At 38.6% G+C, this 72,089-nt stretch overlaps 3 protein-coding genes and 1 pseudogene across 6 annotated transcripts; 3 read left to right on the forward strand and 1 right to left on the reverse strand.

The window, feature by feature from the left end:
* The first annotated feature begins 20,781 nt into the window (after positions 1-20,781).
* Positions 20,782-39,585, forward strand: LOC109103374 (GTPase IMAP family member 8-like). Of its 2 annotated transcripts, XM_042721154.1 has the most exons (5): positions 20,782-21,350; positions 21,589-23,279; positions 23,416-23,437; positions 36,914-37,588; positions 37,721-39,585. In XM_042721154.1, the coding sequence occupies exons 1-5, from the start codon at positions 21,257-21,259 to the stop codon at positions 38,803-38,805; spliced, it is 3,567 nt and encodes a 1,188-aa protein (XP_042577088.1). In that variant the 5' UTR covers positions 20,782-21,256; the 3' UTR covers positions 38,806-39,585. The 2 variants fall into 2 exon arrangements, with proteins under 2 accessions (XP_042577088.1, XP_042577090.1); XM_042721156.1 differs by lacking the exons at positions 20,782-21,350; positions 23,416-23,437 and having other exon boundaries at positions 23,206-23,279.
* LOC109074403 (putative nuclease HARBI1) lies at positions 24,363-27,219 on the reverse strand. Of its 3 annotated transcripts, none has more exons than XM_042721237.1 (9): positions 27,062-27,219; positions 26,910-26,971; positions 26,741-26,827; positions 26,612-26,653; positions 26,252-26,543; positions 25,599-26,153; positions 25,414-25,529; positions 25,206-25,317; positions 24,363-25,114 (listed from the first exon to the last, which is right to left on the reverse strand). In XM_042721237.1, exons 6-9 carry the CDS (start codon positions 26,068-26,070, stop codon positions 24,744-24,746), a joined length of 1,071 nt encoding a protein of 356 aa, XP_042577171.1. In that variant the 5' UTR covers positions 26,071-26,153; positions 26,252-26,543; positions 26,612-26,653; positions 26,741-26,827; positions 26,910-26,971; positions 27,062-27,219; the 3' UTR covers positions 24,363-24,743. The 3 variants fall into 3 exon arrangements, with proteins under 3 accessions (XP_042577171.1, XP_042577169.1, XP_042577170.1); XM_042721235.1 differs by having other exon boundaries at positions 25,599-26,094; positions 26,173-26,543; XM_042721236.1 differs by having other exon boundaries at positions 25,599-26,094; positions 26,173-26,653.
* Positions 39,586-49,758: 10,173 nt separating the features above from the next.
* Positions 49,759-50,755, forward strand: LOC122136703 (gastrula zinc finger protein XlCGF8.2DB-like). The gene is made up of 2 exons (XM_042721129.1): positions 49,759-49,886; positions 50,358-50,755. The coding sequence occupies exons 1-2, from the start codon at positions 49,829-49,831 to the stop codon at positions 50,753-50,755; spliced, it is 456 nt and encodes a 151-aa protein (XP_042577063.1). The 5' UTR covers positions 49,759-49,828.
* A 13,962-nt stretch (positions 50,756-64,717) lies between these two features.
* Positions 64,718-72,089, forward strand: part of LOC122136719 — a 21,362-nt pseudogene continuing 13,990 nt past the window's right edge.

Raw genomic sequence — 72,089 nt, forward strand, 5'->3', positions numbered from 1 at the left:
ATATATATATATATATATATATATATATATATATATATAGATATATATATATATAAATTGCATGCATACGGTTATATATATATATTTATATATGTTTTTATATACAGTATATATACATATATATATATATATATATATATATATATATATATATATATATATATATATATATGTAATGTTGAATAAAATTTATTATTTAAAATAGCATTAACCTCCTTTCCAATGTATTCAGCTTTGGGCTTGTCTAGTAAGCTCACATCTACAAGTGGTTCAGGGTTCATAGTGGGGCATCAGTGAGTGGTACATTAGGACAGAAGATCTTATTATCCATGCCATACTCCTTGGCCCATACTCTACTCTTCCATCCAAAACTACAACCTCCATCATACGAATATTCCCAGCACTCCTCCAGTACTTTACGAGTGAGATGAGTACTTACTTATTGTTGAAGATTCACCCGATATGTCATTGTCAATTTTATCCTTACAAGATAAAGAGGCATCTCCCCCATTTCTACCCCAATTTCATCTACAGGGGATGTTTTAATTGCCCCACAACATATTCTTAATGCTCTGGATTGTATGATATCTAATTGTTTCAGTAAAGATTTGGTTGCTGACCCATATGCAATGCATCCATAGTCAAAGCATGAACGAATCAATGCTTGATACATACATAACAATGCACTTACGACTAGCTCCCCAATTGTAACTACAAACCGTATGCATGCAATTTATGATCATTCTACATTTTGATTCAGTTTTACTTATATGCAGTTTCCATATTAATTTTTCATCAAACCATAAACCAAGGTATTTAGAAACAGGTACTCTTTCCAATGTTTGATCATACAACTTCAAATCTAAATGTTCAATCTTCTTATTTTTAGTGAATAACATGTATTTTGTTTTTGAAACTGAAAACTTTAAACCCCAGTCCAGGGACCACTCCTCTACTGTTTTAATTGACTCCTGTATGCCTTTAACTACATTTTTAATATTGCGTCCTCTCTTCCATAATGCTCCATCATCTGCATAAAGTGCTAATCCTATTCCTGTTTTTTTTTTTTTTTTTTTTTTATCAAAAACATCATCATTATTATTATTATTTTTTATTTTTTTGCTCATGCTAATACTGTCCATTTTTTTAACAAGTTTATCTGATTCATTGACTTCTCCACATTTTGCACACCGCATTTTCCCTTTGCAAACATCAGGGGTATGCCCTATGTGTTGGCAATTATAAAAATGATCCTGAAATCACCCACTCTTCCTCATACCTACTTCAGCACAGCTTATTTTACCACCAGCCAGTGATTTTAGTATTTTTGCTCTCTGAATTTCATCCTTACACTTGATCAAAACTCTTCCATTGTTCAGACATGTTGCCCCTTTCACTGATCCTATTTCTTTTTCTATCGCTTTTGATAATTTAACAGGATGCATATACTGTTCTGCTTGTTTGACAAATGTGATCATGACTTTTATGTCTTTTTCCTCATTACTTGTTATCACCCTTTGCCCGGTCTCCCTCGTTTTACTTGAACACATCTGTTCACATTCAAACTCATCACCCATGTTATTTCCTTTTTTTCTTTTATTATATTGTACTTCATTGAATTCCATTTCTGGATTATCATCATCCGAAGAATCATCCATTATGCCCACCTACCTGAGTACAAAAACTGTTCCTATTTGTTCTTTTAGAGTCTGTTGATTCTGTTGTCTGTTGACTGCCAATGTTGTTGTTTTTTTCAACGAAAATCTCACTTTGGTTCCTTCAAAATCAAGCAACCAGAAGTGAACTCTGACCTAGATCTTCTTCTTCTTCTTCTTGAAATTTTATTGGTGGTTGACAAACAACAAAATGGTGTATTTCCACCACTAACTGGTATGGAGTGTGGATCAAAATTACATAGTCCCTTCCCCGCATTTTCTTTTTTTTTTATATTCTCTCCCACAAATCAGTTATTTTAAGGTACTGAAAAATAAAACTATATCCTTCAATCCTTGAGTTATTTTGTAAAAAATCTCTGTGTAAATTGCGTTTTATTTTTTTCTAAATTTCGCATTTGACTCCTTCTTTCAGTCTCATATTTTTGACAGTACATTATAACGTTCCACTGTTTCTTCTTGTCCACAAAATTCACACCTTCCCGTATCATGTTTACCCATTTTAAAAAAGTGTACTATTTAATCTTGTGTGTCCAAATCTCATCTTTGATATTATTATATAATCTCTCCTGTTTTTCCCTCCTTTGAATTCTGTAAAACCACCGACCTTTTTCCACCTTATCCCATTGTTTTTGACACTTTTCCTTTCTTTTCTTAATAATACTCTTGATTTTTTGCTTCTTTATCAGCAGTTTCATTTCTTTGGACACCAATATGCGCCGGCACCCATAAAAATACAATTGTAATCCCCACTGTAAATTCTAAATAACATTTGCATTATTTCAATTAAAATGTCTGGTCTACTTTACGAGTGACTGTATTGTAAACTAGCCAAGGATGAACATGAATCTGAACAAACAACTCGAACAAACAACCCGAACATTTCCCCCATTTCAACCTGTAGTGCTGTAATTAGTATAGTTTATTATTATTGCTCCTGTATATAATCTCAACACCTGATGCTGTTTATTATCTAACTTTCTAAGAGACGTTTCTGCTACTGATCCATACACCACACAACCATAATCTACCACTATACATGGCCTTTAAAGCCATCCTATCTGCCCCCCATTCACTTCCAACTAAACACCTCATTGTATTTATAATTTTCTTACATTTGTTCACTATATTCTGAATATGCACTGCCCATGCAACTCTTTCATCAAAACATATCCCCCAAAACTTAAAATATTTCACTCTTTCCAGTTCTTGATTATATAATTTTAGTTTTACATCACATCCAATTTTTTTTCCTTGTAAAAAACATTATCTTTGTTTTGTCAGCTGAGAATTTAAAACCTCATTTATATGACCATTCTTCAACTATTTCAATAGCCACCTGTAATTTTTTTAACAATAAAGTCAATATTCCTTCCCATTTTCCAGATTGCCCCATCATCAGTAAAGAGCGAAAACCCCAGCCCATTATCCAAATCTTCAAATACATCATTTATCTATATGGAAAACAATAAAGGGCTCACTATACTTCCTTAATCTAATACTAGCAGTGGCCCACCTGTGACAAAACGAGCTTGGCCAAAAGTAAATACACACAACTAGAATGAGTGTGAACCTACCGCACGTACAGCTTTCAGACAAAATCGGAAACATTTGATTTTCGTTTTCAATTATTATTAATGCTCATTTTTTAAATTAAAATGTCCCAGCCTTATTAGCAGTTTATGTTGATCGACGGACTGTTATGTTATTAGTGCCTTCATTTGGTTAAATTATTTTAATATGTTTCAGCACATTACAATCATTATATGGCTCGAGTTTAGATAGCCTATTCCCTAATGAATTAAACAAGTTTGTTAACATACAGACTGAAAGCGTGAATGATCTCTTTCCCTTTTATGGTTGTGTATCCAATGAGTGCATACTGGGGAAGGGTGCGATTTTTGAATAATAATCTAATACTACCCAGTAATTTTTGAATAGTATTTTTGCTTGAAATGCCCCTCCCTAGATTTAGGCATTCTCCTTCCAATCTCTCCTATGCTCCTCAATCTTTCCTTGATTCCAGCAGGCTCTTTATCAGTTGGAGCAAACAGCGGGCTTTTAAGCCACCAGTTGAGTTTGCTCATTCTCTGCGTTAGTCCCCCTTAGGGACTCTTCTGCCTCTTCCAGAGTAAAGGCACACCTGGTGTGAACTCAGGACGTTCATTCTTTCAACAACGTTAAGGGAACACCGAAGCCATGTGTCTCGCTGTCACTCGGACAGTCCAGATTAGCGGAGTAAACTATCCTTAATATCAGATGAACTCTACCTGTGAAAGGAGATCTTAAAAGGCTTTTGTTAGGGACAACACATGTTTACTCATCACCCAGTCGATCCTTGTTGCATTAACCTGTGAAGAAAAAAATCACGTGGACTGAGGGCTGTCCACCAGTAGAGTGAAAGGTGAAAAGATTAGAACCCATATCATTCAAATTTCAGTCAATATCATTTATATGTTTTTTTCCATATTCCTCATGTATACCACATCTATTTGTTGCTTATAGGTCTCACTATAATCAAATAATTTCTTAAACATTACTTTTTATTCAGGCTTTTCACCCATTAATATACATCTTCCTGGGAAACACTCAGCCCACTCAATGTGTTTCATACATTCAACACAGAATAATTTTGATGAAGTCCCTCATAACATCCTGAAAGGGGAAAAAGGTTAAGTGTGGGGTGGACAGACTAAGTCTTCTTGCTCTGCCTTCCCATGTTTTACCCTGTGCAGGTGTGGCACTTTATCTTTCAGCCACAAAAATATTCCAAGCCAGGATAATTAGCCAAATGAATCCATAGCCATTTTTATCGGGCATAATCTACCTTGTGTGCCCACTTAACATTCGGAAACAGCCGTTCATGGCAGTTTGTCTGCCTTGCTGCACCATCCCTCACACACTCTCACACCCACCTCTGGCCAGAGCATCATCTCTTTTTGTCACTGCCTCCACAGACAGTGAACTGAATGGGGAATGTGTGTTTCTAGGGTGGAATACCACCAAGTCTACTCGATTAAAATCTATTTGATAACAACAGAAGCTACTCAACGAAGGCACTGTGGCATTCCCCTTGCAACAGTGTCTAAACGTTGGACTAAAACATTTGGAAGATGTCCCTCACAATGGGGTTGAATTTCACATTATGTTTAAAAACCCTATTTTTTTTATATTTTGTCCAAATAATCTTTTAGGCCTAGGCATGCCATTTATTGAAAGAACCAATTTTAATTTCTGAGATATAATTATTCTGTGTACTTTAGTTTTGTCTTTACTAGTTGTTTTATTGCTCATGAGCTGCTCTTAAAGATTGGAGATCTCCACCTAATCTTGGATCCATGGCCAAAAACACTAACACTGTGTAACCGCAGTCTCTGGGTATGACAGCATTTGTGATCTGACAAGTTTGGAATTTTAAAACTTAAATTTAGCCCTAAGAAATATCTATCAACCAAGATGGAGTGACCAGTTTAATTGTTTTACCATTCATAATTTGATCTTGGCCCCCTCTACTCCCCTATTTTTTTTTTTTTTTTTAAGGAATCCTGCAACATTTTTGTTTATTAGATAAACTCTCTTTATATTTCACAATAAATCCTCTCTATGCTAAATCAAGCAAACAGTTAACTTCCTTCATAGGGTTGGACTGGTGCCTATTAAGAGAAAGCAGTGTTGTTAGTTGAACAGATTACAAAGAACTGCTATAAAAACAGTGAATTATCAAGTTGCAAATGAATATGACAAATCAAAATCTGAGGCGGTCTCTGTAGTGATCATTGTATATGCAGTACCTGCCCACGAAGGAAGAGATAAAAGTCTCTGATATTATCAATCAGTTGAGCATGTCTTGGCTGTTTAAGTGTCTTTCTCCTTATGCAGTGTCTTCCAGTCTGTTGCTCGGTGAGGAGGATCTGTTGGGGCATCGGAGTTTTGACTCGGGATGCAGATATCTTCCTGTGTGCCTTCCATGGCAGATTTTTCGTGTCTGCAATGTTTTCAGTCTTTCTCCATTCAAGCCCCTCCCAGAAGTGTCAGATTCCTCTTACATGGGGTGTAGCCTATCAGCCCAGTGCTTTTCTTCTCTTCACAGCCATGATGTCTCTTTCTTCATGTTGTATCGCCCTTTGGCAGCTGTCCCAGAAGTCGTCTGGTTTCTTCTATAAAATGAACACTTAAGAGAACCGCATTGTAAATTTTAACCACAACTGCATATAAGCAATCTGTGCTATGGTCAGTCATCATGTGCAACTGTCCAAAATTTAAGGAGTGTCATCCAGTTAACAATATTTAGCAGTTCCTTGTTTTGTGTTAATAAAGCAAGTTCTTCATTGCGGGAAAAGAGCAAGCAATTTCTTCTTTGCAGAATGGAGAAAAGAGCAGTACCCTATTCTGACTGATCTGAGCATATCATACTTCTATAATCGTTATGAATACATCAGCATAATGCCTTGTATTATAACTTCAGACTGAAATCTTGTAAATAGTCTACCAAATGTGACAAACAAAATCAAGATAAATTAATTTTCCTCTTTTTTATTATTATAAGCTGAATACGGCCGTTTAAAATAGTCTCTCAATCTTGTTCTAATTATTCGCAATGCACAAGTTATTTTAGTTAAAGGTGCTGTATCACATTTCAGGCTGTCCCCCAGGGATAACAGATACAAACTTCATACTTGTAAAGACAAGATGTAATGCAAGCTTTCTCTTTGAAAGCGTCTATTTAACATCATATTATTTATTGATTCATCATTATAATTCTCTTGTGGCTCCCACTTTTAATATAAAGTTACCTTTAACTTTTCAGAGCCAATACATTACTCAAATGTCCTAATAAAAAAAAAATCAGCAAAATCATCTAAATACAGTTGCACATCTCTGCTCTATTCATTGTTATCCATCTAATTAACAGTTCTGTCCTACTTTTGGCTTTGTTGGTGACTGATAATGCTTTTAAAATAACAGTGCATTGATCTAACACAGCTGAGAGAGAACAAAGCAAGAGTAGATTCATTTCAAAACTTCACTTAATCCAAGTGAACTTAGCCAATAGTTGAATGTGTACTAAACAATTTGCTGAAACTGCTGTTTCACCCATCCTGTCCAGATCAAGGGACATGGACAATTAGAAGAATTGCGATGTATCAATTTATTTATTTATTTATTTTTAGTGCCTTGCAAGGACTTCACAGTACCAACTCTCAAATTATTTAAAAGTCAATGTGAGAACAGGTAACAAAGATAGCCTTTCACAAAGCGACCATTCGCTTTTTATGAATGAGTAATGAAAAAGGTATCTTTTGCAAAATATCTATTCTCCTTCCCACAAATAAATCATGAGGATAACCTGCAAATTAACAGTCGGTCGCGACCCAATACTGCTCTTCCCGTATGTTTTACACAGTATGAGGATAACCAACTCTGCCAAATATGGCAGAGGCCAAATTTTCGCGGCACGAAAATATGATCAATTTCTTAACAGACTGTAAGAATAGTTCATTAAAGATCATTTCTTACCTGTCTGTAGAAATTACCGGAAAAAAAGCCTCCAATTGTCAAAAATAATTCAGCTCTTTATCTTTCGATGCCGTCCGACTATTCTCAGACTATTGACAGTCTAAATTCCACCACGGGGGAAATACAGACCAAAAATTAACATTGATTCAATATCTGTCTTTTCAACACTGAAAAGCATTGAATTGTCAACATTTATCCAATGTTATTTAGCATTGAATTTTAAACCTCAAGCAAAATGATGATTCTGATGGAATTTCAACATTGAATCAATGTCACCTTGATATTTTTTTCATATCCACAAATGCATTTGTATTGGAGCTGTACCATTTTAAATGGTAGTTTTCTTTCAAAAATCGGAGATATGGGGTGGAGTCTACATGAAACAGAAAGTGAAGGTTGAGTAGCTTCTGATCGCAGAAACTCATTTCAGCACGGAATAAGAATCCCATCAGATCAGTGTTTAAGGTCTTTAAATAGAAACACTTAAACAATCTCACTTTTATATCCTGTTTATATCCGAATCTACTGGCAAAAGCTTCAACTCCTCAACTACAAGATAAACGGAAGAAAGAGCTTTGAAAAAATACGGAAGGTGAGTGAAGTTAGCATCAGGCTAAAACCAATGCTACACATTTACAGTGTTACCACTGACCAAATCTCTCTCTCTCTCTCTCTCTCTTTGTGTGTGTGTATGTACACACACACACACACACACACATATAGATAGATAGATAGATAGATAGATAGATAGATAGATAGATAGATAGATAGATAGATAGATAGATAGATAGATAGATAGATAGATAGATAGATATTGATATAGGCTAATCTGAAATCTTTATCCTTGAACATGAATAAACTGATATTAAATGGACAAACATTTGGCTACATGAATATAAATAGAAAAAAAGAAATATATAGCCTATATAAAATGATGTCAGTGCTGCATTCAGCTTTATTTGTCAGTGCATCTAAGTTGGTGCAAACCATAGACTGTAAAAAAAAAGATGGACGCACAACTTCATTCACTTCCATTGAAGAAAAGTGAAGCCGTCATTGTTCCAATAGAGTGCGGCTGATTTGAGACCAGAGTCTGCGCAGTAGAGAGCGAAGTGGGTCAAGACCCGCACACACTCATGCAGAGACAATCGCAAACACACGCCCCTGACCCTTTTTTAAATTAGCCTGACTTATCCAATTTTTGTCTGCTGATTTTTCTTATAAGAGGCTTGTGTTAAAATAAGGTAAATATAACTCCAACCACTTCCTGAAGATCCCAAAAAAGTCAGTTGGTGCCTCACTTCGCTCAGAGAAGCTGTCAGTCTCAGCTGTCAATCATGACGTCACACTCCTGTAAGGGAAACAGGTCAATTTAGCTCCAAGGGAATCATTTAAGATTTTAAAGGGAATTTGGACAGAATCACTGTTTCACGGCTGATCACAGAGACGGCCAACGATTCATTGAACGAGCCGTATAACATCAACTCTGCAATGGATATGAATATCCAAAGAATAGTGAAAACACTATTAATTAGCACAGTAACAAGATCGGCAGTTTAAGACATTAACTTGTAAGCACAAAACACAAGATACAGTAGGTAGGGCCGCGGCGTTAACTGCAAGTCAGTCGGGTGTTAAAATCATTCGCGAAACTACCGCCAAAGGGACGGATTGCGAACTGAATGTAATTGTAAAATGTCAGGAAGACGTCAAACAACAATAACATTATAATATACATTATAACATCCTTAAAAGCCATTAAAAAAGGATAGTCTTAGGCTACAGTCTACTCATCAAAAATTTAATGAAAGACCTTTACACAAAGGCTCTTATGCATGCTATTGTTTTTAAACAGTCATTACATACATACATACATACATACATACATATACAGTACAGGTCAAAAGTTTGGAAACATTACTATTTTTAATGTTTTTGAAAGAAGTCTCTTCTGCTCATCAAGCCTGCATTTATTTGATCAAAAATACAGAAAAAACAGTAATATTGTGAAATATTATTACAACTTAAAATAATAGTTTTCTATTTGAATATACTTTAAAAAAAACAATATTCCTGTGATGCAAAGCTGAATTTTCAGCATCATTACTCCAGCCTTCAGTGTCACATGTAACATCCAGTCTATCACATGATCATTTAGAAATCATTCTAAATATTCTGATTATTATGAGTGCTGGAAACAGTTCTGCTGTCTAATATATTTGATGAATAAAAAGTTAAAAAGAACTGCATTTATTCAAAATAAAAAAAAAATTCTAATAATATATATTCTAATAATATATTTTCTTCACTATCACTTTTTATCAATTTAACACATCCTTGCTGAATAAAAGTATTGATTTTATTTAAAAAAATAAAGAAAAAAAATTACTGACCCCAAATTACTGACCAGGGCCCGGTTCCCCAAAACGTTCTTATCGCTAAGTAGTTCTTAACCTATTCCTTAACCTCTCTCTTAATGTTATGGCACGATTCCCGACACGTTCGTACGCTAAGTATATCTTTTGTAAGTCACACTTCCGTAAGGTTGGTCTGGACCATTCGTAAGCTCTCTCTTAGCGTTGTTTGAGCTCAAGACGCTAGTCGCCGCCACTGTAGCAGTCTTTAGAAATCAGCGCAGCGCAGAACAAGTCAAACTATGGTATGTTGACAATGTTGTGGCTCAACAATGATTTTATGTTATGGACATTTTAAGACTAATAATAAAATATGTTCGCAATGGATGCAGGCCTATTTATGAAGTTGACTTTATTTGGTATCAGAACTAATATGGTGGTAATTAGCCTAGGCTATTTCGTAATGTCATTAAAGCGTTTTAATTGGCAATCATTTTTGATAATTAAAATCTGGCAAGCAATTTGGCTCTAAATGGCTAAGATCTATAAGTGGGTAAGCATGGTGGTGTCCAGTAAGCGACCAATTATGGCAGCGATTCAACGTGTCTTTGTATTGAATCAAAGACGGCGCCGGCCGCGGAGCCGTTTAGTCCATGTCAATTTTTTTTTTATTCGGCAAAACTTAAGCCCTTTTGACATTTTGCCTGACGCGCTATAGATTAAAAAAAAATTGCCTCCCAAGACAACTCATTATGGAGCTGCTGGACCTTCTCAGACCTGCGCTTGCCAGGCTAACGCGGCGGAATTTTGCTTTAAGCCCTGAAGTCCAGCTGCTTGCAGCGCTAAGGTTTTTTGCTACAGGGAGCTTCATCGAGGTCGTGGGAGAGGGCTACGGCCTAAGCAAGACCTCGGTGTGGAGGTGCGTCCACACTCTCACCAACGCCCTTCTGCACCATGCCGGGGATTACATCCGGGGAATACTGATTGTAAAGTACCTTACCATTAATATAAAAGTGTATTACATCATTTTTAGGAGTCGTTAAACCCATGTCAAGTAGCGGCACAAGTGGCACAACGGGATAAGGAGGGTGGATGATTAGCGAGGGATACCCGGTTCGTCTTCCCGTCACAACATATAGTGTGAACATATTACTGACAATTTGATAATTTAATTAATAGTCTATATTTTACGAATAACATAAACTATGTTAAAATAAATGTTACTGGGATAATTTGAGGAATGTTTCATTTGCATAGAGCGTGTTGACTTTCTTAACGCCGTAATGCCCCTTCGCGTGAAGTTGAAAATCGATTCCTGAGCAATCGATGCCAACTTATTCAGCACCTTCCCTTGGGACAGCGCCTTTGTAACGTCGAACGTAAGAGGCAGCGTGATAAGAAGCTTCCAAAGGGACACTTCGGGGAACACACTTAGGAACATAAACAACTTTGGTAAGAGATATCTTTCGAGTCTTCTTAGCGCGCTAAGAGTGAGCGTTATCGGGGAACCGGGCCCAGTAGTGTATATTGTCATTACAAAATATTTATATTTTAAAAACATAGCTTCTTTTTTTTTTTTTTTTTTTTTTTTTTTTTTTTTTTTACTCTTTATTTATCAAAGTATCCTAAAAAAGTATCACATGTTCTGAAAAAATATTAAGCAGCAGATCTGTTTCCAACTTTGATAATGAATCATCATATTAGAATGATTTCTAAAGGATCATGTGATAATGATCCTAAAAAAATTCAGCTTTTCATCACAGAAATAAATGATAAAGTATAATAAATTTAAAAACAATTATTTTAAATTGTAATAATATATCACAATATTACATTTTTTTCTGTATTTTTGATCAAATAAATGCAGGCTTGATGAGCAGAAGAAACTTCTTTCAAAAACATTAAAAATAGTAATGTTTCCAAACTTTTGACCTGTACTGTATATATATATATATATATATATATATATATATATATATATATATGGATTAAAAGCTAAATGTTTTCATTTCGGTTCATTCTTGGTAAAAAAAAAAAAAAAGAAAAAAGAAAAAAAAATTATAATAACCTTCAGGTTCCATTTGCAGAGCGAAATGAGAACGGTCCAGCATTTACAAATAATTCTTATTCACTCTGGTTATTATTCTTGACTTTTCAAATTGCTAACACTTTGCATTTTTGAATTATGCCTTTACTGTTTGACCAAAAACTGTAACTTTGATCGCGCTGGTGCCTCACTCGCACATATTCAGTGGAAACACCGAGCCATGCGGTGCCAGCAGCGGTCCACTTTGGCATATTTTTGCTCATTATGATTTTTTTTTCCGTCGATACTGAAACATGTGTGAAATCCAAAGCCTGTTTTACCTAATGAATAAGAGCTTAGCTTCATGGCAACATGTTTGGATTTGTCCGGAATGAGAGAGATAAGCCCAACCTTACCTTATGTATCGCTTTAAATTATTTTTAATTATTATTATTTATTTATTTTGTTTATAAGCCTATATTATTATATACTGCAATTATATTTATCCATTAGAATTATATATTTGTAATTCTTGTTCTGTTCTGATAAATTTGTTGAATTTAAAGGATTTGTTGTAAAGTGAAGGGAACTAAAAATATCCTGTTGGCCTATAGCATTATTAGGCCTGCCGTTATTATTTCTGAATGTAATAAAATGCAACTCTCACAAACGTAATTTATTTTTTAGCGTGTTTTCGTGTATGTTTTTATCCAGCTTTATTTTTCCATTGCATTTAAAAATGACTTTGTGCATCACATTCACTTCGTGAACAAAACAAATATAACTTCAGATCTGCCTCCTGCGATGCTCAGCTGTGATTCAGGTCAAAATGTTTGATATAAAGGTTGCTGTCACATTTTATACAGGAATTGTTCATAAAAAAAAAAAAAAAAAAAAAAAAAAAAAAAAAAGAAAGAAAAAAAATCAAAATATATTGTTAGTTTTATGCTAACATGCAATCAAGGTCTTCAGATACTATATAAGATACAAGTTCATTTAGACTATTTAACATGCACTGTGACATTTTACCGTTTCAACATAAACTTCTTGAGATTTTAAAGTCAGTTTAATAGTATTGAAATTCAAGTTGAATCTAGTATAAAAAAAGGTTTTAATTGCTTAAATTATTTCTATGAATTAATAAGTTAGCATGACTTTTTCATCATAGAATTTTTATGAGCTGTATTCATTTTCTGAAACCATTCGTTTTTCTTTTTTTTAAATCTATTAATCGCTCGCATATCTCCTACAACCTACAAATAAGGGCTAATAGAGGTTCTTCCTTTTATTATTTATTTGTAATGTTTATTCTTGAAGAAAATAAGTATTTATTCTTTAATAAAATAAGGGACAGAATTAGGGACGATCCAAATATTTGTAATGTACAATAATATAGGCCTATATCTGCCTGCAGTTAAAAAGTTATATTTGTTTTGATTCACCCATTTATGTAGAATACAATTATTCTAAAAATAAAAATAAATAATGTCATAAAAAACGCCATTGGCCTGAATAAATTTTACCATTATAGAGTTGGGGTAGTAATTTAGGAGGTGAAAATACAGTACAATTACAAATGGCATGGGATTTTAAAGCATGACTACTGAAGGTCTATGAAAACGTTTCTATGATTCATGACCACATTTATTTTTTTACACAATGGTACTTAAAGTTTTCAACTAAAATATTACTATTTCAACCATACAGCCTGTGAATAAATAAAATGCATACTTTTCAATGAAAGAACACTGAGAGTGTAGGTTGCTTCTGGTGTTTGGATTTTTACTTCAATATAATGAGATCCAAGTTTAAGAATAGCCTACACTAGGTTTTTTTTTTAATTTTTTTTAATCTCTATTTAACAGCATTAGCTCAATGAAATACTTCTTCCTTCAGGTAGACTGAATTTTTTCGTGTATTGCTAAATGTTGCGCTCATGATCAAAATGAGTTGTATTCGCTCAAACTGATTTTGTAAAATCAAACCGTGGACGGTGAAGCTGGGTCAGTGAGCGCGAGTCACGCGCTGTGAAGCGGGAGCAGCTTACGGAGGATTCCGCTTGGTTTTAAAGCCTTAACCAAACGCCTACGTTCAGAAATAACATGATTTTCGCAAAAAATAATGATTAATTATCAATTGATAATTTGTTATTATTTTGTTCTAGTGAAAATAATAATATGGGCTGCGAGAAAATAATGAATAAAAAGAGTAGGGCTGCTGTGAGTGCATGCAGGCATGTTTCAATCCAGTAACATGACAACACACAGTTCCTCACAGCCAACAAACAGACCGAGTTCAGTTCAGCTGGAGGGGGCTGGGGGGTAGTTCTGTATAGCTTGTGGGGGTCGAGATAAAGGTGTGAATTTCTTGCTCTTTCACATGGACAGTGCCTTATGAGGGTATCAAACTTGCAGAACAGGTTTTAGGACAACTTTAAAGAAAGGTTTGATCCACTTCAAATGTTGACTACTGTATAGCGCAATAAAGTTTATTAGTTATATTTATAGTTATATTTATTTATTTATAAATTGTATGATTGCATGATGGGCTAGTATTTCAGAGGAAGTGCCTTAACTCAAAAAAAAATAAAAAAATAAAATAAAATAAAATAATAAAATAAAATAAAATAAAATAAAATAAAATAAAATAAAATAAAATAAAATAAAATAAAAAGATGCAAACTGTTGCATTAGGGCTGGGCGATAGGCCTTATAGCCTAAAAAAATCCCCGATGTTTTTCACAAAAAAATCCGTTTTACGATTTAAATCGATTTTTTTTTTTTTTTGCCTCCCTACTTAAAAAAATCAATATTCAAATGACAAAGAAATTGTTCAAGACAAGTTTTAATATAATTCTTTATCATTTACCAGTCAAATTTATAACTGAGACAAGATGATTAATAAAAAGCAGTAACGTTATTACCTTAATGCTGGAAAGACCTCTATTTTATTTTATTTATTTATTTTTAATACTAGCCCATCATGCAATCTTACAATTTCCCCTCCGCGCTCGAGCATTTAATAATCAATCCGCTCCACCCTCACTGATACCAGAAACACTGCTCCGCACTCGCAACGTGGATAAAGTTGAAATGTTATTTTCATAATGTAGCCTATAAAAATAAAATAAAATAAAATAAAATAAAATAAAATAAAATAAAATAAATAAATAAATAAAATTACAGGACCGTTTCAAAGGGGATTAGGCTATTGTGTGCAAACTTTTTTTCCTACCAAACGCCAAACTAATAACATTGTCAGCATTAAAATTGCTGCTTTCTGCTGTGCAAATTTTGTTTGTATTGAAAATAACAGTACATTTTCGGTTATTTTATCTACAGATCGATGCATTTCTTACAGATTTCTGCTCATTCAAAATCAGATACAGATGAAGTACTGTAAGGTTACATTTGTTTGAATGCATTATTGCGACAGCGATTACGAGTGAATGTGCTGTATCTGTTTAAATCACGCTTTAACCCGAAAATAATCAGTAAAAGGAAGACAAATTCCTTGAGAACTAGCCTGTAATGCTCGACTATTGCCGTCATTATAATCTTCTGATCGGAGAGATACATCTGTATCAAGCTATAGCTAAATATGTTTATCATGTGAATTCTTGCTAAATATGCAGTTATATTACGGGCTGTTGGCATGACTTGTACTCGTGTTGGAGCGGTGCTGGAGCGAGTGAAAACCACGGCGCTCCGACTTTTAAAAAATCCGCTCCGCTCATACTCTGCTCGGCAGCGTGTCTCAAACGCGCGGGGGAGGGTTGAGCCCAATCACAACTACGAGCCCTGAGTGGAGCATCGGCTGTTTTATTTTGTTGCGTCCATACAATATTATTTTAAAGTGTGAAATATAAATTTTCACAGAATGTAGCCTATTCATAAACAATAGGCCTATATTAAACCATCTCTTTAAGTTTTTCTAAATCCCAAACAGAGTCCAGACATCAGTAAAGTATCCGTCTATGTTTTATAGGTGACAAAAACACCAGAGTTTTAGGAGACATTATATTTTGTAGACTTTATGTGATTTAAAATGCACAAACCAGAAGCACAATATCTGCAGAGAAGGGTTGGCCATTCTCAAAACATAAAATATCAATTTTATTTAAATTTTCGTTTTTGTGTTTCAGAGGGAAAATCATTAAGGCATCTTTCCGTTACAGACCGTTCTAAAAGAAGAATTTATACAAACGCGTATAAAATGCTTTAAAAACTTTAACAGATATGTCTAGAGGGTATTTAATAGATCTGCCTCCCACGTAAGATTTTTCTAGTCGTTCATTTGTCATTATTCAACTAATCGCAGGTTTATATTAAATTTACATCTATAATCCATAATGAGCCTTAATATATTCCGCGCTCAAGAACATGCATTAAGTTTGCCACAAAGCACAGGCAGAAGTAGCCCAATAATTGTGAAAAAGGAGGCATTTTAATTATTTATTAATAAACAAATGTTTTCTTGTCGGCTGCAAGATGAAATTCACAGTGCTGGCTCTCTCCACATGAACGCGCCTTTAAACAGAAATACAACCTTACTAGATTACATAATGCTTTCGTTTTGAATTGATTCGTTTAAAAGACATTTCAAGCTTTCTGTAGATATATTTCTCATGTATGTGAGACACCCAGATTTTCAGTTATTTCATTATTATTGGGGAAATCACGTGATCGAGAGGGCGCCTCCGTCATGCATGCGCATTAATAATTTTTGCACAAACACTTGAATATGAATAATAATTCACATTTTGCATAGGTTATGCATTACAAAGTATATTTTTTTACATGCAATTATCCAAAATAAAACCAAACAAGATTTGTAATTAAGATAAAATGTAGACAAATAAGAATAAATGAATAAATTTCATATAATTTAAGTAAAGTAAAAATAAATAAATAAATAAATGAAATAAATAAATTGCAGCCGCATTTAAATGTAGGTTTGTACAATATTCTGTAAAATGTGGCTGCAATTTATTTATTTCATTTATTTATTTATTTTTACTTTACTTAAATTATATGAAAGCAAGTAAAGAAGACTCCATTTAAAAATCACTGAAGTTGTCAATTAATGAAGCTCTTTTTTACATCGTGTGTATTTTGTTGATTATAATGACTTGAGTTTAATCATGAGGACGGTTTTATTAATCAGTCCATTCTTTAGAGTTTCAGTGATTTAGCTAAATCGTGCAGGTTTAATTTATTCATTTCTTTTTTTAATTAGGCCTAAATAATGGGAGCGAAATTATACAGTCCCTCACGTTTTACTTAAATAAAGAAAATAATTTATATTTTAATACGCAAGCCTAGCTCACAATAGGCTACCACTCTTAATGCTCCGATGCAAAGTAAACCACAATTTCTTTTGAATATTATAACACACAATTCATATTATATAAATAATACTGCACACTATTTAAATGTGTCAAATCTAAAATGTGGTGTAGAGAAAATATAAGCACAGGCTCATAGGCTTGACATTTATCCTGCTTGAATTCGTTCTAAGAAACGCACATATCTTCATAAGGGACTAAACTTTCATCTGTGAATATTAAATATTTTAACTAGCCTAAAGTGTTTTCCTTTCATTTTCCCCAACTGCAGTCTAATATAACAAAACGGTGAGGCAAAGCTGACGTCTATTCGCGAAAATGTGCTTTGATGCGCTTGTTTGAAAACTTGTGATTAAAGCGCCACTCAGCGGTCAAAAGCTCCAAATGCATTTTACAGACGCAGCGGCGGCGGTACGAGCGGCGGTAAAACCAATGTTTTGGATGGCCACCTACTGTACTTCTCTTTTCAATATGAATGAGCCTTTATTAGATAAATCTAAGACATATAAACTTATCTAACACATAAGCACACACACTCATACATTCACGCAAGTTGCAGGAGGATAGAAAGTTAGGAAAGAATGAGTTTAAGAGAATGAAAATGTGAAATCCCAAGTTTACAGCAATACGTGAAATTGCATAGACATGAACAACCATCAGTCACTTAATTAACCCTCGCATTGAGTTCATCAATGAGGTTAAAATTATATTAGATAACACCAGTACAGATCAGAGTCTGGAAGTACATTACTTGTGATGACTGTGTAAAGGGGTTCCCTTTGTTGTCGGGGGTTTCCCGAGGTTGCTGATTGGCTGGAAGTTCAGTAGTCGTTGAAGTGACGTCTTGGGAAGCCCGTGGTTGGGTGTAGGCTGACAATGCGGAGTTGTGGGCTGGTTGAAGTTTCAGACGGGCACGCGAGGTCAGACTCGGAGACACGGCATTACAAAACTTAACTCAGAACACTAAACTCTCAAACGGAAAAGAAAATAAACTAAAGTAAAAGAATAGAAGCAAAGTTTGACGAGACTAGGTGGTGTTTCTTCTCATTGTGGCTAAGTAGCGGCAGGCGTGCAGGCCGAAGCACGCTGGAACAGCGCTCGAAGAACACTAAAAGTGATGACTAAAAGCAGCAGCTGAAAAGCCAAATTTGATGGTGTCCTGAGTATTTAAACCTGCCTTTTGGCCACACCTCAAATGTTGTCTTGACCAATTAGATATTGTCTTTGCTCGGGGTGTTGCGATTTTTGTCCTACCCATTCATAAATCATATGTTATCTTATCAATCACGTGGTCCGAATTTTCCCGCTCTTGCGGGGTATAATTTTGGACATGATTCCTATGATAAGAATATGATACATTTGACAAATAACTGATGGTCAGAAACGTTTCAAGCAAGAAGATTCGAACACACACATACTAAACATGAATATGAATACTTAAGCTATTCAATAGTAATTAAAAAGACATACACAATAAGCGATTACAAACATGATAGCCAAATGTGTGGGTTTCATAAATGATATGGAGTTAAGCATTGGACTGATATTCCTTTAGAAGTCTTTTTGTGTTCATCTGTAAAAGACACTTTTCTTCGACATAAGGATGTTCTGTGGAGACCAGAGGTTAAGAGGTCCCTTTAGGGTTCTGCTAGGTGGGGGAAGTCAATCCAACGATCTTGTTTACTCTCATGGGTTTACATGTGATGGTCAGGGTGTGCATCTCTTTGACCATCAATCTTGATTACTTGCCCCAAATTTGACAATCTCTTTTCCGAATTGAAATTGTCAATAATTGTTCTAATCGTGTTACTGTTGAAAGCTGTTCTGTGAAAGAGTTGGTTGGTTAGTGGACTTGCTTCTGACTTGTTGCACTAGGAATTGATTTACAACATCCTGTTGCCTTTCTGAGGAATTCAGCTCCTCATGTTTCAACCATGTTCCTGATCGAATCTTTAATTTGTCTGGTTCAGGTCTGATACGCTACACTCCCGCTTTTATAGCGTCACATAACTAACTAAAACCAAACTTATTTTAAGAACAAACACCCTAACTTACATCAGCGTGATCAAATCTACATCAAATAACATAAAACATGTTTGAAAACAAAATATTTAAGTTAAATTTAATTATTTAGTTTGTCCCACGGCCCATCAGATTACATGGAGAGGGCGGGGTTTCTTTACCCGCCCCGACCCGCGGGGACATCACACAAGTTGTAAGTAGACCTTCGTATTGTAACCTTATCAAAGAACCTAATAAAATATGAAAATATATGGCTTTATTTTACTGACAAATGTCGAGAGCGCATTATTAGTTACATGTAATTATATTGTCTGCAAATGCATTAAACCCATAGAATATAATGTAGAAATGTTATGGCAAATATGAAAATTTCATATTAATTATTAATTAATTATTTCATAATTAATTAAAAGTTATATTTGGTCTCCATTTCTTAAGTACAGGTTTAGGGAATAGTGCATATGACCCATATCTAAATAGTTCTAACTATTTAGACACGTTTTAAGTGCGCGTAATGTTTTCGGACGAGCACAGTGTGTATTTGAGCGTGCGCGTCCGGTTTTGTGCAAGAGCAAAAAAAATTCTGCGCGTGAATGGAGAGATTTCCGCTTACGCATTGTATTAATATGCTTTCGTGCTACAATAATGCGCTCTCGACATTTATCAGTAAAATAACGCCTTATTTAATATAGGCTATAGGGAATTGCACGCAACATACATAGATTTTTTTATTTTCATTTGTTTTTAATGACCCGCCCCAACCCGCCCCGGCAGCCTCACGCTCTCTCTCGTGAAGCCAACAAGGAAGTGACTTAAACTGTAATTCATCGACTGGCCACTTGAGGCTGACTGCAAAAGGGAGTCAGTCCCATAGACTCCCCATGTTAAAATGCGCAACTTTACTGCAGAAGAAAACATGTTTACAGCCTGGTTCAAAAAATTATTTTGGTCTATATAGCTAATGTTGCCCTTCATGACAACTGTGAGGGGGGTGAATTTTTTTATAACTCATCTGTTTAAATTATATTAAGCCTTAAAGTTCTGCATAATTAAGGGCGTGGCCACTTTAGTGACAGGTGGATTGCTGCTGCTGACAATGCTGTCGCGCTAGGTGGGCGTGGCTTCAGCAACCAGCTCCCGCCTTTTTACCCATTTTTGATTATCCGAGTCGCATGGTGACGCGCTGCCAAGATGGCGACGGCCTGCTCTGCACACTTTGAGCTTCAAAACCGCTCTTCAGGAGTCTATGGGTGACGTCACTGACACTACGTCCATGTTTTTATACAGTCTATGGAGACAACCCCCCCCCTGTATCTGTCAGTGCGTTTTGGGTCTGGCTGCTGTTGCTGTTATATGAGTCTAGTGTTGTGGCTGTGTATTGCAGCATGTCGGCAGCATAAATATAAAAACAAACAATCACATATGAGTAGAACAAACAAACATGCTGCGCTGCAGTTACAGAATGAATGCAGACATTAATAAAACCATATTTACAAGATAAAGACAAAGTGTGTGCTTTATTTTAGCTTAAAAACACACTTTTAGACAAAAACTTTAGCAGTCTTCTCATGACAATGTCATGAAATATTTACTAACCTCATTACTGCAGAGTAGCAGACATGTCAAAAATAAATAAATCATATATAAATGACTACCATTAACTATGTAATACATTCAGCTATTATTAGCTTCTGCAAAAGCTAATTGGAGTCCAAATAGATTGGATAGTGTGAATCATGCATCCGTACCAACAACATTATGTCACGAGAAAACTAGACATGATTCAAGAGTGGATGCGAAACAAGCAGTTTATTGGACAATGCCAAAACAATGACGGGAAAACAACAATACAGGGCTCGCTGAGGGCTCGTAGTCTCTGTAGCGCAGGGACGAAATGGGCAGCCACCACGACGAATCCTCGCGGAGGAGAAAGAAGGAAACCCAAAAATCCCAAACACTGGAGGAGTCAAGGACTGTGAGTGAGAAGACAAAAATTAAGGATCTGACAACACAAGACAGGGTAACGCACATAATACAGTGTGGCAAATGAGCCACAGCTGTAGCTGATCGCTCGTGATGATAATCAGCTACACACACTCACCACGTTCACACACACACAGAAAACAAAGCACAGATGAGATCGTGAACCCATGAACCGTGACACTTTCATAGGACATAAAGATGCATTATAGAAATGCACAAAGCTGGAAAAGGCTACAAAAGCATGGCTAAAGACCTGGGTCAAGTCAAGTCAGTTCACCTGTATCTAGTGTATTTTACAGTATAGATTCCCAGGTAAAAAATAAAGTATATTTGAATGCACTACAAATACTTAAATACCACCAAGTACATCTGTAGTACCTTCCAGCTCGGCATGCTGTATGACTGCAGAAAAGACGAGTTAATAGCAGGTACCAACACAGCCTTTACAGAGAGATACTTAAAGAAAATAATAACACTACCATTTATTTAATACAAGTGCATAATCTAATAAAAAAATAATATCTAAACTAATAACCCCCATAAAGCCCCTTTGAAATTGAGAAGGAATATGTCAAAACTGTGTGAGTATAAAAAAAAAAATGTGCAATTGGAATAACATATTTTATTTATACAGCTGTTGAGTTAAAACACTTTTTCCTCCCGCAGGAATCAGATTTTGGAATAAAGAACAGCTGGAGCAGAATATTTGCTCTCGTCCCCAGATTAATACAGATTTCACTGTCACAGCTTCAGACTCCATTAAAGACAAATCTAACTTACTTAATATTGAAGGAGCACTGAACCTGAGTGTCTTAGGTGGACTCGTGCAAGTTAGTGGAGCAGCAAAGTATCTCAAAGACAACAAGACGTCTTTCATACAGCAGAGACTGGTGCTACACTATCATTCAACCAGCGAGTTTAAAGAACTGACCGTGAATCAGCTGCCTTCTGAAAATATTCCTGATGATGTTCATAACACAGCAACACATGTAGTAACAGGAATCCTGTATGGAGCAGATGCCTGCTTTGTGTTTGACAGACAAGTTTCTTCAGATGAGGACAAAAGAACAGTGAAAGGAGAAGTTAAAATGGCTCTAGAGAAACTGCAGGGTGTCATTTCAATAGATGCAAACGCTGACCTGAACATGAATGACACTGAGAAAACTGCAGTCAAAAACTTCACTTGTACATTTTATGGTGACTTCCAGCTGCCGTCTAACCCAACCACTTTTGAAGATGCGATGAAGGTTTTTGCTGATCTTCCAAAACTGCTGAAAGATAATCAAAAGCTGGCGGTTCCTCTGAGAGTTTGGCTTTATCCTCTGCACAAACTCCACTCAAGAGCTTCAAAACTTCAGAGAGACATCAGCATGGATCTAATCCAAGAAACTGAATCAGTGATTGAGAGTTTATATACCGCTGAGATGAAATGCAGTGATCTTCTGGAAGACTCTCCTGCTGTGGCTTTTGCTGCATTTCATGATAAAATTCTGCAAATGAAGCAAAACTGCTACAAGTACAAGTTGAGACTGGTGAAGAAACTCGGCTCTCTGTTGCCAAACATCCGTGGAGACGTGATGAAGGAAACAACATTGAATGATCTTCTTCAAGAACATGATGCATCTCCATTTAATGATAGTGACCTCACAGAATGGCTGAAGGAGAGAGAAAGTGAGTCTGAGATAATTAAATCAGTCCTCAGACAGCTGAAGGATTGCGGTGCACATGTGGAAGACAACATAGATGCCATCATGATGGATCTGGAGGTCGGGAATCTTGTCAGTTACACGTTCACATCTCTGAACTGCTCAGACATCATCCTTCATAAACAAAAGATCTATCTGAGTTCTTCAACAAAAGAAGAAAAGGTACAGATAAGCCCTGATATCAAGCAAAGGTCTTGGCTCACTGCCAAGATCCAGAAGACCATGAGGAGAAACTTGGAGATATTTAAGAGCTTGATGAATTCAAAAGACTGTAAACCAGCAAAGTTTATTGTGTCCTCTAAAGAAGTGGTGAATAATCCTGGTTCCTGCATTCTGCTGTATGAAAGTGAATGTGATGAAGCTGTGTGCTTTATTCCTCCATCCAAACCAGTCTGTCCGGTCACTGAAGAGGTCACAGGTCAGAGTGTGGTTCTGAAGGTGGTTCCTCCATCATGTCCTGCTACAGTGGAGCTCAGATTACTGTATAAAGTGAAGCAGGACACAGTCTGGAGATCTGAAGCTGTGCTGAAGGATCAAGACACAGTTACTCTGACTGATCTGAGATCAGGAGCTGAGTATGAGATCAAGTGTGCAGCGCTGGGGAAACTCAACTACACCAGAGACAGTGACGTGATCACAGTCAACACAGAGGTATGAATAAATACAGTTATTAAAAAATGGGAAACATATGCAGCTTTATCAGATAGTGTCATGAGTACTTTATTCATAACTTCCATTATTGTTAGTGTCAGGACAGTTTTTGATCAGTATCAAATGTGTTTTTCAGAGCAATATGAGGAGCAGTGCAGGTGAGTCATATACTTTATGCTTGCCTTATATTTAATCACATTTTATATCACACAAGTCTACACCTGCTAAATGCCATAAATATGTGTAGTAGACAGGAAGAGTTAATATGTTATATTGATGTCATATGATCATGGTAAAGTGTAACGGGATTACGTGGGAATGGGAGTATCAGTCACCTGGGGCCTGTTGCACAAAAGTAGGATAAGGGATTAAGCCAGGATATCTTGGTGATCCTGGCTCAATTGATCCCTAATCCGGTTGCACCAAAGCTGGATAGGGGGCAGGAGGATATGTTATGGTATAAATTACCATGGAGATTTATTCTGTGGAGCTAGCCTGCTCCAGACCAGGCTAAATTCCAGGATCTATTTAATCTCATCCCTAATGTCAGTCAGCAGTCGCCACAAATGGAAACCAATAGTTATTTCACTGCTCACTATACATTGTTATCACATATAACTAGACCCACTGTCATTATTTAAACATTTGTGATCATTAATTTCAATCATTTTGGATAAATAATGATTTTTAGATGATGTTGCTATCATTAGATAATTTACAGTTTCCCATAGACTATAAGGCTATATATAAAATGATAGAATATTAGGGCCACAGAGGGAAAAAAAAGACAAGTCATAATATTGTAACCAGTTGTTTTAAAGGAGGACAGTTGTTAAAATGACAGATGTGGGGCATTTCGTGAAATTGTACTTCAGTATGGTTTCATAAACTGAGACATGCTGATGTGCCAGAATATGAAGTATCACATTGTCATAACTATCAAAACTGTAAAAAGAATGTTGCTTTTCTGCAGAAAGAACCAGCCTCATAAATTTATGACTTTATCCTTTTTCCTCAGTGGGGCCCTAGTACTCTGTCATATAAACAAATGCACATTCCATATGAATATAAAAACACAATGTGTAACATTATGTTCCTTTATTGAATAAGGACAAAAAGCAGGTAAACTATCAGCTCCTTTCGAAACTGAAGTCACAGTGACTCTACAAGATGGAAAGCACAGAATCAAAGCATATTATACAAAATGATACATACACATTCAAAAGGTCTGTATATAACACACCCTGCATGTCTGCACACTAAAATAAATGCAGGACAAATCGATACACATCAACTGAACAGACAAATGAATGGATGCAGTAGCCTCCCTGCAGCCTTGTATTACACACAGTATACCGCACAAACATCATAAGAGGCCAAATTCGTAAAAAAAACCAACCCAAAAAAAACCCTATTTCCTCTGCCACAGCAGGACATTTTTTACCTAAATTGAAAGCACACATACTAACTAAAATAATTCAACACATATTGGTCCCTCAGCAGCCGACCACTGTCGTCATCAGGGAAGATTGCCGGATTGTCCCAGTCCATGGCTGGTGGCACTCTGGGGGCCCTCTCCTTCCTCAGGCAGGCCACATTGTGGAGGACAGCACAAGCCACAGTAATATCACATGCCCTAACAGGGTTGACCCTTAATTTGTGAAGGCAGTGAAAGCGTGCCTTCAGGAGGCCAAAGGTCATTTCAACTCTGGCCCTGGTCCTGGCATGGGCATGGTTGTAGGCCTGCTGTGCTTCCTGGGGGTCTGTGAAAGGTGTCAGGAGAAAAGGCTGGCAGCCATACCCCCTGTCTCCCAGCAACACACCAGAGAATTCACCTGTCAACACAAAATCTCATCATTACTACCTCATAAACACAGTGATATTGACACAGCCATGATGGTTATAAATAGGGGTTGTGTGGCTTACCTTGTGATAGGCACTGATAGATTTCAGAGGCCCGAAAGATTCTGGAGTCATGGACTGAGCCAGGCCATTTTGCCACAACATTGCTGATCACACAGTCAGCATTGCAGACCATCTGAAATCATAAGATGAGGAATATTACACCAATCAATGCACATCATTGGCAATGCAGAGTGTTCGTCAATGGACAATATCAAAAAGTTATGTTCACCTGAACATTAATGCTGTGAAAGGATTTCCTATTCACAAAATCGGCCTCATGGGCACCTGAGGGGGCTTTTATCCTTATGTGTGTGCAGTCCACTGCACCAATGACATTGGGGAAACCTGTCACACAAAGTAATGAGTATCCTACTATGTGTTAACAGTTGTCCTGTAATTTGTAGATCCTCTTACCTGCAATCCTATAGAACTCCTCTTTCATGTCACAGAGTCTTCTGTGGCCAGGGAAGGAGATGAAGACATCTGCTAATGCTTTGATAGCCAGACACACACTCCTTATTGTGCGGCAAATTGTGGCCTTGTTCAGCTGTTCTGCATCCCCCACTGAGTACAGGAAGGCTCCACTAGCAAAAAAGCGCAAGGCCACACAAACCATTTGCTCCACACTCAGTGCATGGCTCCGTGCAGTGCAGTGCTTAATCCTGGGACCCAGTAGTCTGCATAGATACCGGATGCCATCTGCAGAAAACCTGTATCTTTCATATAGATGGTCATCAGGGAAGTCCAGTGGGTCCAACCGGTCCCTGAAGACCCTTTCTCGCCTGAAGGCTCTCCTCAGCACAAGTGCTTCTTCATCCACCACATCTCGCAAGAATGGGCATGCCATTGTCAGAGCAGAAAGGAACACACAATTTTGGGCCTTCATATAGGCTAGTGGCCACACCTGGTGCTGGGGGAGTGGGAAAAAGAGGCCGGTGCCTTATAACGATGACTTGGTTGTACTGATTGCTGTGAAAATAAAAAATACCTTAGAAAGATGCCTCCGTCCTGTGTGCTCACAATAAGAGCTCATATGTCATGGCTCACTTGACTTTACGAGAATATACCTAATTTTTATTTTGAGCTGTGTCATCTTCTTGGAGCTGGGGGAGGAAAGAAAAATAATGATTAATACATTTGTGTTACAGTTAGCATACAGTGTACATTGAAGGCATATCTCAGCTCCCTCTCAAGTTCTTTTTATTTCAAGGTCCAGTTTCCTAATTGTCCTCTTTTTTTTATTTCGGACTCCAGTGCAAGATTTTCTATCTTTTTCTTCTTGTACTGAATGTCTATGTCTGCCAGTTCTATTTGGCACCGGAGGTGGTTGCCATACAACTTTCTGATAGCTTGTGAGCTCTGTGAACACAATACAATTAGCGCAGCTGGAATTTGGCAGGATGTGGTGTCCTTTTATTAATACGCACTATGTTGCCAGGCTGGTTTTCCCACTGTATAGCATCTGGGTCCTGTAAAAGAAATTAGATTTTTTGATTTTGATGAGGACTCCTCACCATTGTAGAGTAAATAGTACTTTCACAGTCTTAACATGATACCTCATGCCTTCTGGAATCCACAGAGATGGTCTCCTCCTCATCATCGTCTCCATCATGTGCTGTTGCTGCTGCACTGGGGCTTTCACCCTATCACATTTAATCGGATTCATATTGAAGCTAGTAGACAAGACATGCCAGGCCTACAGTATGCCTTTGATGGAGTACTCACTGGATCAGCATCGTCTGGTGCTTGTGCTGGTGGCTCTAACAGGAACACAGTGCTGCCAGACACTGCAAGGCAATAGGTAAACCAAAGTCAGACAGTCCAAATTGATTCAATATGAATGTGGTTGTATTCCATGTAGAGATGGAAGGACATACCTTGAATGAAGCGGGTGGCATCTTGGGAGGAACCTATGCTCGTCTCTTTCCCCCCAGGGATCCCCTCTAAGACGGGCCTGCCTTTATTTAGCTCCAAGGCCATGTCCTCTGCTGGGGTAAGGTCAGCCTTTGGTGACCCACCACCCGTGCCTTGTCTGTGGGTTTTTTTTTTTCACTGCTAAAACATTACAGACAATGTGTGAGCAGGCACCTTCTGGGTACAATATATGCTTGTGCTTTGTTAAATATTAGTCAGGGACCATACCATTCTGCAGAATGTTCTTGTATTTGATTTTGACCTGCTGCCATGTCCGTTTTGGCCCGTTCATGTTTAATCTACATCACACGCACACACACACACACATTCTTTATCACAAGAACATTTAATGGAGTCACACTGACAAAAATGACTTGGTATTTTTGTATTGTTTTCAGTAAAAATATAAAAAAAAAAAAAAAAAACTAAAGATGTATTTTCTTGATTTTCTAAATGACCTAGCAAAATAAGTATAGGTTTAGACCAAAAATATAAACTTCAAGTAAATGTGTGCTTAAAACAAGCAAAAAATTTAAATATCTGTCAATATAATAAGAAAAATTCTCTTGAAATAAGTTTACTTTTTCCATAAACACTTACTTTTAGAAAAGTTCTCGTTTCACTGGCAGAGTTTTTTGCTTATTTTCCTAGGTTATTTTGCTCTAGAAAATATTTAAGATTTTTTTTAGATATTTTTTTTTTGACTGAAAACAAGACAAAAATACTAAGTAAGAAAGACATTTTTGCAGTGCAGTGAGCAACCGACCTTGGGTCCTTTGAAAGGCGCTATATAAATTAAAGTGATCATTATTATAGCTCATCTATGTATTCAAGAAAATTTTATTTATATAGCACTTTTCACAATTGTTTCATTATGTCAAAGCTGCTTTACATTAATAAAAGCAGGGGGAAACACAAAAAAAACCGGTGGACAGCATAATAAGCAGAGTACAACGGCTAAGATTAAACCGTACTGAGCGTAGTAACGTAAAATAATAATGTAAGGCTTTAATAATAATAATATATCATAGCTTTATACAGTGTGATGGAGTTACGTTACACAATTTCACTCATATATGCAGTGCATTTCAATAAAAAAATTTAACCGTTTCATAATTACAGTACAACTGCGTTTTTGGAGATGTGAATTAAATATTTTGATTTGTAATTGTGATGTTTCAGCGGAGCGGTGAGTGTGTAATTGTGCACTACTTACGCATTCAGGCGGTCTGCAATACTTTGCCACGCTTTTTCTCTTTGCTTTATCACTGTGGCCGGTGTTGCCTTTCTTCTTAATTATATCTTTTACCTCCTCGTATGCCTCCATGAGGATTTGTGGTTCCGACGGGGAAAAGTACGCGGCTCTAGTTGCCATGGTAAATCAGTTAATCTGTGATCTGTGGCGGGGTCTATTTGAGTGAGCCGTGAGCGCGCACCTATCCAGGATTGGTTTCACCTGGCTTAATGAATCCGTGTCTGCTCATCCTGGCTTGGTCTTTGTGCAACCAATTAAGCCTGGACGCACATGTTTTGGCTTTATTGAGCTCAGCTGAGTCATTTATCCCGGATGTCTTAATTCTACTTTTGTGCAACAGGCCCCTGTTCAATGATAGATACTAGGGAGAGGGATGGACAATGTTTTCTTTGTTGGCCAAAACTGTATCATGCCAAAGAATATCAGTCTGTGCAATAAAATAAAAGTAGTAGAAAGTACTGTCTGCCTTCCTAGGTAGCATGTGAATGTGGGCTCCTTAAGGCAGTGATATGGCACTGCTGGCCTTCTTATAGTACGTACAAAATGGATGTAAGCCTGAAGTGGCCCACATATAAAACAGCAAAAATGGCCCAAATGTATCAAATTACATATGGGCCAAATTGTGCCAAAGAAATGTGGGCCACCTTTGGCAAAATTGTGGCACAATCAACAAAGGCTAATTAGGGTGTGACCCAGGTATATTAAAATTAATCTGGGCCAGTTTTGGCAAAGATATGGCACAGTGAGCACTGGCTAATGTGGCTGTGAGCCTAAAGTGGCCTGCATATAAAATGACAAATATTTCCCAAATAATTAATTACAATTTGGGCCACTTTTGGCAAATATTCAGCACAGTCAGCATTGACTAATTAGTGTGTAAGCCTAACTTGTCCAACATTTGACATGTCAAATATGCCCCATATATTATAAAACAGATGAGGGCCACTTACATTTTTACATTTAATCATTTAGCAGACGCTTTTATCCAAAGCGACTTACAAATGAGAACAGTAGAAACAATCAGATCAACGAGAGAACAACAGCGGTATACAAATGCTATGACAAGTCTCAGTTAGTCTAGTACAGAACACGTAGCCAGGGTTTTTTTTTTTATTTTTTTTTTTTTGAATATGATAGACAAGAAAAAGAAAAAGGTAAGTACTAGTATTAGTTGGTTAAGTGCAGGCGAAAAAGATGAGTCTTTAGATGTTTTTTGAAAATGAGTAAAGACTCGAATCGAACTGTTCGAATTGAGATCGGGAGGTCATTCCACCAGCTGGGAGCAGTCCAGGAAAAAGTCTGTGAGAGTGATTTTGAGCGTCTTTGGGATGGCACCACAAGGCGTCGTTCACTTGCAGAGCGCAAACTTCTGGAGGGCGCATAAGATTGAACTAGTGAGTTTAGGTAAGTTGGCGCCGTGCCAGTGGTCGTTTTGTAGGCAAGCATCAGTACCTTGAATTTGATGCGAGCAGCTACTGGTAGCCAATGTAACCTGATGAGGAGAGGAGTAACATGAGCTGTTTTTGGCTCATTGAAGACAACCCTCGCTGCTGCATTCTGGATCAGTTGTAGAGGCTTGATAGTACATGCAGGGAGGCCCGCTAGGAAAGCATTGCAATAGTCCAGTCTGGAGAGAACAAGAGCTTGGACAAGAAGTTGGGTGGCTTGCTCTGACAGGAAGGGTCTAATCTTCCTAATGTTGTATAAGGCAAATCTGCAGGACCGGGTCGTTGTAGCAATATAGTCAGTGAAGCTTAACTGATGATCCATCACAACTCCTAGGTTTCTGGCTGTCCTGGAAGGAGTTATGGTTGACGAACCCAGCTGTATAGAGAAGCTGTGATGAAACGATGGGTTAGCTGGAACCACCAGCAGTTCAGTCGTAGTAAGGTTGAGCTGAAGGTGATGGTCATTCATCCAGCTAGAAATGTCACTCAGACAGGCTGAAATGCGAGCAACTACCGTCGGGTCATCTGGTTGGAATGAGAAGTAGAGTTGAGTGTCATCAGCATAGCAGTGATAGGAAAAGCCATGCTTCTGAATGACAGATCCTAATGACGTCATGTAGATGGAGAAGAGAAGCGGTCCAAGTACTGAGCCTTGAGGAACCCCAGTAGCAAGTTGTTGTGACTTAGAAACTTCACCCCTCCAAGACACCATGAAGGATCTATCAGAAAGGTAGGAGTTAAGCCACTGGAGTGCGGTTCCAGAGATGCCCATCTTTCTGAGGGTGGATAGGAGAATCTGGTGATTCACGGTGTCAAAAGCAGCAGACAGGTCCAGCAAAATGAGTACTGAGGATTTTGAAGCTGCTCTTGCCAGTCGCAGGGCTTCAGTAACCGATAGCAGGGCAGTCTCAGTTGAGTGGCCAATTTTGAAGCCAGATTGGTTGCTGTCCAGGAGGTTGTTCTGTACAAGAAACATAGAGAGTTGGTTGAACACAGCTCGTTCGAGTGTCTTTGCAATGAATGGAAGAAGGCATACCGGTCTGTAGTTTTCTAGAAGTGCTGGATTTAGAGATGGTTTCTTCAGCAGTGGGCTTACCCGAGCCTGCTTAAATGCTGAGGGAAATGTTCCAGAGTGTAGAGAGGAGTTGATAATGTGAGTAAGTGAAAGTATGACTGAAGAAGAAATCGCTTGAAGGAGGTAAGTGGGGATCGGATCCAGTGGGCAAGTAGTAGGATGACTGGACAGGATAAGTTTGGAAACGTCCGTCTCTGAGAGTGGAGAGAAGGAGGAGAAAGTGTGAGCATTAGTCGTTGTGAAGTTATCCTCAGTCTGCGGTGTGGGGAATTGCTCACTGATGGTTCTTGTCTTATTTGTAAAGAAAACTGCAAAGTCGTCAGCTGTAAGAGTCGATGGAGGAGGAGGTGGAGGCGGATTAAGAAGAGAAGAGAAGGTTTTGAAGAGTGTCCGAGCGTCACAACAGTTGTTAATCTTGTCGTGATAATATGATGTTTTAGCAGTGAAGATGTTTGCAGAGAAGGAAGAGAGGAGATACTAATACACACTGAGGTCGGTAGAGTTTCTTGATTTAAGCCATTTCCTCTCTGCAGCCCTGAGTTTAGAGCGATGTTCACGGAGTACATTGGACAGCCAGGGGGCAGATGGGGTGGTGCGTGCTGGTCTAGACGACAGTGGGCAAAAGTTGTCCAAGCAAGAGGTTAGAGTGGAACAAAAAGTGTCCGTATCACTGTTCGTGTCCAGAGCTGAAAACTGCGAGAGTGAAGGAAGTGAGGATGAAACCACAGAGGATAGGCGAGATGGAGAGAGTGAGCATAGGTTCCGTCGAAAGGTGACCCGCGTTGGAGCGTGTGCCGCTTCAGGAGTAAGTGCTAGGTTAGCAGTAATGAGGAAGTGGTCTGAGGTGTGCAGTGGAGTAACTAAAGTGTTGTCCACTGAGCAACAGCGCGTGTAGATGAGGTCCAGTTGGTTGCCCGATTTGTGAGTCGCTGTAGTGGAGACTCGCTTGAGATCAAATGAGGCGAGCAGAGTGTTGAAGTCAGCAGCCTGTGGTTTATCTAGGTGAATGTTGAAGTCACCAAGCAGTACCAGAGGGGTACCATCTTCAGGATAGTTTGATAGCAGCACGTCCAACTCCTCCAAGAAGTTTCCCAATTGACCTGGGGGACGATAAATGACCACAAAGTGGATTTTAACAGGGTGGGTTACAGTAACAGCATGTGATTCAAATGAACTGTTACCTGTAGGTGGAGGTTGAAGATCAAATTTCCAATCTTTCGATATAAGGAGACCAGTACCTCCACCCCTCCCAGTCGTACGAGGGGTGTGGGAACAAGTGAAATTAGCGGAGAGGGCTGCGGGAGTGGCAGTGTCCTCAGGTTTGATCCAAGTCTCAGTCAGTGCCATGAGGCTGAGAGCGGAATGAGTAGCAATAGAAGAAATGAAGTCTGCTTTGTTAGCAGCGGACCTGGCAGTTCCAGAGACCAACTGGAATAGAGAGCGTTGTAGTAGAGGTCAGAGGGACAGGCCTTAGATTTGTTGGGCAGGCCTTCCTTCGACGTACATAGCGTGCTCTCCGAGTGTTGGTAGTGATAGTAGAGATCTGAAAGCACATAGTGACTACAAGTGACCAAAATAAGTATTTGAGGATGAGCTGTGCAAAAATTGAAGGGGAGAAAAGCAATACTCAAGCGCCCTGTCGGTGTCCTTGCTCGGTGGAGTCGCGCAGGTAGAGTCGATGGTCTTTACACTCGTCGGTCTTCACACGAGGAGGCTTCACACGAGGGCTGCCGCGACCGCTGCCACGGTGACACCTACCACTTATATATTTGCCTGATTACCTGTGATTGAAGTCAGCTAGTTACGCCTCCCTATTTAGCAGACCGAAACTGTCCAGTCCCACGATAGGCAAACGCAAAACCAAACGCCACTTCACACGTATTTACCAGGGTAAGACACACAGTAATTAAAGCAAAGTTTCCCTAGCAACGATGATCACGCAGTAGTCTAATGAGAAAACGAGGCAAAAACACTTACATTCTGGTTTGGATGTAGTACTTAACACTGGCTAATTGAAATGGAAGTTTGAAATTGTAAATATGGCCTAATAGAATTTAGCTACTTTTAGTAGGATGCAAGTGCAACACAGTTAATTGATGGAGGTTGATCTGGACATGAGTCTTAAGAAAGGTACAAAAGAAATATATTTTTGAAACATGCTTTTAAATAACATTTTGTGTGTGTGTACAGCATAAAAACAGAAGTGCACTATAATTATAGCCATAGCCAGGCTTTGAAAATTAATGAGTTATGACCATAAGAGCTATCATTACAGTGCACTTCTGTTTTTATGCTGAACAGCTGTACACATACTATATATACAGCATATATATATATATATATATATATATATATATATATATATATATATATACACAGTGCCCTCCATAAGTATTGGAACACTAAAGACAAAATTGTTCTGTTTGCTGTGGAGTCAAGGAATCTGTAAATATGATTAAAAGATGAATATGAGACTACAGAATGTCACATTTTGTTATTGGGTGATTCAACACAAAGATGTTTTACCAGCTAAGAAGATCAGCACTTTTAGAGTTTCATCTCCCTATCTGATGTGAGCATAAGTATTGGAACAGTTGCCTCACAGGTCTTTCTAAGTGTACAGCTGTGTCCAGTTGCATTAATTCTTTTAGAAATTAAAAGCAGGGAATGTGTCTTATCAGTTATATCCATTGCTTCTGCATTCTAAGGCTTGCATTCGATGATGACACACACAAACCAGGAATCTGACTCTGAAAGAACAGCAAGCAATTTGGATGCGAAAAGAAAAGAGGAAGTCAATTAGATCTTTAGGAAAAACAAAGGGCATGGAGAAATCAAGAGTTTGGAAACTACCGGCGACATCAACAACCAACGACGACCTGATCTGCTGAGAAAAACAACACTAGTTGATGACAGACAAATCATAAAAGCTGTGAAAATAAACCCTAAAATACATGTCTGTAAAATCACCAACAAACTCCAGAAAGCTGAGGTGATGCTCTGTCAATCTACAGTCTGCAGGAGAATTTGACACAGAATTACAGAAGCTACACAGCAAGATGCAAACCTCTGATCAGCACCAGAAAGAGAAAGGCAAGATTCTTCACAAATGTGAGCCAGTAGAGTTTTGGAACTGAGTTGATGGACCGATGAGACAAAGATTAACCTTTTAATAAGTGATTGGAAAGCAAAGGTGTGGAGAAAAATGGGAACTGCAAATGATTCCAAGCATACAACCTCATCTGTAAAGCTTGGTGGAGGTGGTGTCATGACATGGGCATGCATGGCTGTCTCTAGAACAGGACCTCTTAAGGACCTTTGGGAAGTCGTGGCCTAAAGGTTAGAGAGTTTGACTCCTAACCCTAAGGTTGTGGGTTCGAATCTTGGGCCTGCAATACCACGACTGAGGTGCTCTTGAGCAAGTCACCGAACCCCCAACTGCTCCCCTGGTGCCGCAGCATAAATTATGCCCACTGCTCCGGGTGTGTCTTCACTGTTGTGTGTGTGCGCACTTTGGATGGGTTAAATGCAGAGCACCAATTCTGAGTATGGGTCACCATACTTGGCTGTATGTCACGTCAAATCTAAAAATCTAAATTTTCATTTTAATGATGACTTAATGTATGATAGCAGTAGCAGAATGAATTTGGAAGGGTACAAAATCATCTTGGCTACCAATATTCAAGAAAATGCCACCAAACTCATTAGAAAGCACTTCATCTTGGATCAGGACAATGACCCAAAACACCCTGCCAGTTCAGTCAAGGACTTTATCAGAGCAAAGAAATGTAAAGTCTTAGATTGCCCAAATCAATCTCCAGATTTAAATCCAACTGAACATTAATTTCACCAGCTAACTCCTCAAAACAAGCAACAGTTGGAACTGGCTGCATTAAAGGCTGGGGAAAAGCATTTCAAAGCAGAAGACCAAGAGTCTGGTGATGTCTATGGGTTGCAGACTCACTGATCTGATTACATGCAAGGGATCTGCAACTAAATATTAGCTTTTACTCTTTTACATCTGCCTTAAATTCAACTGTTCCAATACTTATGCTCACATCAAATAGTGGAATGAACTCTAAAACTGCTGTCCTTTTTATTTGGTAAAACATGTATGTGTCGAAAGACCTAATAATAAAATGTGACATTCTATAGTTTTGTCTCATATTCATCTTTTAATCATATTTACAAATGTCTTGACTCCACAGCAGAGAAAGCAATTTTGTCTTTACTGTTCCGATACTTTTGGAGGGCACTTTATATATAATCATGATAATAATCAAAAGCATGTTTCAAAAAAATATATTGCTATGTAGCTTGTTTTGCCTATTTTTATAGTTCTTATTAATAATCATTGCTATATGGGGGGATGAGGAATAACGGAATACATGTAACAGCATTACGTCAGGATACAAAAATCTAGTAACTGTAATCCATTACAGTTACCTCAAAAAACAAAGCATTCAGATTACAGTTACATTTTGTAAAATACTATCAGGATTACATTTGTTTTCTTTAAAATTGAATAAATTTGTATTTTGACATAACGCTATATATTTTGCGCTGCAAAATATATATTTATTCTCCTCAAACGCGAGATGAGATGCTGTAAAGGTTAATTAACTATGATGCTTCCTGCTGGGAAAATCGTTTTCATGTCTGGAAATTTCAGTTGTTTTGTCTTCAAAAGGATAAAGAAAATAACATAATTGGACAGCGTAGGCTATGCATGAAGACTTTTGCTTTAAAAAACTAAGTAGGCTACTCAACCAACTTGTACATTTGCAGGTACGACTAGGATGGAAATCATCATGTTAGCTTAAATGTTGTGTTTGTTAATGAATTAAAATTCCATTTGTAACCGGTCCCACTGCATAGGACGCTGACTCTGCATTGCGTCTGTAGAACATTGAAATTAAGAATTGAAATTAATAAACGTGCATTTTATGATTTTGAATACGTCATCATCTGTTGATGAAAAACAGCACATAAACCACGCAACCACAGATTAAAGGGTTGCTCCACCCCAAAATGAACATTTTGTCATTAATCACTTAAGCCGTAAAAGCTTTGTTCGTCCTTTGAACACAATTTAAGATATTTTAGATAAGTAAATAACAGTGTCAAGGTCTAGACAAGTATGAAAGATATCGTCAGAGTACTCCATCTGCCGTCAGTGGTTCAATCTGAATGTTATGAAGCGACGAGAATACTTTTTGTACCCAAAGAAAATAAAAATAATGATTTTTTTTAAGAATTCGCCTTCTCTCTGTCTATCAGCGTCAGCAGTGGAGAATACCGATGGACGCAAACAATGTACACTATTCTGTCAGCGCCGATACGTTTTGTATGTGCATTTACGCTTTGATTTGACAAAACAAAAAAAACAATGCTTCCTTGTGGCACAGCAGACACAGAACAGTGTACATAGTGTACGTCCGCTGCACTGATGCAGAGAGACAGAGAGGAGGTGAATTCTTGAATAAAATCATTATCTTTGTGTACAAAAAGTATTCTCGTCGCTTCATAACATTCAGATTGAGGCACTGATGGCAGAATTCTAATGATGCTTTCATAATTTTCTGGACCTTGACACTGTTATTAACTTGGCAGTCAATGGGACAGTCACAAGCCTCCTGGTTTTCATCTAAAATACCTTAAATTGTGTTCAGAGGACGAACACACAAAATAGGAGGATTTTGAGTAAAAATAATAATGCTGATTTACACTTGTTACACATTACACTGCATGACTGCAGTTGTAAGTTTTTTAGCGTGAAATGAGCTGGAAAATGTAGAAATTAACACGAGAGTCAGGGAATGAAATAAAGAAAGATCATAGCATTTCATATACATTTCAACAAGTAAGCTTAATTTAAAATATACTATACTGCAGAAGCACCTAACCCTGATCAACGCTGAAGAAATAAGTTTTTGTTATACTTTGCCTACAATAAGAATGACCATTTGATGTTGCCTTTTTAAATATCTTTCTTCATTTCTTTCATTCATATCCCAGTATTTTCTGTCTGTTTCAGAGATGTCAGAGATCAGCTCCAGTTCAGATGATCCAGTAATCCGGATTCTTCTGATGGGCAGAATTGCTTCTGGGAAAAGCTCATCTGGAAACACCATACTGGGAGAAAAGAGATTTATAGTTAAAAAAAAAACAAAAAAGCATGAAGCTGAAAATCAGTTTGGTGAAGTTTGTGAGGGTCAAACACAGATCGGTGGGAAGCAGGCTGCTGTGATTGATTGTCCAGATCTACTGGATCCAGATCTGAATGAAGAGAAGCTGGAGATGATGAAAGAGCAGCTGATCTCACGATGTTCAGCAGGTCTCAGTGTGGTTCTGCTGGTTGTTCCTGTGGTTACAAATGTGGAAAATGAGGAAGAGATGCTGGATTATATGAAGTGTTTACTTGGTCCTGAAGTTCAGAAATACATCATGATTCTGTTCACACATGGAGATGAACTGGAGGAACTGGATCAGACAATTGATGAACATCTACAAAACAAAGATCATGCAGATCTGCAGCGACTGGTGACTGAATGTGGAGGAAAGTTTCACTGCTTTAATAACAAGAGAAAATCAGATGATCAGAAACAAGAACTACTGCAGAAGATTGAAGGAATGATGATGAGAAATGGTAGGAAATATGAGATAAAACCAGTGAACAAGAAAGCAAGCAGGGATGCTTCTGATGTACTTCGTAAGTTTTTGCTATTTTAAATTACTTTAATAACACAAACATTTGGCATGCAATTCACTAGTTTCTTGCACCGATCTTAAGGGAGGAATTTATAAAGGCTGTTCTATTAGTGATTTGATCTTTCTTTTGTAGTATTAGGAGAGTCTCCAGCTGACCATCCAGAGGAGATTGATGTGATTACTGAGAGGAAAGACCAGATCAGGCTCGTTCTGCTGGGGAAAACTGGATCTGGGAAAAGTGCCACTGGAAACACTATCATCGGCAGAAATGTGTTCAAATGTTCAGCCGGTTCAAACTCTGTAACAAAACAGTGTCAGTCAGAAACTAGAGTGAGGTTTGGTAAAGAGATCTCAGTGATTGACACACCTGGACTTTATGATAACAAACTCAGTAAAGAGGAGGTTATTACTGAAATAGCAAAGTGCATAACTTACTCGTCTCCTGGACCACATGCTTTTATTATTGTCATTAGAGTGGGTCGATTCACTGAGGAGGAGAAAAATACAATAAAGGAGCTCAAAGAAGTGTTCGGAGAACAGATAGAAAAATACACCATGATTATCTTCACTCACAAAGATCAGTTAGAGGAGGAAAATGAAACTGTTGAGCAGTATCTACAGAATGGTGATTCAGATGTTAAAAAACTTGTTGATGGTTGTAGAAACCAATTCTTCTGTCTGGACAACAAGTCTGCTAGTTTCCCACAGTTCAAAGATCTGATCAGTAAAATAGAGAAAATGATAGAAGAAAATGGTGGACACTTTACAAATGATCTGTTTGAGGGAACAGAGAAACTGTTTCAGAAGCAGAAATTAGAGGATAAATTTGAGCACTTAGGCTTAGCAGAAGAGTCTCGATGTGATGATGAGCATTTGATCACGAAAGATGAACTCATTTTAAATTTTCAGAGAGAACTGATCAAAATAGCGGATGCGCTGGAAAATAATCCTGAGTTTCAACGCCTCATTAACGAAATGGCGTACAGAAACAGGGGTATGATGTACAGCAAAAGGGATGTAATTTACCACATCATAAGGAAAAGCATGTTCCCCATCCTAAGGGAAAGGATGTACCCCTTCATAAGGGATGAGATGCGCCGCACCAACAATGAACCTGTGAGAGAAATATTCAGTTATGTAGAGGCAGTTCAAGTTATAATCACAGTACTCAGAGCTTCAGGAAAACTAGCCGAACGTTCCATGTGTAACGTTCAGTGATGGTGGCTTGCTTTCTTCAGTCATCATGTTTAAAAAAACTAAACTGTAAAGATACGAAGATTCTTTGTTTGTATTGATGACTTAGGAAATTTTATGCATGTGATGTACTGAATCTACTCCTACTAGATCTTCATCCTATGAGTACAAGTTTGAGACAATTAGCACATACACACCAAGGCAAGGAATTTATAATCTGTACATAATGGAGGTATTAGTCTCCAGTTATCTAATGATAGCGATTGTTTTTTTTGGGGGGGGGTTTAGGTGGCAAAGTTATTAATCCTGTTTTCATCGTAGGTGACATAATCCCTTTCTGAATACATTCTAAAAATGCATTATACATATATATACATATATATACATATATATATATATATATTTTTTTTTAATTTGTTTTATAGCTAAAACAATTTCCTCTAAAGTCAACTCATAATCAATCAAGTATTTGTATTTCTTATTTTAGTTTTTAATGTTATCTCTAATGTTTACAAATAAAGAATCACAATCAGCATTTTTACAATTGTATTTATAAAGGCCAATACATATAAAGCTAAATTTCATCATGAATGATTTTTTGATCATTATTTCTGTCTTAATGGCCAAAAAAAATTCATTTAACTTTTTTTCTCCTTTTTCAATCAACCATGCTCTTGAACATATATAAGCTCCATTAGTTTTTTCCATTTTCTTGAGTACAACTCATCTAATTCAGATTTCATTGACTGTAATTTTGCTACATTTTCTGATGATTCCTGTTTATTAACTGTCAATAAATTTATTCTCCCAATCAGTTCCTTTTGTTTTTGTTTTCTCCACACTGATAAAAAATCTAATCACGAACATTGTCCATTCCCTGAGGGGTTAAACCATGCATGCTGAATAATGTTTGGGTAAGATACGCTCCAGTAATCAATCAGATTTATAGTTTTACATAAATTTAATAAGTATCATTATACACAGAATGTGAACCTCTTTGAGGTCTCCGGTCTAGCCATGAATCAGGGACTATATTTAAGTCACACCCTGTTATCACATTTTCTGTTTTAGATTTTATTTTTTTTCCATTCGTTAACCAAATGACTTAAAGTTTCTACAAAACATTTCTCTATAGTAAAAGTAAAAATAATGAAAAATGTATTTCAGAAATAGTTGAAATTGTCTCATTCAATCACTGATGGTGCGAAGTTACTACTGACGAATTTTAGTAGGCCTACTGATTATTGCAAATGAGAATAATATTTAAGTCATGACATTTGTTAAGTAAATCTATAAATGCTGTTTAAAGGCGTGGTTCCCCTTAAAGAAAACAACCCAATTTGGGTTATTTTGGACTAACCCAACGCTGGTTATTTTAACCCAACCAGTTTGGTTATTATGTTTAACCCCGCATGCTGGGTTGCTTTTTTATGGTTTAAAATTGCTACATTGCTAGGCTAAAATGAACCCAAATTGAGCTAGGCATTAAACTTACAAATATTGTTCATTTTGACACTTTTACACACAAATAATAACTATCAAAAGGTAAATATTTATTAAAAACAAGAGAAAACAGTCGAAAAGTAACATGCATGTAAGAAGAAATGCAGAAAAATATGGCATTAACTGCTACAGAGTTTATAAATAAAGCATTGAACATTTGTTGAATATAACTTTTATAATATATAAACACTATTATACAATAATTGTACAATTAGTTAAGTTCTTTACAAACATTCTGGCATGACAGTACAAAAATGAACCACAACGTTAACATTGATATTATAACATTTAACAGATGTGTGCATGTGTATGAATGACAGAGTGTAAACTCCATTTCTACTAAACACAGAACAAGCATTTAACATTTTGTTTTTACAAATAATACACTTACAGTTTGATTCATAGTCCATGAATACAGATAATGCATCACTGTCAATTTTCATGATCTCTTTAGCATATTTGATGTAGTCATGAAGAAGCCCCATCAGCACAGCATGTGACATCTTCTACATCATCCAGGGCAGCGTCCTCCTTTAAAACCAATGTTGCATCAGTTTAGAGGAAAGGACATTCTCTTCTTTGACCAGCGGGAACAAAGAAGACACGAGCTCAACAAGTCTGAAATATTACATGCAAAACATTACTTTTAACAATTACCACGTCAACAGCCTCAAAATAATTGTGCTAGTCTTTATTACATAACGCCGTTTCCTTTAGGAAACTAACGTACATTCAGTTTAACCGTGAAAAATAAGATAAATTAACATGACCGTTTATTAACACCTCAAAAAGTGCAGATATTGTAAAATCTTATGTAAATATGACATAAGACACTGACGGACGTTACATTAAAAGTAACGTTACGTTACCTCTTCCGTTCAGTAAAAGAGGCCATTAAGACCTCCGTTTCTGAGGGGAAAATTGTGTCCGCATGTTTTTCAATATAAGCTCTTTTATTTCCGCCTTTCATGAAACCTCAAAACACTCCTGGACATAAACAATGAATGATAACTTTACATTTTTAATTTTTACTTACCATAACGTCTTTCACTCGATTCTCGCTTCTTTCATGCTGAGAAAATGGCAACGTGCGTGTTCTCTTTCATGTCCGCGTTCCCAACCCAGCACCGCTGGTTTATGATCAAGACCAATTTTCAACCCAAACTTGGGTTAAAACACCCCAATGTCCTACTCAGCAGTCTTAACCCAGCGTTTGGGTTGAAAAAACAACCCAGCATTTTTTAGAGTGTAGCTATTGAATTGTTAGACTTCTGGCTGAGAATCAAACTGTTGCTGAAGCGAAGCTGCTAGTATAACTGTGCTGTTTGCCATCAGTGAGGAACCTCATGACATGAAACTTAATTATTAGAGCATTCCTGATCACTGAGAAAAACCTGGGCTTTCCTCTGCAGCGTCTGCTCTCTGTAAACAGGAGGAGAGGAGAAAGACTGCATTCTGTTATTTTGGTCTTGGTTTGAGGAATTAAAGGTGGAGACATTGATAAATACACTCCACTCATCTCCAGTGCAGATTCTGGATTGATACTCATTACTCATGTCATGTGTTTGATTCCTGATCAGAAGAGCAGAATGTTGAACTGAAACCCTCTGAGCCGTTCAGTGAGGTTGAGTTTCTCATGACTCTAATGGAGAACGCTTGAGGAACTGTATTTCACACAGTTCATCTACTGGGATCAAGAGGAAGCAGATGAGATTCTGTTGTTCTGAATTAATTTCATCAGCTATGTCTCAGATCATCTCTCCAGATCTTCAGAAGTAAAGCTTCATCCATCATCATCAGGTCTGAGTGCCGCAGCAGAGCGTCCATCACGTGAGAGAGATGCTGCTCCACACTGGAGATCTTATGAGAAACTCAGCGTTCAGGAGAGAAACTGAAGGACGTTCTCCTGCAGAACAAGCTCACCTGCGCAGACACCATACTCCTACATCTATATCTGCGTCTGGAAGGTGTTGTCTTCAGGAATGAGTGAAGATCCTGTCATCATCCTCCATAAGCTTCTTCAGTCCAAAGATAAACATCAGCTGATAGAGACAATGGGTCTCATTCAGTAATAATTGCGTACGTTTTATACGCACATTTGAACTTCTCATGAAAACTTTCCGCCTAATTCACAACACGTGCGTATGCACATGAGCTTGTTCTTAAACTCGTTCTTCTGTTAGTGAAGTTGGAGTCTTCTAAATGAGCGCCCGCGTGCACGAGGTTAGTAATTAGCATAATACACGCCCAAACCAGCTCCATATAAGGGCTTTCCACAAAGCGGCACTTGTCCAGAGAAAGACAATTATGGCACCAAAACAAAAGACAAAGAAAAAGAACTTTAACGATAATGAACGTGAGGTTTTGCTGTCGGAGGTGGAAGCCAGGAAAAATGTGTTATTAAAAAGTGTATCCACTGGCGTAACGGGCACAGGGAAAAAAGAAGCATGGGATACGGTAACACTAGCCATTAATGGTTTCACCAGAAATTTGGACGGTTGCCGAATAAAAAATAAAATAAAAAAAAAGTGGTTTGACATGAAGTTCGAGGCCAAAAGAAGAATTTCAGTTCAACAGAGGAAAAAAGACATGGGTGGAGGGCAGGGGCCACCTGATCTGTCTGCTTTCGATGAAAGAATGGCTGCAAGGACAGTCAAGCTTGAGTGGCATTATAGAAAGGAGTGAGGGTGAAAGTGACCTAATACAGGACCAATTACAACACGGTAATTTGTTTAAATCAAAATCTTTATTTTAAGGAATTTATTGTTATTAAAATTATGTAATTATTTTTTTTGTAAAATTATGTAATTTCAGTGTTTATCTCCATTAATGCGAGTGGAGTATTTAATGTAAATGTGTATATCGACATGAAAACTGAGTCTAAAATCGCTGTTTACTTTATTACTTTTCTCACTTCAGGACCAGGGTTCTAGACCATGTGTACACACTCTTTTTCCTGGAGAGAGAAAAGTAATGAAGTAAGCAACGATTTTAAACTATGTTTTCATGTCGATATACAAATTTACATTAAATACTCCACTCGCATTAATGGAGATAAACACTGAAATTACATAATTTTACAAAATACATAATTTTATTAACAATAGTCGACATGATTGTCCTGTGGTATTCTATGTTTTAATGACAGAAAGGATTGCTATAGGTGCACAATAGAGACTGTCCTCCTCCAAAAAACGGCCCCATAGGTCGTCTGTGCAAGTAGCTTATTACGACGTATAGTTATGTTTTTAAGTTAAGCGCCTCTAACGCATATATATATATATATATATAAAATGAAGAAGGCATGGCCAGGAGTTTTCCTGACAGTCGTAGTGTAAAATTTAGAGAGGACAGTAGGCCTTTTGGCAGGTGTTGGCTCAACATCCTCACCATGGGTATCAAACTTTAAATCTTCTATTATCTCCTTGACACCCTGTATCACCTCCTGACGCCCTCTTTCATCCAACATTTTCAAACTTCGCAGATTTGGCATAAGAAAGGTTGCTATTCTATAAAGCATGTGAACCGAATTTGGCAAAGTGCTGTCTCTTGACAGTAGTTCTTTCAGCCGTTTCACACAGACTGTTGCGATTTCAGAGAGCAGAGGGTCTTTTGTGGCTGATGTACAGTGCTCAATTAATCGCACAGACCACGGAAGAACTAGCGAGGCACTTGGAGTCGTGTTGTCGGTTTCCAAGTCGTCAGTTGCCTCTTTGAAGGGTTTTAGGCAGTGGCGCAAAAAGTGGGTATGCGCTATATGCGGCGCATAGGGGCGCCGCACCATGGGGGCGCCAAAGAGATGGTTAAATTTTTTTATTTTTAAATAATAAAAGTTATATAAATTTATATAAAAGTTATATATAAAAAAGTTATATAAATTTTAGAGGACTAACAGGCTAGAGTAGGCACCGGTGCCCTCATAAGATTCTGTGCTGTCAGACATACAGGCTACAGTTACATCTTCTGGGTGACATGTAAGCTGTAATTAGGGTCACATCTCTATCTCTATCTTTAAAGATCTGTGCTATATTTATGTGTATGTGTGTGTGTGTATGTATGTATGTATGTATGTATGTATGTATGTATATATATATATATATATATATATATATATATATATATGTGTGTGTGTACATACCATACCATTATGGTAGGCTTACAGTGGCTGTCTGATATACTTTAAAATAAACATTTATTATTTTAAGCCCATACATGATGATGTCCGGCACACTTATTTATTTAAAAGATGGGGGGGGGGCGCCAAAATTTTTTGCTGCATACCCCCCTAACACTGGATAGTTGCACCCCTGGTTTTAGGAATGATACTAGTAACTTGAGCGTGCTGGTGTTGATGCGTATCATCTTGTCATGATTTTTGCTCTCAGTCAGCACAGATGCGATGTCTTCGTACTGTTCCAAAACAGAATTCAGCATGTTCCACCGTGTCTCTACGGATTGTTTCAGTGACATTTTTAGCTTGGCCTGCTGTCCTGAGTGTTTGAAATATGTGACCAACTTTTTAACATCAGTTAGAAGCCCAGCGATCTCTGGAGACATTTCCATTACGGCAGGACCAAACGCACTGGACAGAGTCACGTTTAGTATGTGCGCTGTGCAGTTTAGTCTTGTGTATCCTCGTAAGGCACTGATCATGTTGGCTCCATGATCTGTGACAAAAACTATTTTTCTTTCTGTTTATTTCTGTTGAATGAATGATAATTTTTTGTTATTTTTTATGTGGGTTTGTTTGATTTTTTTCAGTCTTTTTTGTGGTTGTTTGGTAAGGGACAGGAAAAAGCACTCTTGAATGTAGCTCAGATTGCTCATTAACGTAATGGGTGGTTGCCGACAAAAAATACGTTTTGCGATGTCTGTTGTAATTGTACATCCGAATTTGTGTATTACTGCAGTGATTTCGTCAACAACATGTCTATGCAGACTCTGAGCCCTCTTTTCAATATTTCTTGATACTGTTGTTGGATGTGGAAGTATCGCACTGACATTAAACTTTCCGATTTTTGCTGCTGTGTCGACCAAATGTTGGGCCAGCTGATTAAAACCTTTTCCGGACACAGTATCACACGGCCGAATGTCTTGGCAAACAAATTCAACACATTTTTCTGTGGTCTCTTTTTTTAAAACTGCTCTGGCTGTTTGCAGGTCGATCGTTGTGCGACATTCATGAGAGCTAGAGAGCAGAGCAGACGGCTCCTTATGCTTTCGGATCGCTCTCGCACCTACTTTGCTGGTGTTTTTTTTTTTTTTTTTTTAAGCAGCGACGCTTCAAGTCAAACGAACGAACAAACACGTGCGCATAGATTTGCTTTGATTGTTTTCTGTAGATCTCACCTTCTCACGCGCAGCCCCACGATTAGTCGATTAAGTATAATACCTGCATGTTATTGGTCAAACTGCTTTGGATGTTTTAGGCAATATTAAAATCCTGGCCGCGACGTGTCCCGTATGAACGGCGCATATGGTCACCCTAGACCTGATGGATGGCAAACACAGGCGAAGGTGGCCACGGTGGTCAGTTGCTTCATCCAAATAAAGCTGCAGAATTGGCACAGCTGTGTTTAGATGGCAGTAGGATGTGGGCTTCACTGTCTGTAAATGTTAACAATATAAAGAACAATACATTTAAATAAAGCATTGTTTCATGTCTTGTTAATAATTATTTATTTTTATGTTGGTAAATTTTAAATTACATTTTGCTTAATTTACTTATATATTACTTTCTGTAAGAAAATATGCAATATAATTAAGTATTGATCAGCATTTATCATTATTATTGTGCTTAAGTGTTGGGGTTAGCAAGCAATGCAAATCATTCTGGGTTAATCTTACTTTTTAATTAATAATACTTATATTTGTCCAGTATAAAATATCTTCTCCAAAGACGACCTCTGGCAGACCTATGTGGTATCTACTGATGAAATCAGGTGTTGGTGCACCTGTCAGTCATTTATTTCAAGTTGTTGCTCTTGTATAACATCATAGGTCACATGATAACGTAAACATGGCGGATCGTATTCATACTCAACAAGATTTGACTGTAGAGTACTTACTCTTTAAGCACTCGTCAAGTAAGTACTTACTGAAATTCAGTACCTACTCATTGAGTATTTTGATTTCGGACTCAGCCGCTGAGTTTAGCAGTGCGTCATGTAGAGAAACCATATCACTGCACTGCATGTGGCAAGTGTTTCAATCATTCATCTGCTCTACACAATAAGGCCCAGTACACACAGAGATGCATTTTTAGCTGTATTCATCGAGATGGATCCAGTGTTTTGGGAACCGGGTCCCAGAGTGGATAAATCTGAAAACAACAGCAAGAAAGCTTTTTTGTGTGTACAGTCAGTCTGTATATTTTTTAAAACGATGTTATCATCACTGCACGTCTTTACCCATGTCACTATGTCATAAACAACAGCAAAGCCAGAGTGCATGTTTGTGTTAAGCCTAGCTTTACTAACTTCACTAGATTGTCTTGTTGTTGTGTTGTGTTTGTGGTAGCACACAAGGTTTATACACATGCTCCAAGTCTTCTCTGTTTTTAGTGTATCTCTGTGGCAGATTTACAGCGCCACATACTTGTCTGATTTGTGTACTGCATCGTTTTGAGTCGGTTTCAGTGGTTTTGTGCATACAGATATTTCTTGGGATGATGCTGCGTTTACGGAGGAACAAGGAAAAAGCAAAGATTGCATATGGTAAACTCTGGCTTGGAGATGATGAGCCCTAAGTAGATCTCTTCAGATCCAGCACTTTCAGATCAATGTGAAGAAATGTGAAACAAGAATGCATCGAGCTATAAAATATACAGTCTTCTGAATAAATCTGTCCTAACCTGAACATGACAAAGAAATATTATCTAAAGTTTTTACAGGGAATAAAGTTAATCTTAGACACCAGCAGATTCAGATCATTTACATTTAATCATTTAGCAGACACTTTTATCCAAAGCAACTTACAAATGAGAACAATAGAAGCAATCAGACCAACACGAGAACAACAACAGTATACAAGTGCTATGACAAGTCTCAGTTAGTCTAACACAGAACCCGTAGCCAAGTTATTTATTAATTTTTTCAAGAATAGGATAAACAAGAAAAGGTAAGTGTATTTTTTAATTAATTATTCATTGTTATTTTTAAAACAAGTTATTCTTCTATGGTATATTTAGAAAACGCAGGTGCGATATATACTGTCATGTAGATTTGCAATTGATCCTTATTTGCTTCTCTTTCCGTAGGAATGAATGTTTGAACTCAATAATGAGCCCTGGGGCTAAATTATGAAATTATGTGATATCAGCTCTAATGTTAACTGTTCTGATTTTGGTGTTGGGGAAATGAAGGAAATACACTTACAATTTATTATTGGTATATAAATATTATCAAGCTGACTGTATCTTGCAAACTGTTTCTACATGTGATAATATCCAGATATCTGTCTGCGATGCGTTTTAATATTTTTGCGATAGAAGCAAGAAGCAAGATCTATTGTACTTTAGGGCTGTGTGATTAATCTAATTTTTGATTGAGTTTGACTTCCGAGGATTATGAAAACAAGTTGCTTGAGTTAATGCCATACATCAGAGACAATTTCCAAATACATGTGTTTCAAATAAATGCTACACCATACTGCTGCTGCTGTTGTTCTTTCAATGAGCGAATTTAAAGGGCATGCAATAAATGAAATGCCAAACGAACATACAATAATAAACCTTTGTCTTTATCAAAAGTAAATCATGACACCACATAAAATATAAAAAAGTGTAATAATTTATCCAGTTTAATAAAATAAATGAACACTAATAAAATAAAGTAACAAACTGACTCGAATAGGCAATATATATATATATGTATGTATATGTGTATATATATATATAGAGGGTTTTTTTTTTACATCATGCTAAAGTTTTACAGACTGTGAGCCATTCACACTTCCCATAAAGGACTGATTATGGAAATGGATTGGTTCTTTTGTATTGCAAACACGATACTTGACTCTGAACTGCTGCTTATTATTCTTTTGTCTATTATATTCTGACCATTGGCGGCCGTCTCAGATTGCCTACGCTTCATCATTTCATTGTTGTTGTGTTCAGATCAGAGTATATTTCCCTCCTCATAATCACTGCACACGCACTGATACCAGAAACACTGCTCCGCCTTCGATCAATGGATAAAGTACTTCAGTATGTTTGAGATGTTATGTTCATAACGTAGCCTATATAAAATTTAAATAACAGGAGAGTTTCAAAGTTTCTTAGTCTTTTGTTTGCAGACTTTTTTCCTACCACATGCCAAACTAATAACATGCTTGTCAGAATTTAAAATGTAGCCTGTAATTGCTGCTTTCTGCTGTGCAAATTTTGTTGTGATGACAAAAAAAAAAAACAGCAAAACAGTTATTTTATCTACAGATCGATGCATTTCTTACAGATGTCTGATCAGATACAGATGAAGTAGCACTGTAAGATTACATGTGAATGTGCTGTAACGTTATCTGTTTAAATCATGCTTTAAGCCGAAAATATTCAGTAAAAGGAACAGACAAACTCCTTGAGAACTAGCCTGTAACTTCCCGCTCGGTTATTGTCGTCATTATAACATTCTGATCTGAGAGATCCATCTGTATCAAGCTATAGCTAAATATGTTTAACGTGAATTATTGCTGAATATGCAGTTATATTACGGGCTGTTGGCATGAATTGTACTTGTGATGGAGCGCTCTTGGAGCGAGTGAAAACCACGACGCTCAAACTCTTAAAAAACCCGCTCCTCGCTCCAGTCAGAAACACACCGCTCCGCTCACATGCTGTAGTTCAGGGGACATGATCGAGGAGCCACGCACTAACCCAACAGATGGGTTACACAAAAACTACCCAACACTGGGAAAATAACCCAACACAATGAGCCAACAGGCATAAAAAATTATAACAGTAACCCAGAATTTTTTTTGAGTGTAGTGATGATAAAAATCAGACTATATTTAGATTCACATAGACATGCTGCTGTAATAGTTGATAAATGACAATATAATAGTATTTTCTTACCATAGAGCAGTTTAATGGGGTTTTAGCATACATCTTGTCTCATATAATCAGTTTCTAACAGCAAACACTCAGAATAAAGTGAGATGATCTGCTGATGATCTGAATGTCTTGTTGAATGAGTGTTGATGGTCTGAGACTCATCAATATTAACAGAGCTGCTGAAAAGACTCATTATTTCATGTCAATAGTTCCTGTTTTCACCTCATTTGTTATGCTGATGTCTTCAGATCTCCTGTAAATTGACACTTAATGCTCATTTCATTAGTGTCACCAGACTGAGGCTATTTGGTTTTAAAGTATGTATATTTATTTCTGTGTTTATGCTTTCAACTGGTTTCATCAGTGAAGCTCCTCCCACAGTAATTCACCAATAAATCCAGGAATATCTCTGTCAGTTCACAAGTGAAGACAAGCATCAAATCATCAGAAGAGCTGAAATCTGTAAAGACTGAGTTTATTAAAGAGGACAGAGAGAAGATGAGCGATCCAGAACCTTGCAGAATCAAACACACTGAAGATACTCAAGAACAAACAGGTTGGTGATTATTCTTCATTAATGATGCTGAAGAACATTCATGTTATAAAGACTCAAGCACTTCATCAGGGCCTGTATGTATAAAACTTCTCAGAAATGCAGTGTGTGTTGTGTCATGATGTGACAGAGACAGCACACCACACATGAACAGGCTTTCAACCAGAGTCTCGACTGTGAACACAGGAAACCTCGCAAAAACTCGCGAGACTTCAGCATAAGGATGGCGGACAATATGCAGGAAAAAATAGTAATGATAGTGTTTTAGAATGATTTTCACAGAAAATACACAACACGTTGTATAAACATTCGTGCTGTTGCCACAAATCAACAAGCTGATCCTCCATCTCTGCTGTCCACATCAATTTCACTTTGTGCTGCGCCATGACTATATATATATGAGACCACAAAACCTGTCTCAAGTAGCACATCTACTTTCTGCTATTACATTAGTGCTGTCATCTTTATTTTCAGGCCTCATAGAAGGGAACGAGGAGAGTGAAGAACTGAGTGAAGTGGAGGAGGAACATCATGACAAACCCGGAGAAAAACCTTTGAGTCGCTCAGAGACTAAAAATACATTTTTAAAGACAAGAAGAGGCAATAAATCTTTCACCTGCACTCAGTGTGGAAAGAGTTTGAAAACCAAACGTATTCTTAAGATTCACATGAGTGTTCACACCGAGGAGAAACCATTCACCTGTGATCAGTGCGGGAAGAGCTTCACACAGAAAGAGCAACTTAAAGGGCACATGAGGATCCACACTGGAGAGAAACCATTCAAATGTCATGAATGCCGTGAGAGATTTTTTAGTAAATCCCATCTTGAACGTCACGTGAGGTCACACTGGAGAGAAACCATTCACATGTGATCAGTGCGGGAACAGTTTCCCACATAAACAAAATCTGGAGCTTCACATGAGGATCCACACCGGAGAGAAGCCGTTAATGTGCAATCAGTGTGAAAAGAGATTCTCAAACAAACAATGTCTTGAGCTTCACGTGAGAGTTCACACTGGAGAGAGGCCACACGCGTGTCATCATTGCGGAAAAACATATCTAACAGCATCACAATTGAAGACACAAGTTCATATGAAGGAGAAGCCACATTCATGTTCTGTGTGTGGAAAGAGTTATTCACTGCTGCAAAGTTTAAAAGCACATCAGAAAACACATACAGCTGTAAAAGCTTATATGTGCTTTGAGTGCGGGAAAATGTTTACAATTGCAAGCTGTTTAAAACTGCATGAGAGGATTCACTCTGGAGAAAAACCTCACAAGTGTTCACACTGTGATAAGAGATTCAGTCAATCAAGACACCTAAAAACACACGAAAGGATCCACAGCAGAGAGGAACCTTACACATGTGATCAGTGCGGAAACAGTTTCACTTTTAAAAGTCAGCTGAAGACACACATTCAGATCCATGCAGTGGAGAAACCAGATCACCGCAGTCTGAAATCACTGTAAGTAGTTCATCTTTATGTGTTGAGAAACAAAGTCTCTTCTGATGAAGAGCTGTGATGAGCAACAGGCCGTTTTGTTGGCCATTTTGTGTCACTTTAATCGATTTGATGCTGTTTTTAGCAGAACTATCCAGAAAGCAATGGTTGAAAGCAGAAGGAGAGAACAGAGAGAAGATGAGTGATCCAGAACCTGCAGAATGAAACATCATGAAACTGAAGAACAAACAGGTTGGTGTTTATTCTTCATTCCTCAGTCAGCATGCTGAAGAAGTCTGTGTTGTGTAGTAAATAATGTGATTGCTTACAGATTACATGTCAAGCCTGCATCAGTCTCGTGGTCAAACAAGTGATTTGTAACACAAATCATCTTCATGTCATTAAAATAGATCATAATCGTGTACAGCAGCTTGATTGAAATGACTCTTGAACTCAACAGTGATCTTGACTTTAGGCTACACTTTCTTTCTCAAACTATTATTTAATGTTTATTTTAGACCTGAGAAAGGAAAACAAACAAGGAAAACAAGAAGCCAAAAACAAAATTGTCACCTGCCCAGAAGCACATATAAATCAAGTCTGAAGATTCACATGAGGATCCACACTGGGACAGAGCCCTTCACCTGTGATCAAGAGCTTCAACCTCTGTCTACACGTTCTGAAGAAAGACCATTTTACCCGTTAAAACAGTTTCATTGAGCATCAGTCCTGAAGAAACACCTGAACATTCACATAAAGCAGAAGATTCATTCATGATATAAGAAAGTCCTTTACTACAAATGCTGAACTGAAAGAGCACCATAACAAATCTCACTTAAAATTCTCTCTCCAATCTGTCAGAAACTTTGGAAACACATGAAAGGATTCACACTGGAGAGAAACCACATCCGAGTTTGATCATTTATATTGTCTACACTCATTGTCAACATCCCTTGATTTCAGAATTAGAATCTCAGAATATTTCTTATAAAGTGCAGATTAAATCTAATTACTTTTCCTGGTAACACAGTAAAGTAAGTTACAAATCTACAAATCTAAGACACTCTAAGGTTTCTTCCTAAATAGTCAGAATCACTGTAAGTCTTACTGATATTGAGTAATATAATTTGGAACACAGTAAAAAAGGGGGAAAAAAACATTCCGCCTACATTTTATTAGTAAATAGATGCCTGCAGATGACTATATTTGGGAGCTATTAGCTGGAAAACACAATGGGATCAAAACCTGAAGCCTTACCAAGAAAAATTTACCAATTTTTTAACAATACCTTAGAAAATTTGTGTATTACACATGTTTATATAAGTTTATGTCTAGGCGCTCCCCCCAAAAAAAGGACACTTGGAGACTCCAAATAGCCCTTTGTAACCATTGACACATAAAAGGCTGTAATTCTTGAATGCTTCAACTTACAGTCATAATTTTGGTCTCTAATGAAAGGTTACACTCAGAGCTATTCTATTACTTATCCAGATTCACTGTCAATCATTGCTGACACATTACTAGAACATTTTTGTTTTTTTTCAATTCTTGACTCTAAACTTTGTGCAAATAAAGAGACAAAACAAGTGCTATGGTATTTTTTATATATATATATTAAAACACACTAATGTTTTACACTATATAACTATTTACAAAAAAAAAAAGTAGTTATAAAAAAATAAGTTACAGGTTATTGGCAACATGCCACTCATAAAAATCATGACTTGGCAAAAAGCACAAAGCCACATCACAAGAAGAGCACTTCACAGGTGTCTTTGCATGGCAATGTCTGCACCTCAGACGACCTGTGGTGCTGTCTCCACTTATATGTACAGGCTTGTGATGTGCTCTGTGTGGAGTAGGCGATGAAGCAGGTCTGTCAACTGCTGCTGCCGCTGCCAGCTCTTCAACAAGAGTCTCTCTGAATGCCTTCTGGTGCATTGGTACCTGTCCTTTACCTTTAGTGATAACCTTGTAAAGAAGGAAGGCATTCACAATGGCAATGTCCATGAAGTGATAAAAAAAATGTCTTGTACCACTTCTGGGTCTTGTGGATGACTTTGTAATAGCTGATCAGGGCATCAGAGAGGTCCACTCCACCCATGCACCTGTATGGACAGAACAAAACAACATTGAGCCACATTTTATTTATTTTCAAATAGAATAAAAGATGGTTGATTATATAACACCTACCGGTTGTACTCTTTCACTGCTGGTGGAACAGAGTGCCCATCCTCATCTTTGACTCTCCTCTGAATGGTATCCCCCGTATGGGCTGTGTGGATTGTTGAACACATAAACACATCTCTTGTGTCTCTCCACTGGCTCCCAGTCTTCATCTGATTCAGTGTCAGGTGATTGTCTTTGATAAAAAATAAAATAAAATAATTTTACAAAACATTGACATCTTTTCTGTATTCTACTTTTTTTCCCATGCTTACACATAAATAAACAATAACATGCAAACAAACAATCAGACATTTACACCGGTGCATGAGTATGCATTTGTGCACACACACACACACACACACACAAACAAAGGCATGGATACATGCTCACACAAAAACATGGTCGAAGGCATGACGCATCTCCAAACGCACACACAAAGGGATGAATACACGCGCTAACCAAAACACCGTCGAAAGCGTGATGTTGCAAACACACACACACACACACACACACACACACACACAAGTGGATGGATTGATGTTGACACACAAAAACACGGTGGAAGGCATGACGCATCTCCAAACGCACACACAAACAAAGGGATGAATACCTCACCAAAACACGGTCGAAAGTGTGACACCTCAAACACACAAACAAACACACACAGGCATGGATACATGCGCGCACCAAAACCAAACATTTGTATGAGCGAATAAATGAACAAACACATGGACACGATCTCACCACATACCTCAGTACATACAGTAAATGTTATCAAATATAATGAAACACTTACTTGTCGAGAGTGACGTCCTCCCCGTCCAAAAACAGATCCTCCGCTATGGAGTCAACAGATGAGACGTCGCTCTCTTCGTCACTAATGTCATCTTCCGACTCATCACTGTCACGCCGAGTGTATTGTTCCACAACTTCTTCAAGTGAAAAGTTTGTCTTCATCGTTCTCTTCGCCATTTCTCTCTTCGTCAAACTTTCTCCAAGCTCAAAAACTCTCTGTGAACGGTCCACTATATGAGTGTCTTTTGCGCACGCCCCATGGCGCATGACGCACGAGGTCCTTTCACCTATTGCGCACGGAGCTATGTGTTGATAGTTTGATCCCCCCGGCTAAAAATGCATATTAATTTTCTCAGAATTTCATTGGCTATCAGAAACGACAGTCATTTCCAAACTCTGATGCAATAGGCTCGATCTATTGTCCATCAAAGAGAGGCTGACCAGTCCATTGAAGGTGAAGCTTATTGGCTATAACTGGCCATAAACACCTCATAGAAGCAGCTATTGGCTCAAGAGAGGTGTCTATCAAAAGGGCAGAGTTCAGCGGCCATTTTAAGACCATTGTTTTCATGATCTGTGCAGGCAAACACAAGTTACACGTGAGAAAACACAGATGTATTGATTGCTCTATCAGCTAATCTGAAATGATACTACTTCAGTCTGTGGATGTTTATCAACATATACATGTGCTATGGACTAAATATTTCACTGAACTGGATAGTCTGGACCCTTTCCAGTGTAACTACACCGTTTTTTTTGGAATGTAATGGATTTTTGGACCAACTAAAGGCATTATAGGTGAGTTTCCTCAGTTCTTTTATTGTTTTTGTCGGTTATTGCCGGGCCAAGACTCGAACCCACAACCCTGGTGCACTCGACTAGTGAATGGCGTGTCCTTTCGAAAGTGATCTGACTGGAGGTACCAGTCGTCCAGACGGCTTCTGGCCGACTCGGCAGGAGGTTCTCACTCCAAACCGAGCTCATCAACTGCCTTGGACAGGAAGCTGCCCAGCTAACAAATTTATGTTCTGAGAACGTTTTCCTAACGTTCCCTTTTGGTTGTGGGTGGTGTTGCTCTGCAAGCCTTACGTGCCTCAATTGAAATAATTTATGTTGTTCTTGAGTGTAACGTTGTTTATTTTTAAGGAGTAACTCTGCAGCTCATAATTATTATATGTTCAGCAGAATTTAGCATGTTGTACATTGTTGCAGTTAATGTGCAGCAAAGTAATCTTTGAACAGAGATATAGTGTACTATTGCATTTGTAAGTTTGTATTTACTTAGTAATAAGCATTTCTTATAACACTCTATTCAAGTCATCCATAACAAAACTATAATTTAATTTTGATTGTGTTTGGTTTATTATATACCTGCTATGCATGTAATAATTCTTTGATATTTATATAGAGAGTTTACATTTACTGATTTATGCCTGTATCTCTATTTCAGAACCACACACACTTTAAACCTTCATCTCAATAAAACACATAAACGGAACATCTTGTTTGCATTCTAATCGATGCCCCCTGGTGGTCACAACCTTCTAAAGACCAGTCAATTATACAGTCCTTACCAATCACCATAACAATTGGTCCTTCGAGCCGGATGACGCGTGGTCACCATGGGATTGTTTAGAGATGTTCTCGGATCAGTATACACACCCAGTAGATGCCCGACCCCGCCGAGAGACCCGGCGACCATCCTGCATGGAAGACTATGACATACCCCTCCAAGCATTGCAGCCGCCCTCTCGTTTGCCTCATCCATCGCTTAACCTGTCAGAGCAACAGCGGCCTTACGACAGCATGGTTAGATTCCCAGAGAGACACGCCAGGATGACGCCTCTCACACCACCACTGCTGCATGAGGACGGGAGTGTCATTCGGGGAGCGGAAGCTGTCTATCCACGTCAGTTTGAGTATACAGAACCCCTCTTTCAGAGTACGCCTGCCTCGGCCAGATCAAGGTCTGCCCCAGAAACAACGCCTGAGGTCCTTGAAGTTCTTTATAAGCTGCGGGAAGATAATCTAAGGCTGCAGCAACAGGTAATGGACATGCACAGGCGACTTGACGCCCGTACTTCCCTTCCAGACCTACCAGCACTGCGACAGACAGCCCTTTCTCCTTTCCCTACAACAGCCCCCCCCCAACAGCAGTATAACATAGAGCAGGATGGCGGTGCGTACCAAACCACACCAGTCCCGCCACTTGTGCAAGTTGGTGGTCATACTCTGCCTAAGGATGATGATGACTGGCCACCGCCACCACCTCCAGTAGCAGACAACGTTTATCAGCCACTATCACAGGACCTTATGGCAGAGCTCATAACAGCACTGAGAAACATTAGGATGGCACGTCAGCAGGAGTCTCCCAGACATCCTGAGCCCCATCATTCAGTGCCCGGGGTACAGACACCAGAGTACTGTGCACCCTACACCCCACAAAGATGTGAGTCGCTGCCCGAAGAGCTGCAACCCTCCCACCACCATGAGACAGTGTACCGCGGGCCTAAACCCACAATCCCTGCATTCACCAAAGGGGATCCGAGAGAGTTCGCCAGGCTTAAGGTTGCTCTGGAGAACCTACTGCCTGTGGACGCTACAGAGCGCTTTAAATACCAGATCCTGGTGGATCACCTGAAGTATGAGGAGGCACTTCTAATAGCGGACTCATATACAAACTCACTACAGCCCTACACTGACATTATGACAAGCCTAATTGAGCATTATGGACAGCCTCACCAGCTAGCACTCAGGAAAATAGCTGATCTAATGGAGGCCCCTAATATTGCACGTGGTGACTCCAGTGGGTTTAAGCGATTCGCTCTGAAAGTGAGAGCACTCATGGCGATGTTAGACCAGCTTGGGGACAGTGGAAAGACTGAGCTCCATTGTGGTTCACATGTGACACGGCTGATGTACAAACTGCCTCATGATATACGAGCTGAATTTAAGAGATTCCTGTACCCAATGCTTGTGACAATCCCAAGCCTATTGCACTTTTCTGACTGGCTTGACTACGAGCTGAAGATGCAGGAGACGGTGTATGAGCCTCTAACCAGTGAAAACAAGAGCAGAGCAGGACCCAGGACAGAGCGCCGCCGTGACGCTAAGAGTGGCAAGAATACCAACATCATGCACACCACAGACCAACCTGAGAGCACACCGGCAGTAGAGAAGGCCTTATCTAGCACCAAGCAGCCAGAGAGGACAGCATACTGCCCTTACTGCTCTAACACGCAACACTTCCTAGATAAGTGTGCAAACTTTGCACAGCTTACAGTGGAACAGATAACAGCGTGGATTAAGACCAACAAGAGGTGCTGGCGATGCGGTCGCACACACCAGGCTGCACAGTGCTGCTTGAAAATAACATGTCACAAGTGTAAGGGGAGACACCTGCAAGCTTTGCATGAAGTGAATATAAAACCTGCAGCTGAGGATACATCCTGTCTCATCAGCACAACAAATGAAGTTCTGTACATGGACAGGCGGGCTGGATGCAGCCAGGTCCTACTGAATGTGAATAAAGTGCTGCTGCATAATGGTGAACACATCTTGGAGACATATGCCATCCTTGACGATGGATCGGAGCGGACCATTCTCCTCCCTGCAGCAGCGCAGAGCTTTAAGCTTACTGGTGATCCGGAAAATCTGATCTTCAGAACTGTTTGGCAAGATATCAGGGTTCTGCACGGCACTGCAGTGTCGTTCTCTATCTCCCCAGTAGACCATCCAAAGAAGTCCTTCAAGATATACAGAGCATTCACTGCTGATCAACTGGGTCTGGCTGAGCACACTTACTCAATGAAGGCACTTCAGAGGAAGCACAAACATTTAAGAGGCCTCCCTCTCCAGACGATTAACAGAGTACAACCCCTGCTGTTAATCAAGTCAGATTACACCCACTTAATCACTCCAGTGGAGCCTGTACGTTTGGAACCCCACGGGGGACCAGCCGCAGTGAAGACAAAGTTGGGCTGGACACTTCAGGGGGCAATCAGGTACAGCAAGCAGCAGGCAACATCACAACAGTGTCTGCATGTCTCCACCCTTTCACCCACTAACGAGCTTCTACAGAGTGTAGAGAGATTGTGGCAGCTGGATGTTCTGCCCTACAGGAGTGAAAAGCTTGTCACACGCTCCAGGCAGGATCAGGAAGCAGTCCGCCTGCTGGAGGCGAAGACCACACGAGTAGAGATTGATGGAATTCAGCGCTACGCTACTCCCCTCCTCAGATCGAAGAACATGCCACTGCTTCAGGCACCTAAGGAGGCTGTGCTAGCTAATCTCCGCAGTACAGAGAGGTGTCTGCTGCGAGACCCTCACAGAGCAGCCGTATACTGTGCAGAGATTGGAAAGCTGGAAAATGTGGGCTATGCAGTTAAAGTGTCAGAAGAGGAGCTGAGCAAAGCAGCTGACTCCTGGTTCATCCCACATCACATGGTGAGCCATAACGGAAAGAACAGGATTGTGTTTAACTGCTCCTTCATGTATAAGGGAAAAAACCTCAATGAACTGCTGTTGCCTGGGCCCACCTTAAGTTCCAGTCTACTGGGTGTACTGCTGCGCTTCAGAGAGCATGCAATTGCTATCAGCAGTGATATCAAGGGCATGTTACATCAGGTGAGGCTGCACCCAGAAGACAAGCCCTTGCTGCGCTTCCTGTGGCGAGACCTGAATACAGAGGAACCACCCAGCATCTACACATGGCAAGTCCTTCCATTTGGCACCACATGTAGCCTGCAGAAACATGTGGTTGACCACAGTCAGCCTGGTGAAGATATTAGAGTGTCGATAGAACGATCCTTTTATGTGGATAACTGTCTGCAAAGCCTCCCATCTGTTGAAGAAGCCCATCACCTGGTCGACAAACTGACCTCACTGTTGGCTACAGGTGGATTTGAGTTACGACAGTGGGCCAGTAACACCCCTGAGGACATCAGCCATCTGCCCAAAGAAGCAAGATCTGATACCAGTGAGTTGTGGCTCAACGAGTCAGGCACTGACCCACAGGAGCTCGCCCTGGGACTCCGCTGGCTCTGCAGTTCAGACACATTAAGGTATAAATATTGTATGCTGGACCAACCTACACCCACCATGCGAAACATATACAGAGTCTTGGCACGCCTTTTCGGCCCCCTGGGATTTATAGTCCCCTTCACTACGCGGGCCAAGGTCCTGGTGCAGCACTTGTGGGACAAACAGAGAGACTGGGATGACCCTTCACTGCCTGAAGATGTGCTGCAGCCATGGCTGATGTGGGAGGAAGAACTGCAGCATCTCTCCCAGATTCTACTGCCTCGCTGCTATGTGAGCCTTGAGATGAACACTTCAAACCTCCAGAGAGACTTACACATCTTCGCTGATGCGTCAGAGAAGGCATATGGCTCAGTGGCCTATCTGCGGACGGAGAGCTCACACGGCCGTGTGGAAGTGTCATTCATGACTGCTAGATCCAGAGTGGCCCCGAAGAAGCAGCAATCAATACCAAGACTAGAACTGTGTGCTGCCCTGACATCTGCACAGCTAGCTGCACTACTTCAAAGAGAGCTGACTGTAAATATCCGCAATGTTATATTCTGGACCGACTCCACAACAGTACTCACATGGCTTCAGTCCGACTCCTGTCGGAACAAGGTATTCGTGGGAACACGGATAGCTGAAATCCAGGAGCTGACTGATGTCCGGGCCTGGAGATATGTGGATTCGGTCAACAACCCAGCTGATGATATAACGCGGGGAAAAACACTGCTGGAACTGGCTGGTAAGAACAGATGGAGTCAGGGCCCTGCCTTCTTGCCTACACAGCCAGCCACAGAGGTGACAGAGAATCCTGCTGAGCTGCGAAAACCCACTATCTGCTGTCTCACTACAAGCATACAGACTTCTATGCTACCAAATGCTGATCAGTTTTCCTCGTTCAGAGCACTGATAGAGGCGGTTGCACAATCTAGCCCTGGGTCATCAGTGAGCCCAGTCAGTCTTTCTGCTGATGACTACCGAGAAGCAGAGAGAGAAGTATTGAGACGATCCCAGCAGGACAGCTTTGCTGAGGAGCTCAGTCTTTTGAGTACCGGTAAGCCAGTAGCTGCCACCAGTAGGCTGATCTCCCTAGCACCAGAGTACGACAAGACTGTGAGACTCATCAGGGTTGGAGGAAAGCTCCACCGCAGCGACCAGTTAGAGCCAGGTTCTATTCACCCAGTGGTCCTGGACCATCGGCATAAAGTGACCCAGCTCATCATTCAGGATATGGACAAGAGCCTCCACCATCCAGGATCAGAGCACCTTTTTGCAGAGCTGCTGCGAAAATACTGGATTCTGCATGGTCGTGAAGCTGTTAAGCGCCATCAGCACTCCTGTCCGGACTGCCAGAGATGGAGAGCCTCTCCAGTAGTGCCCAAGATGGCAGACCTCCCACAGATGGCAGACCTCCGTAGACTACGGCTGCTGAAGCCCCCGTTTTTCTCTACAGGCATGGACTGCTTCGGGCCTTTCACAGTGAAGGTTGGCCGTCGCCATGAGAAGAGATGGGGCATACTATTTAAATGCCTGACGACGCGCGCAGTGCATGTGGATGTTCTGTCCAGTATGGACTCGGATTCCTTTTTAATGGCTCTCCGCCGCTTCATTGCACGAAGGGGTAAGCCAGCAGAGCTCCGGTGCTTCAGGTCACTACACCCCACACTCCAGACTTATCTGGCTAAACGCCAGATTAACTTTCAGTTTAACCCCCCAAGCGCACCACACTTTGGAGGAGTCTTGGAAAGGTAGGTGATGTCTATTAAAGCTGCGCTGTATGCCACCATCCAATCACAGACTGTCCCCGAAGAGGTCCTGCAGACGGTACTTATTGAGGTGGGGGGGATTTTAAATTCTAAACCACTGGGTTACGTGTCAACCGACGTGGCTGATGTTGACCCAGTGACCCCCAACTTGGTCCTTATGGGGCGGCTCGACCCTTCTTTACCACAGGTTGTGTATGGTGAGTCTGAGCTCCTGAGTCGCCGCCGCTGGAGACATACTCAGGTGTTGGCTGACCAGTTTTGGTCCCACTTTATACGACACTACCTCCCAACTCTTCAGAGTCACTCTAAGTGGCACAAGGACCCTGCAGCTGCAAACTGGAACCATAGTGATGGTGGTGGACCCACAGCTGCCCAGAGCACAGTGGCCTTTAGGTCATGTCACTGAGGTTATTCCAGAAACTGATGGGAGAGTCAGGACAGCACTAGTTAAAGTCAAGGACAAAATCTACACAAGGCCTGTCACTTGCCTTGTAGCTCTGCCTGCCATACCAGATACTGATACGGTCAGTCCTTCTTAGAGTGGCAAATATAGTGTAACATATTTGGGGGCGGCTGTGACGAAGGACGACCCTTTTCAGGCAGATGAAACTGGATGCTTGAGAATCAGCCAATCACTGCACTCTGCGGCTGATGTTGAAATATGGTGCAGCCTTTATTTTATAGATAATATAAGTTAGTGTTGCTGTACTTATTTACAAGTTCCTAGTATTGTGTGCGTGCAACTACCAGTGAGTATACTGAAGTTTGTTTTTGTTTTTACATCACAATAATGTTGTGGCATGTTGCTGCTCGTTGTCCTATAATGGCGGAGCTTCGTACTGCTCGTGTGTTTAATTGTTGAGAACGCTGCTAATTAATGAAGGTGTTGCTCTGCAAGCCTTACGTGCCTCAATTGAAATAATTTATGTTGTTCTTGCACAACGTGTAACATTGTTTATTTTAAGGAGTAACTCTGCAGCTCATAATTATTATATGTTCAGCAGAATTTAGCATGTTGTATATTGTTGCAGTTAATGTGCAGCAAAGTAATCTTTGAACAGAGATATAGTGTACTATTGCATTTGTAAGTTTGTATTTACTTAGTAATAAGCATTTCTTATAACACTGTATTCAAGTTGTCCATAACAAAACTATAATTTAATTTTGATTGTGTTTGGTTTATTATATACCTGCTATGCATGTAATAATTCTTTGATATTTATATAGAGAGTTTACATTTACTGATTTATGCCTGTATCTCTATTTCAGAACCACACACACTTTAAACCTTCATCTCAATAAAACACCTAAACGGAACATCTTGTTTGCATTCTAATCGATGCCCCCTGGTGGTCACAACCTTCTAAAGACCAGTCAATTAAACAGTCCTTACCAATCACCATAACAATGGGTAATAATAAAACTATAATGGTAATATGTATTTTTACATGAATAATAAACAACTGATAAAATGACCCACCCCTAAGTATTAACAAATTTTGATGCAATAAATAGGGTATGATAATCCCTCCAAAAACAGAGAAAACATCTTTCACAAAAATGTACATGTCTGTCTCTTTGAAAGTGTTTATAGTGTACATGATGAGTTGTATTTGTAGGGGTTAATATAGTACAGTTCACTCATTTTCAAAGCCTGGCTACAGTCATGCAGGCAGGTGAGTTTTTTTTTTTTTTGTTTGTTTGTTTGTTTGTTTTATCAGGTTTGGAGCTAAACTCTGCAGAACAGCAGCGCTCCAGCACTGATGCCTACCCCTGCCCCGTACCAACACTTTAAAGGGCAAACTACCAAGCAGCCATAATGAGACAGTGACCTGGATGACTAGAAATATTGCCTTGAAAGTGTGTTGCAGGTAGTCCACTGCAGTTGCAAGCAAGGCAAATGTGAGAGTGAAATATGTTCCTGTATGTCTCAAGACTGTGTTTACTGATTTATGTGGTGAACAGGCATGGCACTTCCCAGAAACAGGTTCTTCACAGGATTCCTAAATTGCCTAAAATAACCAGGTGTTGGTTGTTTGCTCTGCGCTGAATGATCATTGTACATCAAAGTCCATGTCCCCAAGAAGTGGCACGTCTGATCACCTTAATGTTAGTGCCAATATGTTAGGGATGATACTGATGAGTAAAGATGAACTGTGTCATATTTTAGGCTGATTTTTGAGGTGTTATTATTCTATTGCAGAGTTGTCCATTTTGGCATTATTGAAAACTAAAGGGGGCAGTGTAAAATTGAGTAATTTCAGCCTACTTGGGCCAAATTTTACTTTTTATTTCATCTTTCTGTGATTACATAGTGCCTAAATGTTCATGAATAAAACATCACAGTTTTGTTCAATTTTTTGTGTATTATTAATTATGGTTGGCGACATTCTGTGAAGTTGAAGTGTTTATTATTATTATTATTATTATTATTTTAATTTTATACATTCAAAATGAATTAAAATTAAAAATGAGGAGTGGGTGGATTTTCATCATTGTAGGGCGGTTGTGTTCACACACTTTCAACACACATTTATGTCCAAACACCATGTTAAAGTGGAGTTTGCATAATAGGTTCCCTAAAAAAAAAAATTAAGATTAAAACCGAGGAGTTTTGGAAGCAAGTAGGAACTATTCTATGGGATGGAGCGTAACTGTTAGGGAACCTTGATTTTCAGTGAAATATTTGACTGCTCTCATTTTTCTCTACCAGTCCTCACTCGTGAAGACTGTTGTTGTTGATCAAATACCACGCGAGTCTATAATTTATTTATCATTTATTTGTGCAGATCGGCTATTTCAAAGAAAATAAAGTCAGCTCACCTTATACTGTAGACGCATGTAATTTTCACCGTATGATTTCCCTCCGCTCGCCGCTTCACTCTCCAGTCCAGGGGGTGGCGCTAAACACATACGTTTATTTGACAAACACCATTAAACCTCAGAGGAAGAATATTAGTTTCACCATGCTCTCGGCCGTTGTGTTCTTTTGTTTGTTTGTTTTTTGTGATGCTGGCTTAATACAAACGGTTAGAAATGTTTCTGTAAATAGAGAAATACAGTTTTTGAATCAGGTCAGTAAAGAACTGTAATTTTCTCGTTCTCACAGTCGTGACTAAGTTTTTAATCAAGCAGAAATATCTGGAGGAGTATCATCTGAACTGAGATCTGCTGCTGTGAAGATGGAGTTTGTTAAAGAAGAGAACACGAGTGAACCAGAAACCTGGAGAATAAAACACGAGGAACCAGAAACCTGGAGATTAAAACACGAGGAACCAGAAACCTGGAGAATAAAACACGAGGAACCAGAAACCTGCAGAATAAAACACGAGGAACCAGAAACCTGGAGAATAAAACACAAGGAACCAGAAACCTGCAGAATAAAACACGAGGAACCAGAAACCTGGAGAATAAAACACGAGGAACCAGAAACCCGGATAATAAAACACGAGGAACCAGAAACCCGGAGAATAAAACACGAGGAACCAGAAACCTGGAGAATAAAACACGAGGAACCAGAAACCCGGATAATAAAACACGAGGAACCAGAAACCTGGAGAATAAAACACGAGGAACCAGAAACCCGGATAATAAAACACGAGGAACCAGAAATAAAACACGAGGAACCAGAAACCTGGAGAATAAAACACGAGGAACCAGAAACCTGGAGAATAAAACACGAGGAACAAGGAGGTTGGTGTTTATTCTTCATTCATCTTTAATGTCTGTTTGTGGTAATGTTACATTAGGCTTACAAAGTTTTACTTCTCTGGGGTCTGAGTGTTTTGGGACCCTGGAGAAGGTTTTGACATGCCCTGACATTTGTTTGTGTATATATATATATATATATATATATATATATATATATATATCTATATATATATATATATATATATATATATATATATATACATATATATATATACAGAGCCGGATTAAATAAATGGACTACACTAGGCAGGCTGCATTTTTTGGGCCCCCCTCCATCGATGTTATTTATGAATTGAAATCTGAAACTTACTAAAGTTACTAATAAAAGTTAATTCACATTTTACATAGCCTAGTCTTTGGTTACAAATTGGTTGTGTTGTATATTAAACATTCTATAAGACTATTTTTTGATATTCATTATTTATACGTCATTACACGGCTCTATTAAATGCTATTAAATTATCCTCATCCATTGGGAGTGTCATTGTTAAGGCAGTAGTACCAGTAAATAACCAATAGGTGTTAGTAAACTATGTAAACAGAGCAAATAAGTTTATCTTATTTGCTCTGTTTACATTTAAATGCAATAGCTCACAACATTTATAAATGTTGTAATTAAGATTTTCTGCAAAATGCAATAGCTTACAACATTTATAAATGTTGTAATTAAGAACAAGAAGGCAAACATGACCCCTTCACATTCATCAAGACCATTTAGAAACTGTCTAACAATAAATAATAATAAATATAAGGATGGAGGATTTAAACTATGGAAAACTAAAGGTATTCAGACTATTAAAGACTTGTACATGGATGGAATATTTCTTACATTTCAAGAATTGTGTGATAAACACCAGATTCCCTCAAAACATTTTTTTTTTAATATTAACAGCTTAAAAGTTTTATGTCTTCCAGGTCTACAGATATTATGTACATTCTCAAACTGTCATTAATTGAGGAAATAATTGAAAAAAGACGTGAAAAGGGCCAATTGTCAAAATATTATAATTTAATAATGTCTAACTCTAAAGAGTCTGCTGTAGACAAATTAAACGCATGGAGGAAAGACATTCAAGAAGAAATAGAGGAATTTGAATGGACTGAAGCATGTTTAAAGGCGCAAAAACAAACCATAAACACGCGGCTTAAATTATTACAGTATAAATGGTTGACAAGGGTTTATATAACACCTGAAAAACTCAATCATATGTCTAGCAATATTCCTGATATATGTACAAAATGGCAAAATTATAAAGGAACTCTAATTCACTGTCTATGGGAATGTTCTGATATACAGAAGTTCTGGAAGGATGTCATAAACTGTTTGTCAGAACGGTTTAATCTTAAAACACCACATTGTGCCAAACTTTGTGTACTGGGAATATATCCTACAGGTTTCTCACAAACAAAGAAACACACTAGACTATTGGACTTTGGATTGTTACATGACAGAACAGCGATTAGCACAGTTTTTCCAGTCATTAAATCCAGTGACAAATTGATTGTCTCTTATACTGAACAACTTGCAGCAGTAACAGAATACAGTGCCAGTAGATGGTGAGTACACTAACCATTTTCTTGACAGGGTTTCTCCATTTAGCTTTTTTCTAAAGAAATGTTCCTTGGTTAATGTCTCCATATTTCCTCTGTGATGTAGAGAAATCTCCAATATTTTGACAGGGATGGTTTAGTGCAAAGTACTCACGCATCCTGTCATCAATTTGGTCCCACTTTGCAGGATCAGATGGGTAGCTTGTTAATACCCTTTCTGGGTCTAGAGGCTCCTACTGCAAAACGATATTGGGCTCACTTCTGGCTGGCTGCCGTTCTTCTATCAGTTTGTCGTTCTATGACGGCGCGGGCGCCACAGTGTCTTCCGCCGCATTTCCCGCCGCATCTTCCACCGTGTCTTCGGGCCGTGTCTCCGCCCTGGCTCGGCCTCTGGCTCTGCTGACTCGAGCAGGTTCACAGCTGTCGGACGGCTGCCCGACAGAAACTTCTGTAAAGCCCCCCGCTGTCTCTTCTTTTGTTCCTCTTCATTTTTTTTTTTCTTTTTACGTTTTGCCGCACCCGAAAGCATCTTGAATGTTAGCCTACTCAAACCACACCTGCCTGCTAGCTTTGTTGTCCCGCTCTGACCTCTGACCACCGCTGACGTCTCCTCGGACTTAACTGGCTGGCGCCTCTATATAAATACAGTCATGGGCTGGCGTTAATGTGACGTAATGTAACAGTCTATGGTTAAGATAAACATCGTCACTATTTTTAGTTAATTAATAAATATTGAAATAAATTGTAGATAGGACATTTGTACATTTTATTTTATTTTTATTTTTATTTTTTTTTGTCCCTCTGTCTGGGCCCCATCCCGCCAATCGGGCCCTAGGCACGTGCCTAGTTTGCCTTTGCGTTAATCCGGCTCTGTATATATATATATATATATATATATATATATATATATATATATATATATATATATATATATTATATAATATAATAATAAAAAACATTAATGACTTAAGTATGATTACACTGCAATCGGCACAGTCTGTGCAACAATAATATTTGAGCAGCATGGATGTAGCCTACATGTTTGTGTTTTTGAAAAAAAAAAACAATGTTTATATATGGTTAGTGAAAAACTAAATCTTTTAAGTCACTGAAATAAGGCCATGATACACATACAGAACATTTGTTCACAATACATTTGAGAACTGAATGTGGTATACTAGAGTTTATGAAACAAAAAATGATGTGAAAATCATCCTGATCACTTATTCACAGAAAACAATATTATGGTGTTATGATAATAATTGTTATTTTGAATAATGTGTATAACCACACAGTTAAACAGACTTCCGTAGTATTTTTTCCTACTATCAATTGTGCACCAGCTACTGTTTGGTTACCCACATTCTTCAAAACATCTTTTGTGTTCACCGCAAGAAAGATATTAAAGGGTTAGTTCACCCCAAAATGAAAATTGGACCATGATTTACTCACTCTCAAAGCATCCTAGGTGTATATGACTAATATATTTCAGATGATTCCAATCTGAGTTATATTAAATGTGCTTTTGTAAGGCAAGGCAAGGCAAGTTTATTTATATAGCACATTTCATACACAATGGTAATTCAAAGTGCTTTACATAAAAGAAAGTAAAATAATCATGAAGAAAAATAACTAAATAAAACAAGCAATTTTAAAACTGGAAATGATTTAAAAATTGACTTATTTAAAATGAATTTAAAACATTTAAGATAGAAAATGATTTTACATAAAATACAGTGAATACGTAAAATACAGTGCAATCAATTCGGACATCGCACAGTGCTCATTCATCAAATGCACAGCTAAACAGATGAGTTTTGAGTCTAGATTTAAATGTGACTAATGTTTTAGCACATCTGATCTCTTCTGGAAACTGGCATAGTAACTAAAGGCGGACTCCCCTTGTTTTGTGTGAACCCTTGGTATTTCTAACTGACTCGATCCTAATGATCTGAGTGCTCTGTTAGGTTTATATTCAGTGAACATATCTGCAATATATTTTGGTCCTAGGTCATTGAGTGATTTATAAATGAGTAAAAGAACTTTAAAATCAATCCTAAATGTAACTGGAAGCCAGTGTAAGGAACTGAGGACTGGTGTGATATGCTCAGATTTTCTGGTTCTAGTCAGAATCCTGGCAGCAGCGTTCTGGATGAGCTGCTGCTGTCTAATGGTCTTTTTGGGAAGGCCGGTGAGGAGACCATTACAGTACAGTAGTCCACCCTGCTGGTGATAAAGGCATGAACAAGTTTCTCTAAGTCTTGACTGGAAACAAAACATCTAATTCTTGCAATGTTTTTTTAGATGACAGTTTGCTGATTTAGTTACTGCTTTGACATGACTACTGACACTAAGGTCTGTCTCCAGAATCACACCAAGATTCCTGACTTGATTTTTAGTTGTTTGTCCCCTAGAGTAAAGGTTTGCATTCACCTTGAAAACTTCATCTTTGTTTCCAAATGCAATAATTTCAGTTTTTTCCTTGTTTAACTGAAGAAAGTTCTGGCACATCCAACTATTAATTTCATCAATACATTGGCAGAGGGAGTCAATGGGGCTGTAGTCATTTGGAGATAAGGCTAGGTAAATCTGTGTATCATCAGCATAGCTGTGATAGGCAGTTTGGTTCTTTCTCATTATCTGACTTAGTGGGAGCATATACAGGCTAAACAAGAGCGGTGCAAGAATTGAGCCTTGTGGGAATCCGCATGTCATGGACGTCCACTTAGACTTATGCTCTCCTAGACTCACATAATAACTTCTAAGTATGACCTGAACCATTTGAGTACCATCCCAGAAAGCCCGACCCAGTTTTCCAGTCTCTCTAGTAGTATGTTATGATCGACAGTGTCAAACGCAGCACTGAAATCTAGCAATACCAGAACTGATACTTTGCCAGAGTCAGAATATCATTTATTATCTTAATGAGCGCTGTCTCTGTGCTGTGATGCAGTCGGAAAGCAGATTGAAAATTGTCCAGGTATCCATTTGAGTTTAAGTATTTGTTCAGCTGATTAAAAACGACCTTTTCTATAATTTTGCAAATAAAAGGAAGATTAGATATTGGTATATAATTGCTCAAAATGGTGTTATCAAGATTGCTCTTTCTCAGGAGGGGCTTTACAACTGCAGTTTTCAGGGAGTTTGGAAATGTCCCAGAAAGAAGTGAGGCGTTCACCACTTCTAAGAGATCTGCTTCTAAACAGTTAAGCACACAAGAAAAAATATTCATATTTGAAATGTTATAAAAAAAAAAAATTCTCACTTCTGCTGACTGTCATACGTGCAGCTGTTTAAATCAGAAATGGATACTGAGCAGCAAATCATATTCGAATGATTTCTAAAGATCATGTGACACTAAAGACTGGAGTAAGTTAAAAATGATTAAAAGAATCCTTTAAAAAGATTGGTATGCTGCTTTCTGTGATCGCTGATCTGCCTCAAAAATCAGACCACCCCTACTTATATATATATATACACATATACATGTGTGTGCGTGTGTGTGTATATATATATATATATATATATATATATTGTAACAACGTACAAACTTCATAATTACGGGTAGGAGGAGGCGGGAACCGGCGAACATTTAAATAAAATTTTAATAACAAAATAAACACAAAACAGCGTGACAGCCCCTCACAGACGACTGCCGCGCACAAACAAGAACCAAAGCACAAAATAAAACCCAGGCCTGGTCCTCTCTCATCCTTCACTGTCATCGCTCCTCTTTTGTATCCTTCCGATTTCCTCCGTTTGACTCGAGACCGGTGAGTGGAGCAGGTGTCGCTCATTTCCAAATCACTCCACCGGCCTCGCTCCATTCCCACAGCTCTCGGCCCCGCCTCACTCGTCACACACACACACACACACACACACACACACACATATATATATATATATATATATATATATATATATATATATATATATATATATATATATATATATATATATATATATACATACATTGGTCTCGTACTCTATCGCATACGTTGTCAGTGTCGTGCGCTTGCTTAGACCTTTGTTGTAATAAACAGTAAAGTGTGTTCAAGCGCTAGCAAAAGACAGTGTAAAGAAATACCCTTTGAGAGAAGCATTTAAATCAGCGGAAGTTAAAAGCAGATCGTAAGTGTATTTATTTCTTGTTTCATTAGTGTTTAGCGCATTTTTCGTTGCTAGGAAACGCTTGTTTGCTTACTGTGTTGAGACGTGCTGCGTTTGGTCTCCTGATATTTTGCTTTTGTTTTAAGTGTCGTGCGCTTGCTTAGACCTTTGTTGTGATAAACAGTAACGTGTGTTCAGCTGAATTCAATTTCCGTTTCGTCTGACGGGTATACAAAAAAGGTTAGTAAACCGCGGCAGCCCTCCGGTTAAGCCCTCCTCGTGTGAAGACCAAAGAGTGTAAAAACCATTGACTCTAGCGTGCGACTCCACCTGGCAGGGACACGGGCAAGGGATATAAGTATTGTTTTGATTAATCCTTTTTTACTTTTACTTTACTTTTACTTGTTTCACTTCTATTTCAGTTTTTATAACCAATTATTACTATGTGTTTCCAGATCCCTACTATCACTACCACTCGCAAACCACGCATCACACAATGTAGGCAGCGCAATCCTAACAACCTGCACACTCGGCCTATGTCTGCTAATACACTATCTTTTTTCTATTGGTCTCTGGAATTGCCAGTCTGCTGTAAACAAAGCCGATTTCATTACTTGTATTATTAGTCATTCAAAGCTTAATCTCATGGCCCTGACAGAGACCTGGATCAAACCAGAGGACACTGCTACACCTGCAGCACTCTCCAATAATTTCTTATTTTCCCACTCCCCCCGTTTGACTGGAAGAGGTGGAGGTACTGGTCTGCTCATCTCTAATGATTGGAAATTTAATCCTTTGCCATCTTTGGGTATCAACAGCTCCTTTGAATTTCATTCAGTTACTGTTACCTACCCTCTTAAAATACATTTTGTAGTTGTCTATCGACCCCCAGGACCACAAGGTAACTTTTTGGATGAATTAGATGTGCTGCTCTCAACCTTTCCTGAGGATGGTACTCCCCTAGTTATGCTTGGAGATTTCAACATCCACCTAGATAAACCTCTATCTGCTGACTTCCACACTCTGCTTGCCTCTTTTGATCTCAACCGAGTGTCAACTACTGCTACTCACAAATCAGGCAACCAACTGGACCTTATTTACACACAACACTGCTCCACTGATCATGTACTGGTTACTCCACTGCACACCTCAGATCACATCCTCCTCATTCTTAACCTCAACATGGTTCCTGACACGTCACTTACCCCTTCACATGTCATCTTTCGATGTAACCTACGCTCACTCTCACCATCCCGGATATCTGCAATGGTTTCATCTTCGCTTCCTCCCCCTAAACTATTAGCATCTTTTGATGCTAACAGAGCTACTGATACTTACTGCTCCACTCTTACATCTTGTTTAGACACTGTTTGCCCCTTGTCTTCCAGACCAGCCCCTTGGTTATCTGATGTTCTTCGCGAACATCGTTCTAAGCTTAGAGCTGCTGAAAGGGTGTGGTGCAAATCCAAAAATACTACTGACCTTAATGTGTATCAGTCACTCCTCTCTTCCTTTTCTGCTAATGTCTCCACTGCTAAAAGGACATACTACCATAACAAAATTAACAATTCGTCTAACTCTCGCATGCTTTTTAAAACATTTTCCTCGCTCCTTTGTCCTCCTCCTCCCCCTCCTGC

The sequence above is a fragment of the Cyprinus carpio genome, chromosome B3, assembly GCF_018340385.1.
Source record: "Cyprinus carpio isolate SPL01 chromosome B3, ASM1834038v1, whole genome shotgun sequence".
In the NCBI taxonomy this organism is placed as follows: Eukaryota; Metazoa; Chordata; class Actinopteri; order Cypriniformes; family Cyprinidae; genus Cyprinus; species Cyprinus carpio.

Coding starts and splice junctions, on each gene's coding strand:
- LOC109103374 (XM_042721154.1), top strand. CDS start 21,257: ATGCACTACAAATACTTAAATACCACCAAGTACATCTGTAGTACCTTC. Junction 21,351..21,588: donor AAAAGACGAGTTAATAGCAG/GTACCAACACAG, acceptor TTCCTCCCGCAG/GAATCAGATTTTGGAATAAA. Junction 37,589..37,720: donor GGATGCTTCTGATGTACTTC/GTAAGTTTTTGC, acceptor TTTCTTTTGTAG/TATTAGGAGAGTCTCCAGCT.
- LOC109074403 (XM_042721235.1), bottom strand. CDS start 26,217: ATGAGCTCTTATTGTGAGCACACAGGACGGAGGCATCTTTCTAAG. Junction 25,530..25,598: donor GGAGTTCTATAGGATTGCAG/GTAAGAGGATCT, acceptor TTTGTGTGACAG/GTTTCCCCAATGTCATTGGT. Junction 25,318..25,413: donor TTCACAGCATTAATGTTCAG/GTGAACATAACT, acceptor TTATGATTTCAG/ATGGTCTGCAATGCTGACTG.
- LOC122136703 (XM_042721129.1), top strand. CDS start 49,829: ATGAGCGATCCAGAACCTTGCAGAATCAAACACACTGAAGATACTCAA. Junction 49,887..50,357: donor AGATACTCAAGAACAAACAG/GTTGGTGATTAT, acceptor CTTTATTTTCAG/GCCTCATAGAAGGGAACGAG.